Below are 71,942 nucleotides of genomic sequence, written 5' to 3'. Positions count from 1 at the left end.
TAACGGCTTAGCGGCTTTAAGAAAAAGGAAACAAATTCGCAAGAACTCGCAAGATGTTTCATCTTGCGAAGCAAGCCCATAGGGAAATTCGTCTTGCGGAACGACTCAAAAGACGGAAAACTCTTTCGTCTTGCGCGTTTTTCGTCTTGCGAGGCATTCGTCTTGCGAGGTACCGGTGTGTGTCCCGGGGGAAAGGTGCGCTGCCTATGGGGGTGTGGCACCCGCACAGTGAGGGGGGGTGCGCAGTGCACAGTGCGTGTCCGGGGTGTGTGTGTGGAGACAATGCTAACCCCTTCCCCGATGGTGCCGGGGGCGGTGCACTCCCCCCTGCTCTTCCGCCAGTGTCCTAAAGACGCCATGGTCTCTGCTGACCTTCATTCCAAGGAAACTGAACCCTGGGTAAACTTTGTAACTCCTGAGATATTAAGTAGTGGGTGGACATAGCAGATGACACAGAGATTTCTCCAAGTACAGTGGTACCTCGGGTTACAAACACTTCAGGTTACAGAGCTTCAGGTTACAGACTCTGCTAACCCAGAAATAGTACCTCGGGTTAAGAACTTTGCTTCAGGATGAGAACAGAAATCGCGCGGCGGCAGTGGGAGGCCCCATTAGCTAAAGTGGCACCTCAGGGTAAGAACAGTTTCAGGTTAAGAACGGGCCTCCAGAATGAATTAAGTTCTTAACCCGAGGTACCACTGTAGTTCTTTATAAGTAAGCTGGAACTGAACTGAACTGAACTGACCAGCTCAGCCGGCCTGCTTTTATAGGCAGCTGGCTGTCAACATTATAACAACAATAACAACCCATAGCTGTCAACGTTTCCCTTTTTTTAAGGGAAATTCCCCTATTCCGAATAGGATTCCCCGCAAGAAAAGGGAAAATTTGACAGCTATGCAACAGCCCAGGGTTTCCCACCTAAATTAACTGAAGTGGACCTGAGTGAAAACTATATACACAACACCCCTGGTGGCCAGGGTGAGAACTTCAATACATAACATGAGATATCTCACCGTTTGGAAAATTGTGTGGCGTGCAACACTGTTTTACTTAAGAAGCGACCCTGTGTTCTGCTAACCTGCTCCTATTTCTCCTCTTTTTCCATTTAAATGAATAATTCTTGACCACTTTAATGACTGTGCTATAAATACAGACCGCCTGCCTGCTTGGATGATCACTAGATGATCACTGCTTTTTATGCAGAAGGTCTCAGGTTCAATCTCTCGCCGTCTCTGGCTAGAGATGGACGAGGCTCCCTGCCTGCGGCCCAATCAATACAGGCGTTTTTAATCAAGCCGAAGCTGAATCCTGATTCTTGTTGGTAAGAAGGGTAAAAGCGTTTTTATAGTTAAGCATCCCATTGCCATGATTTCCCCCTCTTTCCCCGCTCCCACAACCCCCCCCAGGATTAGGGAGCAATGTAGAAATGAACTAGTGAGGTGACGAGGAGTCATTTCTTCAACCTGAAGTAAAGTGAAGTCAGCTTCACGGAGTCACTCTTAAGACCCGTTAGATATATCCGTCAACATTTCATTGGTGCAAGAAGAGTGTGTTGCTGCTGGCTTTGTATTGAACCACCCACACACTTTATTAGTTGCTCCATGTTGCTTTCTCAATGTTACAGCATTCTTGCCATCTATAGCACAAAGTGGGACAGGAGCAAGAAAAAACCCCTCTGGAACCTTTGCAGTATGAAATGTTACTGTACAGGTTTTCAGCCTTCAGATTGAGGTTGAATCCTGAGAAGTACAGTGGTACCTCGGGTTACATACGCTTCAGGTTACATACGCTTCAGGTTACAGACTCTGCTAAAACAGAAATAATACCTCGGGTTAAGAACTTTGCTTTGGGATGAGAACAGAAATCGTGTTGCGGCGGCAGCGGGAGGCCCCATTAGCTAAAGTGGTGCTTCAGGTTAAGAACAGTTTCAGGTTAAGAACGGATCTCCGGAACGAATTAAGTACTTAACCCGAGGTACCACTGTACTGTTCTTGGGGGAAAGGGGGTGGGCTGGTGTGGGGGACTCCCTGGTCCTGAATAATAATAATAATAATAATAATAATAATAATAATAATATATTTATACCCCGCCCATCTGGCTGAGTTTCCCCAGCCACTCTGGGCAGCTTCCAATTAAGTGTTAAAAACACTGAATGGGGCAACTGTGCCCCTGAAGGACCAGGTGTGCAGCCTGGGAGTCATTTTGGACTCTCAGCTGTCCATGGAGGTGCAGGTCAATTCTGTGTCCACGGTAGCTGTCTACCAGCTCCATCTGGTACGCAGGCAGAGACCCTCCCTGCCCGCGAACTGTCTCACCAGAGTGATGCATGCTCTGGTTATCTCCCGCTTGGACTACTGCAAAGCCCTCTACATGGGGCTACCTTTGAAGGTGACTCAGAAACTGCAATTAATCCAGAATGGGCAGCTAGTCTGGTGACTGGGAGAGGCCACCGAGACCACACAACACCAGTCTTGAAAGACCTACGTTGGCTCCCAGTACGTTTTGAGCACAATTCAAAGTGTTGGTGCTGACCTTTAAAGCCCTAAACGGCCTCAGTCCTGTATACCTGAAGGAGCGTCTCCAGCCCCATCGTTCTGCCCGGACACTGAGGTCCAGTACCGAGGGCCTTCTGGCGGTTCCCTCACTGCGAGAAGCGAGGTTACAGGGGACCAGACAGAGGGCCTTCTCGGTAGTGGCACCTGCCCTGTGGAATGCCCTCCCACCAGAAGCCAAAGAGATAAACAACTACCAGACTTTTAGAAGACATCTGAAGGCAGCCCTGTTTAGGGAAGCTTTTAATGTTTAATAGACTATTGTATTTTAATATTGTGTTGGAAGCTGCCCAGAGTGGCTGGGGAAACCCAGCCAGATGGGCGGGGTATGAATTAATAATAATAAATCATCATCATCATCATCATCATCATCATCATCATCATCTATAGCACAACAGAAGTGGGATGGGGGAAAGAAAAAATCCCTCTGGAACCTTTGCAGTATGAAAAGTCACAGGTTTTCAGACGGAAGTGCCAGAACATGTGCCGAGAGGAGATGAAGCAGTATGTCTCCCCTGAAACTTTTGCAGTTTTGCAGAAGTATTTAAAGTGGGCTGGCGGATAAACCCTCCAATACAAATGCAAGCACAAAGCATCATGATTGCACAGTGAAAAGGATGTCTCTGGAGGGGACCTGAGGGGACCGCCTGATTGGAAGGACGTCAGGCTTGAGCAAGAATTAACCCAGAGGTGCAACGGGCAGCCTCAGCTATTGCCTCTTTACATTCATTACAGCACTGCAGTATTATCACCCAGTACCCCTTCAAATTCTGCCCCCATCAGATCATTGGATACACCAACTCCAGGGGTTTGGGGGAAAGAAAAATATTGGTGGCTGCTGGGATCTGCCAGGGGGACCTCTGTGGCAGTGGCAACTTAATACCCCCTGAATTTCATCCAATCTCTAAACACATTTTTTAGCTGGTCAGGTTGATTTCCCCCCAAATCCTTTTGCATTTCCAAAAATACTTGTGAGTCAGCGTTACCTAAGAGAACCTGCTTCGAATGCTATCAATCCAGCTTGAGCCCTGGTACATTACTTTTTACAAAATTAAGCACTGACCACCACACTGCTTTGCAATCAGGAAGGAGCACCTAATTAATCTGCCTTCTGGGGTGACATGAGCTCTCCCTTTTTGTCAAATAAACTCTTTTGCCGAACAAACTTTGCATCAGTCTGGTGAGTCATTGTTGATTTATGATGTAGTGGATGCAGCTTAACATAATAACCCAAACACGACCCAGAATGGTTTCATTTGCTGGTTTATCTGCAATTATGCAGGCAATAATTAATAGCTCACAGGTACAACAGATATTCAGTGCACAGGGCAGTAAATAATGATGTCAGTCGTCTATTCTGAATTAAAATAAACTCTCAGGAGGAATGAAGGTTGCAAGATCTGGAGATCAGAGGGGAGCAATCTGAGTGGGTCCAGACACAGTATTGGAACTGAAAGTTTCCTAGATTGTGAATCGAGACACACTTCCTAGGACTAAGTCCCATTAAACAGAATGAGAATTATAGCCATGTAAACAGGCATTTTACATGTAAACGGGTGGCACTGTGGGTTAAAGCACAGAGCCTAGGACGTGCCGATCAGAAGGTCGGCGGTTTGAATCCCCACGACGGGGTGAGCTCCCGTTGCTCGGTCCCTGCTCCTGCCAACCTAGCAGTTCGAAAGCACGTCAAAGTGCAAGTAGATAAATAGGTACCGCTCCGGCGGGAAGGTAAATGGTGTTTCCGTTCGCTGCTCTGGTTCGCCAGAAGCGGCTTAGTCATGCTGGCCACATGACCCGGAAGCTGTACGCCGGTTCCTTCGGCCAATAAAGCGAGAGTCGGTCACGACTGGACCTAATGGTCAGGGGTCCCTTTACCTTTACCTTTAAACAGGCATAGGATGTATGCTGTTAAAGCTTCTTTAAACAATTTGCTATCGCAAAAGAATAACAGACATTTAACATGTTGTAATATAGTTACTGACTCACACTTATATGCATGAAAGGGTTAACCTGAGCTCAGGTTGCAAGTGGGTGTGGCACAGGCTCTCAGCAGTCTCTGCCCCCATTTCTTCTTTGTACTTCCTGGAATAAGCAAGAATCATGCAGCCATGGCTCCTTGCAAGTGAATTGCATCTCTCTAAAAGGAGTTTTTAAACCCTGCATCTTTGCTAAACAAAGTTGCATGATCCTTTTTGTAAGGAAACCAACTCTTTTCCTTTTCAAGTTGTTTGGAGACTTGTTTGCTGTAACTTCTGAAAGCTCTGTGAGTAAACCATTCACATATTTGCAAAGCTAAGTGTCTCTGATTTATTCTAGCCTAAATGTTTTTATGGGGAGAATTTGTTTAAAGGTGGGTGACAGCAGATTTACCAAAGTTCTAATGTGCTTGGGGGATGCGGGCGGTGCTGTGGGTTAAACCACAGGGCCTAGGACTTGCCGATCAGAAGTTTGGTGGTTCGAATCCCTGCAACGGGGTGAGCTCCTGTTGCTCGCTCCCTGCTCCTGCCAACCTAGCAGTTCGAAAGCACGTCAAAGTGCAAGTGGATAAATAGATACCGCTCCAGCGGGAAGGTAAATGGCGTTTCCATGCGCTGTTCTGGTTCACCAGAAGTGGCTTAGTCATGCTGGCCACATGTCCCAGAAGCTGTACGCCGGCTCCCTCGGCCAGTAAAGCGAGATGAGCGCCGCAACCCCAGAGTCGGCCACGACTGGACCTAATGGTCAGGGGTCCCTTTACCTTTACCTTTAATGTGCTTGGAGCAATAGCCGTTGTGCTTAGCTCTGCTGTTAGGGAGTAGGAATCTCTCCTCCAAACTTCTTTCTCTAACATAGCACACTTTACAGCAGCCTTTCCCAATCTGGTGCCATCCAGATGCTTTGGACCACAACTCCCATCAGCCCCAGGCAGTCATGCTGGCTGGGGCTGATGGGAATTGTAGTCCAAAACATCAGGATGGCACCAGGGAGGGAGAGGCTGCTTTAAAATATCTGATTCACTAGCATCTGAATTCTGGTGTACAAGGCATACTATTTCAGAATTTAACTGGAACAAATATAATTGTAAGTGGGTGTTGTAGGGTCAGCCAGATGGCAAAATCTCTGGGAACCAGATATGTCCTCAGGGCTTCCGACTCTCTCTCTCTCTCCCATTAATGTCTATGGGCTTCTCCAGACAACTGGGCATTTATCCTGATGTGCTTGCACAAAGCTTATGTGATTAGACTATATACCGTATTGGCCTGAATATAAGCCGAACTTTCCCCCCAAATTCTGACCGTGAAAAAGTTCAAGTGCGGCTTAAATTCATGACCTTACAAAAACTGGCTTTTACGATATTGCTGCGGAAACAGACATATGGCAAAACGGAACAAAAAAAAGTTTTATTGTCGATTTGCGAGCTTGAGACTGTTGTGCAATTAATTCTAATGTCACCCATCGCTTTCACTTGCGGGTCCTCTCTAGTACCCGTAGTATTTTCTTCTGTATTTGCCATTTATGGGTGTGAGTGCTTGCGGAATTTTAAGGGTGCGGCTTATATTTGGGTATTGTCTTTTTCTCTCTCTCCCCCCCCCCCACCCGCTCCCTTGAATTTTAAAGGTGCGGCTTTTTTGCGGGTGCGGCTTATGTTCTGGCCAATATGGTACAGTCTTTATCAGACATTCAGTCTGATTTGTTTTTAGGCACCAAACAGTAATTCTTCTCAGCTGCTCCCAGACTTTGGTACTCCCTTCCTAGAAAAGCTAGATTGGCTCCTTGTTGCCCCTCTGCCAACAGGTGAAGACTGCTTTATTCAAACAGGCTTTCAGGGACTGACTGGTGTGTTTTTTTTAAAGGAAAGGGTTTTTAAATAATGCTGTGCTGTTTTTACCATGTGTATTTTAATGGATCTGTTTTTATATTTGGCAGAGGAGAGGTGGCTGTGATATGATCCACACTCAGCTTGGCAAGCCTAAAAGACTTTGGGGTTTCTACCTCCAGGACCCTGAGGGCAATCCTCCCTTTAGGGTGCTCCCAGCGTGTCACTGTTTTTGAGTGGGGTTCAGTTAGGTAAAGGTAAAGGGGTCCCTGACTGTTAGGTCCAGTCGTGGACGACTCTGGGATTGCTCATCTTGCTTTACTGGCCGAGGGAGCCGGCGTTTGTCCGCAGACAGCTTCCAGATCATGTGGCCAGCAGGACTAAACCGCTTCTGGCGAACCAGAGCAGTGCACAGAAATGCTGTTTACCTTCCCACTGGAGTGGTACCTATTTATCTACTTGCACTTTGACGTGCTTTCGAACTGCTAGGTTGGCAGGAGCAGGGACCGAGCAACGGGAGCTCACCCTGTCGTGGGGATTCGAACCACTGACCTTCTGATCAACAAAGCCCTAGGCTAGGTGGTTTAGACCACAGCGCCACCTGCGCCCCTTATGGGGTTCAGTTACATAGCAGCGAACTCAGGCTGCAAAACAAAAGCTGGTTTGTGGTTCTTGCAAAGGACTGGCAATGTGGAAAGTGGGTGGGGGGGACAGAGCCATCTGAGGGTATGGGATAATATTTGCATGACTCAACTGTTGTCTCATCTCCTCACAAACAAATCAGGATGAATCTTAATTAAATAGCTCCTTTGCAATGATTAAGCATCGCCTTGCAAAGAAAAAAGTATGACTGCTAAATAAACAAGGTGACCGTATCCTTGACTTGCAGGCGGTTGCTGTTGGATTTTTAAAAATAATACAAATAAAATCCTTCTGAGCCTGCAAATTAACTGATTTTTGCAAAGGCATGGGTCTCCAGACTGTCAGTAGATTGCAGGAGGGATTCAATGCTTGCTGGAGATTGAAGTTTGTGTAAAACACTGCCGCAACAAATCCACTTTTGTGGTTAGGAAAGTGGTGCCGAAATGCATGGAGCAGTGTGATTAACGGGAAGGTGTGCAAGCAAATTGGACTGGGACTCAAGGCGACCTACACAAATTGAAACAACACAGGAGGCTAAAAAAGTATACATGATAATTGTTAAAAAGTAATTGAACTATAATGGGGTGTATGGGATGTTAGGAGAGGGGTAGTACTTCTGACAAGGTCCGTATAGTTAAAGCCATGGTTTTCCCAGTAGTGTTGTATGGAGGAGAGAGCTGGACCATACAGAAGGCTGATTGCCGAAGAATTGATGCTTTTGAATTCTATTGCTGGAGGAGACTCTTGAGAGTCCCATGGACTGCAAAAAGATCAAACCTCTCCATTCTGAAGGAAATCAGCTCTGAGTGCTCATTGGAAGGACAGATCCTGAAGCTGAGGCTCCAATACTTTGGCTACCTCATGAGAAGAGAAAATTCCCTGGAAAAGACCCTGATGTTGGGGAAGATTGAGGGCACAAGGAGAAGGGGACGACAGAGGACGAGATGGTTGGACAGTGTTCTCAAAGCTACGAACATGAGTTTGACCAAACTGCGGGAGGCAGTGGAAGACAGGAGTGCCTAAACAACAACAGTACTTCTGACGGGAGACGTGTTGGGTTTCTTCTGGGGGGGGGGGTTTGTCCAGTTTTGGTCCCCATCCTGTACTGAGCTCTCACCTGTGGCTTGGCTACTACAAGCTGTCAGCAGGTGACAGTAGCCACCGCCCGCCCCCAGGAAATGGCTTTGACTAGCCGGCTAAACCAGGTGAGGGGAGCCAATGGGTCTCAAACCCTCAGTCAGTTATGGATGTGAAGACAGACTCCAGCAGATACAGCGGATGAGACTAAGAGTGGCTCCGACAGTTTCTTCTGCACTTGCTGTAGAGGGAAGTGAGATGCAGATGGGGCTTGTCAACCTGGGAAGGAAGCCCATCCGGGAGAAGCAAAGCGCTGATCCAAAACCGACACTGCCTTGTGGGATATCTTTGGAAGAAGAAAAGGTGAAGACCCTACACAAATGCGGAGTGGAGTTCCTAAGATGGTTGGATTGCGCCTTCAAGCCAAGCTGGTGCCAAAACATGCTCTGCTTTCCATTGGACTACATGGAATCATGGGGAATTGGAAGGGACCAAATTGTCCCCAGCTACAGTGGGAGGAGGACGCAGGTGGCGCTGTGGGTTAAAGCCTCAGCGCCTAGGGCTTGCCGATCGAAAGGTCGGCGGTTCGAATCCCTGCGGCGGGGTGCGCTCCCGCTGCTCGGTCCCAGCGCCTGCCAACCTAGCAGTTCGAAAGCACCTCCGGGTGCAAGTAGATAAATAGGGACCGCTTACCAGCGGGAAGGTAAACGGCGTTTCCGTGTGCGGCTCTGGCTCGCCAGAGCAGCGATGTCACGCTGGCCACGTGACCTGGAAGTGTCTCCGGACAGCGCTGGCCCCTGGCCTCTTAAGTGAGATGGGCGCACAACCCCAGAGTCTGTCAAGACTGGCCCGTACGGGCAGGGGTACCTTTACCTTTACCTTACCTTTACAGTGGGAGGAAGGGACGCAGGTGGCGCTGTGGGTTAAACCACAGAACCTAGGACTTGCCGATTAGAAGGTCGGCGTTTCGAATCCCCGCAACAGGGTGAGCTCCCGTTGCTCGGTCCCTGCTCCTGCCAACCTAGCAGTTCGAAAGCACGTCAAAGTGCAAGTAGATAAATAGGTACCACTCTGGCGGGAAGGTAAACAGCGTTTCCATGCACTGCTCTGGTTCGCCAGAAGCGGCTTAGTCCTGCTGGCCACATGACCCGGAAGCTGTACACCGGCTCCCTCAGCCAGTAAAGCCAGATGAGCGCCACAACCCCAGAGTCGTTCGCGACTGGACCTAATGGTCAGGGGTCCATTTACCTTTACAGCGGGAGAAAGAGTCTCTCCATAAGGGAAAACAGCTCCAGGATAATGGACGCTGTGGAGAGAGAGACACCTTTGGTTTCAGTCTGTTTACAGTTATTTAAATTCACTAAGAAGATGACAAACATGTTTCTCGTGGAACTATTTGGATGTATTATTTATTTGTTTCTGTACCTGTTTTGAAGAAAGTTCTGTAAGTAAAGCTTTGAATCATATTTATGGAACCAGACAATTTTTTATTCCAAGAGGAGTCAGTTTTTATGCATCCTATTGCTTCAGGCAGTGCAATATTAATACATGCAATGTTCTCTGGCTCTGCTGCCTCCTCAGACTGCATGTCCAGCTTCTTTCTGCTTTGAGGGGGCTTGGACTGGGCCTCTCCCCACCCCCAAGCCTTTGAATCCTGGGTGCCACAAACAGGGAGAGTGCTGTTGTGCACAGTGTGATAGGAATTTTGAGGTCTTAGATATATGGTAATGTCCATAAATGTACCAACCAAACACATACATAGATTAGCACAGGAAGACCAATCTGGAACCATTTTGATTCCTAAACTGAGCAAATGTTTTCTCTGCAAGGTCAAAGTGGGAAACCTCCCCATTGTCTCTTTCCTCACAAATCCTGTCTTAAGGGAACATTTAATATATGAATAGGGTGTGAGCCTGTGACCTGGCCCAGGAACTAAGTATTTATCATTACAAAAGACTGGCCAGGCTCCCCAGGCAATCCAATCAAGTAACCTGCCAGACAGGAGATAAAGGACGACAGGAGAAAAACAACATTCAAAATTTCTGTTTTAGACCACCTTTTTTTGTGATGTAGGTATGATGTATCTGAGGGGTAGTCTTAGGTTACACCCCTTCTATGATGTATGTATGATGTTTCTGGGGGTGGTCTTGATCTACAGGGTGGCAATTTCAAAAGTCTTGCGCGCCATTTTTCAGGGTTCCTCCTCTCTCCTGCGGGTGAGGGGAGCACCCTGTTGCAACAGATCAATAAAGATCAAGCTTACTATCTGCTTTGCTTCTCAATATTCTCTGGTTGGCCTCTGTTATTCTCTCCTACCAATAGGGAACCCACGTAAGGACTCTATATGGGCTCTTGGATACCCCATAGGGGAAAAGGGCAATTTTTGTTTACAAAAGACGCTTCCTGTGGGCGTCTGGTTGGCCACCGCGATAACAGGATGCTGGACTTCATAGGTGACGGGCCCAAAGGGGAAGGGAGAAGAAGTCCCAAATAAATTTAAGAGCATAAAGAGAGTCTGGATCTTCTCGGAGGCTTGACAATGCTTCAAGAGGTAGTTGCTTCAGGGGAAAGGCGAAAACCTGCCTTTTTCAAGCTATTAAGTTCTCCTCGCTAAGATGTGCTCGCATTAGCAGAGAGCTGTGAGACCTAGATGCCTCTGCGTGCGTGCTTCGTTTTATTTTTTCGTGGCCCTCTGCTTCTTCTGGAAAGCGATTCTCAAGGGGCATTAGCTCTGAGCGTTTCCCGGTAAACTGTCAAGCTTGGAAGCCACGCTTTCAGTTTTGCCCGGACACTAATGCAATTTCCATCTAGTTAAGAGGAGAAATTGTAATAAGGGAGGGGGCCCCTTTCCCGGTGGCTGCCAACTCCCCCACTGGTTGCTTCTCACACATCTTTGCAAATGGCTCCTTGAATCTGAGAGTCAAATGGGGCTGGTAATTATTCTACATGCCTGGAAGGAAGACTGCAGAATGACAAATTAAGAGTACCGAGGCAGCCCAGTAGATTTTGATAAATGCTTCCCTAGAGTGCCACTGCTGGGACCTATCCTTTATCCTTCCCTATCTTCAGCCTCTGGGAGGCAAGGAGAATACTATGCTGGTGGTTCTGCAGCCATTTTGACATTGTTCCTAACGATGCTTGTTTTGACCAATAAAGCTTGACATTAATTAATTTGTTTGAAACAGACTGGCAGATCAGTCCACAGAAACCCCCAACCCCAGAGAGATGGTTTTACCGTCTTTTTTCACTCCGCTCTCTTGCAGTTTAGCAGCCCTGATCGCTTGGAGGTGATTTCGCCTCACCCCAGGTGAACAGCTGTTTGCAAGCATGATTTCTGTCCCATTTAATTTGGATTTTTCAGTGAGTTTTTGAGCACTGCCTCCTCTGGTTTCTTCTTTCCCCTGGGTGAGCCCTCTACCCTAACCCCCAAGAGAGAAAGAAAAAGTACACGGGCATCATTTAACCAAGGGTTCTGAGCAAAAGGCGGATGCAGTATAATCGATCTGAACCTTGAAACGCATATACAGCTGAAGGAGCAACTTAGAAAAAGCATCCTTCTTCCAACCTCCTGCTTAATGAGTTTTCCAAGGGAGAAAATTGTGTTTGTTTGCTTGTTTGTTTGCAAAGCATTTATATGTCATCTTTTTTTCTCAACCGGGCTTCATGGCTGTGGGAGATTTGAACCCTGGTCTCCCAGGTCCTAGTCTGACACTCTAAGTATACCACACTGGCTGCCAGTGATTGCGCCATAGCTGTCAACTTACAGATTTGAAAATAAGGGACCAGCAGCCTCAAAAATAAGGGATCAGCAGCCAAAATAAGGGATTTTCCCAGCACAGGTATGTTCAACTTCTGAGCCCCTCCGAGCCAAAGGCAGAAAGCCCAGCCAGCAGCCAAACGAAGCCTCAAGCGGTGGTTCCCACAGCACAGCAACCCGCCAAAGGGGATGCAGCAAGGGAAACCACCGTCACCTCTCCGCTGGGAAGCGCTGAGCAAAGGCGAGTCCCCAGGCAACGCGGCCGATTTGATCGGCACAAGGCATGCAAGCTCCACCCCCCAGTCGTTCTTAGACTCCTTATTGGGTGAGCAATGCAGCCAAGCAACACAGTTGGAGCCTCCCTCCTCTCTGGCCGGCAGGGAGGGAGAGGAGCTGCTTCCTTTGAAACCCGGGAAATTTAAGGGACATCATCAATAAGGGACAGCAGCAGGACACGGCGCTGGGATAAGGGACTTTCCCGCCAAATAAGGGACCGTTGACAGATATGGATTGCGCCCCCCTCAAAAAAAACCTTCATGACCAGCGTAAGTCCTCAACCCTGGCTGAGCTGGAGATAAACTAGGGTATCTATGTGATCCTGATACTAAGACCTCATTCTGGCTCAACCAGCTCAGCCAGCTGAGCCTGCTGGATGTTAAGCCAGTGTAAGTCCTGAAAAGGGTGTTGTTATGTACTGAGCTGAATCCTAGAACAATAGGGTCCAGAATGCAGCAGTCTGATTGGTCCGCAGGAACCACCCAATGCAGTTCCAGGTGGAAGTGAATCAGTGACCTGATTGGACTGCAGGAGCAGCCAATCAGGCTCCTGGATGAAGTGAATCAGCAACCTGATTGGCCTGCAGGAGCAGCCAATCAGGCTCCTCGATGAAGTGAATCAGCAACCTGATTGGCCTGCAGGAGCAGCCAATCAGGCTTCTGGAGGAGGTGAGTCTGCAACCTGATTGGCTTAAAGGAGCAGCCCGGAATTAGCCAATTATGTGGGGCCCATTGTGTAAATAATGTATATATAGCTAGACGTTTTCGGGAAAGTTTCATTCATTGCTACTATGAGCTAAATAAAGAGTGTGTGTTTTGGGGGAGGGGTGGAATAGGAGAGAGGGGGTCTTAGGCTGGATCCTAAATCCGTTCAGAATGCTCACATGACTTTCCCTAAGACTTTCCCTAAAAGGCTTGTTTTCTCTCGGCCAGGCTCAGGCTAGCTGTACCCTGCTCTGTAGAATTCAAACTGTAATGCAATATAAAAAGGAGAAATTAAAATACAATTAGAAATCATTATGGATATCTAACGCAGACACACCATGGGTGACTTGAATGATGCTTACAGGTCACTGGTGTCCTGAATGCTATTCTATATTTAAAAAATTGTGGGCGCGCAGGATATAAATTTCCTAAAATAAATACGAGCACAAGTGTTGCTCCACAGACTCTTGGGACAGCACAGTCAGAGGTGGACAAGTGCAATTTGCCCCTAATTGCAACCTTTTCCCTTGGTTCAGTACAAGTAAACAGAGTACAAATTCCTTCCTTGGAGCTCATCAGTTCCTTCCTGCACTCCATCAAGTTGCACGGAACAAAGGAAAGAAGGCGTAATCTGGAAAACCCATTAGGAAGAGACATAACCCCTCTCCTGGCTACATCCAAGAAGACTTGAGGGGAAATGGTGATTCACTAGTGATGCAATTCCTTTAAAAAAATAAAAAAAGGCTTCTTGAACCAAGGCAGAAGCACCGGGCTCTTTAAACCTCTTCTCCACCGGGCAGGAATGATAATCAGTGTTACGTACTGAGTTGAATAGGATCCGAAATGCAGCAGTCTGATTGGTCCTAGAACAATAGGATTCAGAATGCAGCAGTCTGATTGGTCCTAGAACAATGGGATTCAGAATGCAGCAGTCTGATTGGTCCACAAGAGCCACCCAATCCAGCTCCAGGTGGAAGTGAATCCGCAACCTGATTGGCCTACAGGAGAATCCTGGAAATAGCCAATCCGGTGGGGCCCATTGTGTAAATAATGTATATAAGGCAGACATTCTGGGGGAACTTCCATTCCTCCTCACCACTATGAGCTGAATAAAGAGCATGAAATCCACTCTCGACTCCGAGTATATTTCAATTGGGTTCCCCTTCCCTTGGCCACCTGAGCGGCTCTTTCCATGTAAATGTGTTTTGACCGGTGCACAAGAGGGAGCAACCTTTCAGGGACTGGTTGGATTCAGAAGAATGGTGGGGAAAACCAGCCAGGGAACCACCAGGGGAAGAAGGCTCAGAGCCAGACAGTGGTGGTGGGACAACAACGAGGGAGAAGACTGAGAAGAGAAGGTGTTGGAAGCTGAGAAAGAACTGTACTGATTTAATCAGGACATCCCGTTTGGGGGGGGGATGTACTCTTGCACGAGTCACCTGACACCCTTGGGATCACAGCCCCGAACAATGCGCCATTTTGGGCGCCGTGCTCTTGCGCAGGTCATGAGACTTGTGCGGGAGCATGGCATTGAAAGTTGAGTGTCCCGGTTTCCCTCTGGGACATGTTGGAGGGTATGTGATCTTCTCTCCCCCTAACTTATCTCAACCAGCAGGGAGGTGCCATTTTGTGGTTTGCCACAGGGGCCAAGATGTCTTGAACTGGGCTCTGCACACTGGTGCTGTTAGCAACAGGGAGTATTCCTCAGTTGTTGTTGTTGTTTAGTTGTGTCCGACTCTTCGTGACCCCCAGGACCAGAGCACACCAGGCCCTCCTATCTTCCACTGCCTCCCGCAGTTTGGTCAAACTGGTAGCTTCAAGAACACTGTCCCACCATCTCGTCCTCTGTCATCCCCTTCTCCTTGTGGCCTCAACCTTTCCCAACATCAGGGTCTTTTCTAGGGAGTCTTCACTTCTCATGAGGTGGCCAAAGTCTTGGAGCCTCAGCTTCAGGATCTGTCCTTCCAGTGAGCACTCAGGGTTGATTTCCTTCAGAATGGAGAGGTTTGATCATCTTGCAGTCCATGGGACTCTCAAGAGTCTCCTCCAGCACCAGAATTCAAAAGCATCAATTCTTTGGCAATCAGCCTTCTTTGTGGTCCAGCTCTCACTTCCATACATCACTACTGGGAAAACCATAGCTTGAACTATTCCTCAGTACTTGGGAAAACAGGCAACTCTTATTTCACAGAAACCACTGAAAAGGTACCTACACTTTTTGCTCTATAACTTTCTTTCTAGGAGGGTTGGAACTTACTTTTAAAAAATACTTTTTAAAAATAATGATAATGAGAGCTCAGTGTACGGGGTACCTGTCTGGGGGATTTGGGTTTATAAACCCCTGGGGGGGGGGAGAGAGCACGCTTTTCCAGGTGACTTTTTAAATTGACTTTTCGCCCTGATTTGTTTGTGGGGAAGCAAGACGATGTTGAATCAAAGCAAATGTTACCCTACATTTTCTGCTGAATTTCCCCACCACTTTCTCTCCTCCCCACCCAAAGTCCAGTTTTTTTTGTGTTGGGGGGAGAGGAGAGGGGGTTTGCTAATCAAGAACTCCAAATCAGCTTTAATTGCTCAACCTGAATTTGTGAGTATGTGATTGAATTCCACCTCAAAAGAGGGACTGGCCAGAAGCCCGCTCCATTAAAAAAAAGACTCTCCCTTTCCCCCAGTCCGATCTATTGTGTGCCACAATCTGCTCCCAGGGCCGACCGAGAGACCCACCCTCAATTTCGTCTCCATCTGTTGTAAAGCGAGCCCATAAATAATTCCGCTTTTCCTGCAGAGAGCCTGGAAGGAATCATTTTAATGGAGGCTACTTCCAAGCTTGGCCTTCCTTCATCTTTCCAGTGGCAAACTAGTCAGATCTCTTTTTTTTTTGCCTCCAACTAGGAAGAGGCAGCTCTGCTCCCCATCAGCTCCAATGTTTTTCTTTTGTTTCACATCGCCGGGCTGATTTATTTGAGGATTCTGCAGGGCAAGAAGAAAACGAAGATAAATATGTGAGGATAACCTGAGCTTACAGGGTTAAAACAGCTCAGAGTGTACGCACTGCTCACTGTTGGGAGGGGGGAGATTCTACGTCATGTCCGAGAGTCTCCAGTCTTTGTTCTTTTTCTCTACTTTCGCTTTTGAGGAGAGAGGATGTGTTTTTCACGATGCTGTTCGCTGTGATAGATAATGGATAAAGTAAAGGTAAAGGTACCCCTGCCCGTACGGGCCAGTCTTGACAGACTCTGGGGTTGTGCGCCCATCTCACTTAAGAGGCCAGGGGCCAGCGCTGTCTGGAGACACTTCCGGGTCACGTGGCCAGCGTGACATCGCTGCTCTGGCGAGCCAGAGCCGCACACGGAAACGCCGTTTACCTTCCCGCCGGTAAGCGGTCCCTATTTATCTACTTGCACCCGGAGGTGCTTTCGAACTGCTAGGTTGGCAGGCGCTGGGACCGAGCAGCGGGAGCGCACCCCGCCGCAGGGATTCGAACCGCCGACCTTTCGATCGGCAAGCCCTAGGCGCTGAGGCTTTTAACCCACAGCGCCACCTGCGTCCCAGATAATGGATAGTCTGCTGTAAATAAACTGCTTCTAGCTGCTAATATCCTGAGTGGACTTTATTTTAGCACACTGAAGAAAGCTCTGAAGAAGCTTTTGCAGCTTTCTCTTGCTGCTGCGTAAACTCTGCGTTTTTTTGCTCAGAGCCTTTGGAATGTGGCCTTTGAAGTCCAGCAGAGCTGCGTAGCCGAAGTGGGCTGGACGCCAGGACTTATCTGAGCAATAAATCTACTATCTGACAAAATAAGCTGCTTTGCAAAATAGCTGGGGAAAGAAGAAGAAAGCCTAAAAATAAGAGAGAGAGAGAAATTATTTCTCTTTGGTATTATAACGGTGAGGACGGCACGCAAACCGAGATGCCTTCTGCTCGTGGTCTTCCTGAAAGGGCTGCGAAACCACTGGTGGCTCTTTCAAGCCCAAACCATGACTGAGCAGCTGGAGGGAGGAGGAGAAGGAAGGGAACGAAAATCACAGGATAGTTTACTGCAAGGATCTGTTCCTTCACTCAGCAGGCCTCAAGTTAATCTCCTTGCTCCATTCAGTTCCTTCCACGTCGTCAGGACTTTAATAGTGCAGCTGATGCCACTGAGCCTCCTCCATTGCAGAGGGTTCGACTAGATGATCCTTGGAAGGGACCCCCAGAGTCATCTAGTCCACCCCCTGAAATGCAGGAATCTCAGCTAAAGCATCCCTGACAGACGGCCATCCAACCTCTGCTTAGAAACCTACGAGGAAAGAGAATTCACAACCTCCCGTTCCTCTGTCAAACAGCTCTTACTGTCAGAAAGTTCTTTCTGAAATTTAGCTGAAATCTCCTTTCTTGTAACTTGAAGCCATTGGTTTGGGTCCTATCCTAGAGCAGGAGAAAACAAGCCTCCTCCCTCCTCCATGGGACAGCCCTTCAGATATTTGAAGATGTCTGTCATATCTCCTCTTTTCCAGGCTAAACATACCCAGCTCCTTCAACCGTTCCTCATCAGGCTTGGTTTCCAGACCCTTGATCATCTTGGCCGCCCTCCTCTGCACACCTTCCAGCTTGTCAACATCCAATATAAACTGTGGTGCCCAGAACCGGAAGCAGGACTCCAGGTGGGGTCTGATCCCCTCTGATCCACAAAGCGTTTCCAGGTGTCGCAGGAAGGCAGATATTGATCTGCTCTTCCACTGACTTGCATGGGAAGTTGTTGCATGTTTCGCAAGAGAAACAGAGGGACGTCCTCTACGACCTGCGTACAGAGACCTGCTCCTTTGTGCCCCCTCCACTATTTATTTATTTCATCTATATCCCACCTATTCCTCCAAGGTGGCAAACATGGTTTCTCTTCCTCCTCATTTAATACCTACAACAGCCCTGTGAGGTAGGTTAGGCTGAGAGGCAATGACCGTCCCAAGATCACCCAGCGAGCTTTATATCCAAGTGGGGATTTTGAACCCTGATCTCCCAGGTCCTGCTCAAAAAACCTAACCATTACACCACTCTAAACCAGAGAGCAACCCCGCCGTACCTGCTTTCTAGGGCTGCAAATGCTTCCCTGTGGCTGCCAGCTGTGCTAGACAGCTCTCCCCCTGCCACCCACCCAAGAGATGTTGCTGGATTCTCTCCCATGGCCTTCTGAGCCCAATTACCTGTCTGCCAGCTACTGGCCCTGGATGCACCCAATTTAATGCTAGATTCGTAGCGATACAAAATAACCAGCATTCATCCATTAATCGCCTCTCTCAAATTGCTCTCTCTGCCTCAAATGACATTTTACACAGAGTTCTGTGGTTCTTTCCAGTCCATTCTTCTGCTTGCTTGCGTCCTTATTTTTTAAGAACTGAAGGGCAGCAGAGGAAAGGGGCAGGCAAAGGAGGAGAGCCTTTCCCTCTCTGTTCTCTTCCAGTTTAAGATTATCCTCCCCAAAGAAGGCATCGGAGTCATGGAAAGAAGCTTTCATCACATGGATACCCAAACTAGAAACTGAAAAGACACAACTTAAGAACTACCGCCCCATCTCCCTCCTAAATGTGGATTACAAAATATTTGCAGACATTTTAGCAAGTAGATTTAAAAAAGTTTTAAATGAAGTAATTCACAAGGACCAGGCAGGCTTTCTCCCAGGTAGACATTTGTTTGCAAACACGAGGAACATTATTGATATTTTGGAACTCTTGCAAACAAACATTAATACAAAAGCAGTTTTGATATTTATAGACGCGGAGAAGGCCTTTGACAATATCTCCTGGAAGTTTATGAAGAAAAATTTGGAAGGAATGGGAGTGGGGCGGGGGTTTTACAATGGGATAGAGGCAATTTATTCAGAGCAAAAGGCAAAATTGATAGTCAACAATGTGGTGACAGAAGAGATTAGAATTGAAAAAGGAACACGACAAGGTTGCCATATATCCCCTTTGTTATTTATATTGGTCCTAGAAGTGCTCTTGAATATGATCAGAGGAGACCGGTTGGTGGAAGGTATTCCGGTCGGAGCGAAACAATATAAACTGAAAGCATTTGCAGATGACCTAGTTTTGACCCTACAGGAGCCAGAGCCTAGTACTAAAAGGGTATTGCAATTGATTTATGAGTTTGGTCGAGTGGCGGGATTTAAACTTAATAAGCAAAAAACCAAGGTTTTAGAAAAAAATTTGACTTCTTCAGAATCAGAAAGGTTTCAGAAAGAGACAGAATTAAATGTGGTTAAAAAAGTAAGATACCTAGGGGTAAACATAACAGCGAAGAACAGGAACTTATTTAAAGATAATTATGAAAAATGTTGGTCTGAAATTAAAAGGGATCTAGATGTTTGGTCAAGATTGAAACTTTCCTTGACAGGACGTATTGCTGTTATTAAGATGAATGTATTGCCAAAAATGTTGTTTTTGTTTCAAACTTTGCAGATTGTGGACAAAATGGAGTGTTTTGGGAGGTGGCAGAGAGATATTTCAAAATTTGTCTGGCAGGGCAAAAAGCCCAGAATTAAGTTCAAGATATTAACTGATGCTAAAGAAAGAGGGGGCTTTGCCCTGCCAGACTTAAAGTTGTATTATGAATCAGCAGCTTTCTGCTGGTTGAAAGACTGGCTACTTCTTGAGAACACTGATGTTTTAGATTTGGAAGGATTCAACAATGCGTTTGGGTGGCATGCATATCTGTGGTATGGCAAGGCTAAAATACATAAGAATTTCAAGAACCATGTTGTCAGAAAAGCAGTATTTAATGTCTGGTTGAAATATAAAGACTTATTGGAAAACAAGACCCCAAGGTGGTTATCACCAATGGAGGCTAAGGCCTTGAAAAAACTCAATATGGAGGCCAAATGGCCGAAATATTGGGAAATAATAGAAAAAGATGGAGATAACTGGAGGTTGCAGAGTATGGACAAAATAAAAGATAAAGTGTGAGATTGGCTACATTATGCTCAGATTAAAGAAGTTTTTAAGTTGGACAAAAAGGTAGGATTCCAGGTGGAAAAATCAAAGTTAGAAACAGAACTGTTAGAACCCAGCTCTAAGATACTTTCAAGAATGTATAATTTGCTGTTAAAATGGAATACACAGGATGAAACGGTCAAATCAGCCATGATAAAATGGGCACAGGACATAGGGTACAACATCATGTTTGCTGACTGGGAAAAGTTATGGACCACAGGTTTGAGATTTACGGCATGTAATGCCTTGAAAGAAAATATTATGAAAATGATATACAGGTGGTACATGACCCCAGTCAAGCTGGCAAAGATATACCATGTGTCTGATAATAAATGTTGGAAGTGTAAAGAAGCTGAAGGAACATTCTTTCACCTCTGGTGGACTTGCCCTAGAGTGAAGGTTTTCTGGGAAATGATTTATAATGAACTGAAAAAGGTATTTAAGTATACCTTCCTTAAGAAACCAGAGGCCTTTCTCTTAGGCATTGTTGGTCAGAGTGTGCAAAAGAAGGATCAAACCTTTTTTATGTACGCTACAACAGCAGCAAGGATACTCATCGCTAAAAGCTGGAAAACTCAAGAATTACCCACACTGGAAGAATGGCAGATGCAACTGATAGACTATATGGAACTGGCGGAGATGACTGGCAGAATCCGAGACCTGGGAGAAGAACTGGTGGAGGAGGATTGGAAGAAATTCAAGGACTATCTACAAAAATATTGTAAATTGTATGATTGTTAAGAAAGATGTAAGATTAGCAAAAACATGGCTTCAACAAACTAGTTATAAAGAATATAAATTTAAATTTAATTGGAAGATGAAAAGATAAATTTTGGATAAGTAACATTTTATAATTAAGTTTCAATAAGAGTATGTTAAATCTTAAAATTTGAGATATTAATATTGAAAAATTATATGAATTAAACCAAGTTAATAATTTGCTGGTAAAATTTATGAGTTTAGAAAGCAGGAACAAGGGTTGTGAGGAAGTCCAAAGATGAATATGAAATGTGGATTTTGGAAAAGATTGTGTTATTATCTATGTATTTTATTGTTAAACTAAAATCTAATAAATATTATTAAAAAAAAAAAAATAAGATTATCCTCCCCAAGCAGATTTTTCACCCATAGACACGACAAACCGGCCACATTCACTCCAATCATTTAAGACACTTTGTTGGCATCTGTCTGTCTCGAGAGACAATGGAGTGTGCCTCTGGGGGTGAACTCAAACTGCAGCTGTGGCTGCAGAGACCGGTAACTTCTAACCGCTGCATCCTGCGTTGTTTTCCCGCCCCGCCCCGGCCACAGTGATCCATGCGACGGTCACCTCCAGGCTTGACTACTGTAATTCGCTCTATGCGGGGCTGCCCTTGAAACTGTCCCACAAACTCCAGCGGGTGCAGAATGCTGCAGCGAGGCTCCTCACGGGGTCCCTGCCATGGGAGCATATTCACCCAGTGCTTTACCAGTTGCACTGGCTCCCGGTGGAGTATCAGGTCAGGCTTAAGGTGCTGGTTTTGACCTTTAAAGCCCTATGTGGCTTAGGGCCCTCGTATTTACGGGACCGCCTCTCCTGGTCTGCCCCACAGAGGACCTTAAGGTCCATGAATAATCATAGTTTAGAGGTCGCAGGCCCTAAGGAAGTCAGATTATCCTCCGCCAGGGCCTTCTCAGTGATGGCTCCGACCTGGTGGAATGCTCTGTCCCATGAGACTAGGGCCCTTCAGGATTTAACTTCCTTCCGCCGGGCCCTGTAAGACAGAGCTATTCCGCCTGGCTTTCAATTTGAACTTAGCCTGATCTTTTATTCCCCTTCCTTCCCTCCCCCTCCCCTTTTTATGAAGATTACCAGCTCTGGGATCCCACAGCTAATTCTCCCCTGACCTCCTCGCTGGCCCAAATAGGACTAATTTAGCCAGCTAGCCCTGGTAATCCTCTAATGTTTATTGGATGGATTTCCCCCCTAAATTGATTTTTGAATTCTGAATTTATTGTTATTCACATTTTATACTATATTTTATGCTGTTTTTTGTTGCATCAGTTAAGTGTATTAAATTTGTTGTTAGCCGCCCTGAGCCTGGTTTTCTGAACCGGGAAGGGCGGGGTATAAATAATAAAATTATTATTATTATTATTATTATTATTATTATTATTATTATTATTAGCACTGAAGTGATCTCTTTGGGGCGCAAGCCTGGGCTGTGTGTATGGAGGTCTGGGCTGCCTAGACAAGACGCCCCCCCCCCACAGCCTTGCCAACATGGTCCAAAGGAAAGCAGAGCAATACATTTGGCACCAACTTGGCTTCGGTCACCATGATACCACTTTAAACAGTCACAACTTTCCCCAAATAATTCTGGGAGCTGTCGTTTGTTAAGGAAGTGCTGAGAGTTGCTAGATCTCTGTTCCCCACACAGAACTACAATTGCCGAAGCGGTTCAGCAGTCCATCCCTTTCCCCAAGGAATTCTAGAAATCACAGCTGATTTTCAGGCTGTAGAATGTGCTTTGCAATCCCTGTGAATGATGCTCCCCCAAGCCCTAAGCACTGGGCTTGCGAAGCTCCTTGAACTGCACTTTCCAAACGCTCAATAATCAGGTGGCAGTTGGGCACTTGAGAAGCCCTGCCCAGAAGGCTCTGCAAGCACTGCCAATTATGCATGGCATCAGGTGTATGGCAAGTAGAGTTGCCACCTTTGGTAAGGCAAAATAAAGGACAGGTGTGGGGGGGAATTGGGGCACTAAACATTGCTTTACCTGGTGCAGAAATGACTTCAAAGCACACACGGTTTGCAGTGGTTTATTCAATGAAGCAAACAATCAAAGCACTGTGATTTACAAATGTAAGGAAAATTTGCGTATTACATGCAAAGCTGGGCTTTGTAATGCTAATTGATTTGGCGCAAACCGAGATGAACTATAACATGGTCAATTGGAAGTCTGAGTCACCTTCCCTGACCCACCCGCCTCTGCCGGCGATAACTCTCCCTCTCTGCTCTCCTCCTCGTGGACTCAAACAAACTCTCGCTTTGCTCCTTCCACCCGACACAGTGTTTTTAGGATGAGGGGAGGATGAGCGCAAATGGGTGAAAAAATGTGACCTGTTTGAAGTCCAAAAAAAAAAAGAGGACGATCATGTTGTCTAGGGATGGGTGGCAACAGCAGCTGGCCATGGCTTGGCTGAAATGGCCTCATGGGTGAAATATGGAGACCAGGAGAGGTAAATCTGGTTTGTGGGCTGGAGTTTCCCCACCCATGGCTAAGAGACTTTGGCAATTAACTGGCATACAAACCCTGTTTAACAAATACTTCTGGGGCAACCCACACCCAAGCAGTATGAACAGCCAGCCAGTGCCACCACACCATGACTCCATTTGAACCAGGAACGGCATGAGATTTTTGTGATGGTTTTTACAGCAAAGCAGATCAAAGGAGAGAAGGGAATAATTAAGGAGAAAGCAAATCTCAGGGGTAAGCAAACTAAGGCCCTGGGGCAGGATGCGGCCCAATCGCCTTCTCAATCCGGCCCGTGGACGGTCCGGGAATCAGCATGTTTTTACATGAGTAGAATGTGTCCTTTTATTTAAAATGCATATCTGGGTTATTTGTGGGGCCTGCTTGGTGTTTTTACATGAGTAGAATGTGCGCTTTTATTTAAAATGCATATCTGGGTTATTTGTGGGGCATAGGAATTTGTTCACCCCCACCCCCCCAAAAAAATGGGTTATTTGTGGGGCATAGGAATTTGTTCACCCCCACCCCCCCCAAAAAAAAATGGTCTGAGGGACGGTGGACTGGCCCACAGCTGAAAAAGGTTGCAAACCCCAGGCAAAGCTGGACGGAGCCCTCGGGCCACCTGCATGAACATCTGGAAACATCTGGAAACTCAAAATACTCCTCCCCAGTAATGAAATGGAACAGAGCCCAGAAGGGACTTTGATGTTGCCATTCAGATATCGCAAACCTGCGAGATCGCCTCACCCCATAGACACCAACTGGGCCGCTTCAATCAGTGGAACTGGCATTCTTACAGGTGCCACACAATCCCTGTTCTGCATTTGTAAGAAATCACATCTTTTAGTGTGGCAGCACCTAAACTCTTGAACTTCTTGCCTCTTGACAGCAGGCCTTCACCATACTCTTTTCGGCACCTGCTAAAAACATTTTTGTTTAGAGAAGCCCACCCAGGCATGTAAAATCTCGATGTATGTTTCAATCTGTTGTTAGTTAATTGCTGATTTTATCTTGAATGTTTTAAAGAGTTGTTCTTACTGTTTTTTACTGTTACATTTATTGTTTTCTTGCTTTGAGGAAAGGGCATCATCTCCCAACTATATAAAATCCTCACACAATTGGCTGCCCTTCCTCTCACTTCATTAAGACTAAAATGGGGAAAAGATTTTGCAGGAGAACTAGAGGAACAAATTTGGAATAAAAACTACCTTTAGGCTCCATCTCAGTTAGAACTCTAGAAAATGCTTTTCAAATAGCACATTGCCCTGCCAGATTATATAGAATTAATCACAACACTTCCAACCTTTGCTGGCATGAATGCAATTTACCTGCCTCTCTGGTACGCATGTGGTGGTTTTGCACCAAAGCTATTCCCTTTTTGGGGGAAAGTTTTTTTGAATAATCAATTGATAGGACAATTGCCACAACCAGACCAAAAATTAACCCCCTGTTTTGTTTTACTGCTCAGATTAATAATGTAAACGATAAAGCGCTTTTAGGAACTCCACTCCAGATTTGTGTAGGGTTTGCTCCTTCGTCTTTTATTCTCCCAAAGATATCTCACAAGGCAGTGGGTACAAAACTGCTTTTGAGTCTTATACCCAGTGGGTTTTTTTCTGGGGAGACGCAGGGGAACACATGCCCCTAAACATCTTGTTAATCTAAGTCTGGCCTCATTGAGGGGCAGCATTTCAATATGAGTAGGAAAATGAAAGTACCCCTAAACTCCCCCCCCCCAGAAAAAAACACTGCTTATACCTGAATAGATGCTGAATTGAAGGCCCTGCCTTTACCCCACCCCTGAAAAGTCTCGCCAGCAGTTTTCCAGCCCCCTGCTAGTGAGATTTTACTGCGCATTGCCCACATTTCCGTCAGGCACAGTCTCAGAGTCTTAGGGTCTAGTAACTTGCTTCCTTTGCCACCCACACTTTTCAAAACAGAAGCTGAGAAGTTCCGATATCTTCATCCGGCATCCAATTCTCATCTTGCATAAAAGCAATTACAGAACAGCGGAAGACACACGCTTCAGTCTTTCTGTGTAACCAGGGGCTATTAGCAAGGACAACGCGCCAAGTTGGTCCCTGGATTATTTCCCTTGTCGGTTATTGAGAACTCAGAATGAAATTTCCAGCTCAACGTGATCTTTATGAAAATGAAGACACCGGCGGCACTTTCCGAATTATTGAAATGCATGTGCGTTCGTTTTCTCTATTTTTTTAAAAAAATATTATTCCCAGTATGTTTCTGAAGGAAAACTCAAGGAGACTGAAGTGCCCTCCTCACTATTTGTTTCTCCTTAAATCCTGTGCAGTGGTTGTGCTTTCGATGAGACCAGCTCATTAAAATGATAAGTTGGTGGCATTTGAGTCCAGATAAGGAGACTAATTTCCTGCTGCTGCCCTTTCCCCCTGCCAAGGGACAGTCGGGCTCATTGTGCCCTCTGCCCATTATTGATCTGATGGTGGCTGTGCCAGCAGCACAATTCAGACAGAAACTTTTTTTAATTTGGGGTGGCAGAGGCGGGAGACCTGCATTTTTCATCATCTTCTTTCATAGAATCGTAAAATTGCATACCCTCCAAGTATCGCGATTTTTCAGCAACAGTCCTGGAATTACAGAAGCCATCCCGGTTTCTGATTTGATCCCGGAATGTACTGGTCTCTGCAGCCATGCCAGGGGCCGTGATTCTCCAGCAGTTCACCCCTGGAGGCACACTCCATTGTCCCTTATATATACCGTATTTTTCCGTGTACAAGACGACCCTATTTTTTGGGACCGCAACAAAAAATGGGGGGGGGGGTTGCCCAGAGTTGTTGAGCTTTTGGGCAGGGGGGTCACCGCTGCTAATCGCTCTACAGCCTGCCCACAAATCACACACATCGCCAAGGCCAGCAGTCGTCAGCACGCTCGCTACAAATCACACGCCCAATCGCCGCTGGCTGCTGCCACCAATCGCTCTGCTATCTGCGTATAAGACGACCCGTAATTTTTGCCTATTATTTCTAAGGAAAAAATATCATCTTATGCACGGAAAAATACGGTATATATATCTATAAATTTTATTTCTCAATTTTTCCGAGATACTTTGACACAAGTACAAGCCAGTATTTCCCAACATATATATGTATTTTGACTTCCCTTCACTCCTTTTGCGGTTTCTTTCTTTTTTTTTAATAATAAAGGTAAAGGTACCCCTGCCCGTACGGGCCAGTCGTGTCCGACTCTAGGGTTGTGCGCCCATCTCACTTAAGAGACCGGGGGCCAGCGCTGTCCGGAGACACTTCCGGGTCACGTGGCCAGCATGACAAAGTTGCTCTGGCGAGCCAGCGCAGCACACGGAAACGCCGTTTACCTTCCCGCTATAAAGCGGTACCTATTTATCTACTTGCACTTAAGGGTGCTTTCGAACTGCTAGGTGGGCAGGAGCTGGGACCGAACGGCAGGAGCTCACCCCGCCGCGGGGATTCGAACCGCCGACCATGCGATCAGCAAGCCCTAGGCACTGAGGTTTTACCCACAGCGCCACCCGCGTCCCTTATTTTAAAATAGTATTTATTCAAATTTTAAAAATTACAAAGATAAAGAATAAAAAGACAAAAAAAGGAAAGATAAAAAAGGACAGAAAAAACACAGACAATTGACCAAAAAAGAAAAACAAGTCAAGCCTTTACATAACTTTCTTTCTTTTGCTTATTTCCTTGACCTCCTCACACCTCCCTTTTTTGTATTCTAGTTCAATTAGATGTTTCAGCAAATCCTTTCCAACTTTGTTTTTATCCTAATTATTTATCTTAATATACTGCAATTCACGTCTTTCACCAATTAAAAAGTCAATTTTAACCTAATCCTTTTATCATTTCTGCTAAAACTTCATTCCAACAACCTTCTAACATTCCTTAATTTTACAACGTTTCTGTAGATAGACTTTAAATTTTTTCCAATCTTCTTCCACCGACTCTTCACCTTGGTCTCAGATTCTGCCAGTCATTTCCGCCAGTTCCATATAGTCCATCACTTTCATTTGCCATTCTTCCCGGGTGGGTAAATCTTGTGTCTTTCAATACTTCGCGATGAGTATTCTTGCTGCTGTTGTGGCATACATAAAGAAAGTTCTGTCCCTCTTTGGCACCAATTGGCCGACTATGCCCAGGAGAAAGGCCTCTGGTTTCTTCTGAAAGGTATATTTAAATACCTTTTTCATTTTGTTATAGATCATCTCCCAGAAAGTCTTAATCCTTGGGCATGTCCACCAAAGGTGAACGAATGTACCTTCGGTCTCTTTACATTTCCAACATTTGTTATCGGGCAAATGATAAATTTTTGCAAGCTTGACTGGTGTCATGTACCACCTGTATATCATTTTCATTATATTCTCTCTTAAGGAATTACATGCCGTAAACTTCATACCTGTGGTCCATAACTGTTCCCAGTCAGCCATCATAATGTTATGTCCAACATCTTGTGCCCATTTAATCATAACAGATTTAACCGTTTCATCCTGGGTGTTCCATTTCAACAGCAAGTTATACATTCTTGACAAATTCTTAGTTTTAGGATTAAAACTAAGTTTCTTACATTTTTAAAATTTGTAACATTGCATCTCCTTCATTACTCCAATTAATAATTTATCCCTAGTTATCTTCTTACATTAATTTTATCTGTTTGGTTTAAGTTAATCCTGCTAATGAATTTATATGTGTACAATAACAATTCAAATAGCCACAATCCACACATACACACACGTCTTTTATTGTCTCTTGAGACAGACAGATGCCGACAAAATGGTTGGGTGATCCTGAAAAAGCTCTAGAGGGATGTGTGTTTTAGGGTGGGCAATCCTGAGAGACAGGATTTGCATGGTATGAATGCGGCCTTTAAAGCTGAACCAAAACTTTAGAACTTCTGTTTTGTAGATAAATGGGTTAGAGGGTGTTAGTAGGAGGCTCTTTTAATGACGTAACTTATCTATAGCTTTGCCAATGCAACTATTAGTTCATGCCATTATTAAACAAATGCAACTCCCTTTATTCATTTATGCCATTGCTTTGTTCTCCTCAAATTTCACAATGCCACTAAGCTTTGAACATCAATAAACAAACTGATTTCTCATGTCTCATGTTGCTTCCAGGCAACCTGTTTGTTGCTCATTTAATCCTCATTGGTTAAGATGAGCATGCATCAAAGCAAGTCTTATTCCACACTTTCCAGGTGTTTTCCTGCCGCTCTCTTTATCCCAAAAAATATAATAATTTTAATTTTATTATTTGTATCCCACCCATCTGCTTGGCAGCTTCCAACATATATTAAAACATAATAAAACATTACGCATTAATGTTTTTTGGAGAAGCGGATCTATTGTATTTTAAGACTATTGTATTTTAATATTTTGTTGGAAGCTGCCCAGAGTGGCTGGGGAAACCCAGCCAGATGGGCGGGGTATAAATAAATGGTTGTTGTTGTTGTTATGCAATGCCTCCCAATCAACTGTAATTGTGCAACCTGAATTTGAGCCCAGGGTCACTGCCGAGCAAATTTAACCCCTGATTAAAGGACATACTGTACTTAGTATTGGCTCATCGGCATGATACAAATTTGTGTAGATTGGAAACTGACACTGGATGATGGGAATTGTAGTCCACGCAGAGGACACAACACCAGCTATTCCTGACGCAGAGCGACTGCAGCAGTTGTTTTCCTTCTCTGCCTCTATTTACGCAGGGAGTGTTTCTTGATGAGGGAGTAGGAAATAAGTGACCAGGGATCAATTTCCCCTCGTGGTATTTCAGGAGCGTTTTGGAAAGGCGTCTTGTTCATTTTCCCAGGGAAATAAGAACTGTTTATCTCCAGTGAGCATGTCTTTCCTGTCCAAAGCCAATTGCCACATGGCTGTTACAGTAATAGGCCTTGACATTTCAGTGGCATTTTCAAAACACGCTGTCCGAAAGCCATTTGCCACGGTGTGCGGATGAGCAATCTATGAGCTATTAAAGTGGTGAATTCAAGGTGTCTGCTGCCTCCTAAGTACCTCTGCTAATATAGTTCTTCTGCCCACATAACTCTGAGCATCCCTTCAGTTGCTCCAACAAAGACCTCCACATATCTGCATATGGTGTTTTCTGCGAATGGTTCACAGTTCACCAAGGGGCAGGGGCTAAGGGACTGTCTATAAAATATGGGCAACACAGAAGGCATTGGCCATTAGTTACCATGGAACAAAGTCTGGCACAGGGTGTGTGTGTGTGTTTCTTTAAGAGCCCTTTAAAGTGACAATATCCTTTATGGATGCTCCCTAGCCATGCCTAGTCCCTGCTGGGCTCTGTTTGCATCTGTATGCAAAGGGGCTTGGCAGACAGGCTTGTAATTATTATTATTATTACTATTACTATTATTATTATTATTATTATTATTATTATTATTATCATTACTACTACTACTATTATTACCATTATTTCTACCCCGACCGTCTGGCTGAGTTTCCCCAGCCACTCTGGGCAGCTTCCAACAGAAGGTTAAAAACGCATTAAAACTTGTAAAGGCAGAAACATGAAAATAACTCATGGCTAATAATCAGTATTGCTGCTAGTTAGTTGTATTTATTGATTTGGGGTTTTCTCCCCCCCCCTCCCCCGGCTTCTCTAAATGCAATTCATAAAAGATTTCTGTGCTTAAAATACTGCAGTTTTGCGTGTTTCCTCTAATAACTTGGTACTTGACCAGGAGGAAATGCTCAAGCAGGGATACTGACGGAGAATAGAATGTGCCTATTTTCATTGGAGGAATGTTGGACAGCCTGCAATTCCATGGTTCTTTTTTTTTTTACAATTTTTATTAATATTACACATATATACATATAAACATATACAAAATCCATTACATAACTTACACATATTATATCCACTCCACAAATCGTAAGTATAATACACAGTTGTTTTAGGCTTTGCCGAGCCTTGGACTTCCCTCCACTCCTTTGGTAAGTATCAGATAAATTCTATGGTCACGCATTTTATCTCTTTTACATAGTAACCCCTTACTGTTAGAGTTATTTCAACCCCGCCAGTGTCATCTGAAATTTAGTTCCAATATAGATCCAATATTTATTCCAATTATCATGAAATTTCTGTTCATCTTGATCCCTTAGTCTTCCTGTTATTCTAGCGAGCTCGGCATAATTTGTCACTTTAACCTGCCAATCACTTATATTGGGTATAACCTCCGTTTTCCAATTTTGTGCTAACATGGTTCTTGCGGCTGTTGTTGCATATAGGAATAATGTCTTATCTTCTTTTTTAATTTCTTTACCCGTCATTCCTAGCAGAAAAGCTTTGGGTTTTTTGGGGAAAGTGTATTTAAAGATTTTTTTAAGTTCGTTATAGATCAATTCCCAAAAGCCTTTCACTTTGCTACATGACCACCACATATGGTAGAAGTCACCTTCTACTTCTCCGCATTTCCAACATCTTTTGTTCTTCAACCTATAAATCTTAGCCAGTTTCACTGGCATGTGGTACCACCTATAGATCATTTTCCACAGGTTTTCCCTTAGTGCCATACACGCCGTGAACTTCATGTTAGTATCCCATAATTCCAGCCACCTCTCAAAGTCGATGTTATAACCAATGTCTATCGCCCATTTAGTCATGACCTCCTTCACCTCCTCGTCTTTTATGTACCACTCCAGTAAAATATCGTATATCCTAGACAGTATTTTATTCTTACCTTCTATAACTTCCACATTGAATTTAGATTTTTTGTCTTCAAATCCTAATTTCTTTTTGTCTTCTTTTAACAAATCATTTACCTGGTGGTATTGCAGCCACCCTGTAAATGAGTTTTTAATCTCTTCGTACGGTCTAAGTTTAATGCCTTGATCAGTTTTCCTCGTAAGTTCTTCATAGGTGGCATTCTTCCCTTCTATATTAATTTTTTTGACAGTTAACACCTCTATTGGTGAAATCCACCAAGGTGTCTTCCTTTCCAATAGATTTTTATTTCTTTCCCATACTTGGAATATTGGTCCTCTAAAAATATGGTTTAGAAAGCCTCTATGTACTTTCACCTTTTCGTACCACAGGTACGAGTGCCACCCGTACCTGTTATCAAAACCTTCCAAATCCAAGATGTCCCTATTTTCCAGTCTTATCCAATCTTTCAGCCACAGTAAACACGCCGCTTCATAATATAAACTTAAATCCGGTAGAGAGAAATCCCCTCTTTCTTTTCTATCTACCAATATTTTCATTTTTATTTGCGGTCTTTTTCCCTGCCAGATGTATCTCGCCAAGGCTCTTTGCCACTCTTTACACTGCTTTAAACCTTTAAGTACAGGAATGGTTTGAAATAAAAATAACATTCTAGGCAGGACATTCATTTTGATAACCGCTATCCTCCCCAGAAAAGATAATCTCATTCTCTCCCAGATTTCTAAATCTTTCTTAATATTATTCCAGGTGACCTCATAGTTATCCTTATATAAGTTAATATTTTTAGCCGTAATCCACACTCCAAGGTACTTCACCTTCTATGCTGTCATAATTCCCGTCTTTTGTTCTTAATCTGGAGTATCTTCTTTAGTTAAGTTTTTAGTCAGCATTTTGGTCTTATTTTTATTAACCTTAAGCACCGAACTCTTCGAATTTTTGTAAGGCTTCTATTACACTATGCTTTGGATCTTCTAATGTTAGTACAATATCATCCGCGAAGGCTTTGATTTTGTGTTCCTTAGTCCCTACCTTAACTCCTTTAACCTCTGCTGTTTCCCTCAGTCTCTTAGTAAGTACTTCCAATACTGTTATAAATAATAGAGGAGAGAAGGGGCAACCTTGTCTAGTCCCTTTGGATATATCAAAAAATTCTGATGTAGTGTTGTTTATTACAAGTTTTGCTTTTTGCTCATGGTAGATAGCTTCTATGCCTTTTCTAAATCTTTCTCCCATCCCCATCATTTTCAAATTTCCCATCAAAAAACGCCAAGAGACATTGTCAAATGCCTTTTCGGCATCAATAAATATCAAGACCGCCTGTTTATCTATTCTAGTTTCCAAGTATTCAATGATGTCTATCACATTTCTTACGTTGTCCTTCAATTGTCTCCCTGGTAGGAAGCCCGTTTGGTCTTTGTGAATTCCATGGTTCTAGGATGAGATGGTCAAGTTTGCATTTCAGAAAGTATTGATCTGATGTGTAGAGATCTTTTCTATTCTTATTAATTCAAGAGGCTTCTGGAAGCTTCTGTGTGTGAAAGAAACAAGCAGAAGCTCCGAAGGAGTTACCGTATTTTTTGCTCTATAAGACTCACCTTTCCCTCCTAAAAAGTAAGGGGAAATGTATGTGCGTCTTATGGAGTGAATGCAGACTGCGCAGCTATCCCAGAAGACAGAACAGCAAGAGGGATTGCTGCTTTCACTGCACAGCGATCCCTCTTGCTGTTCTGGCTTCTGAGATTCAGAATATTTTTTTTCTTGTTTTCCTCGTCCAAAAACTAGGTGCGCCTTGTGGTCTGGTGCGTCTTAAAGAGCGATAAATATGGTATTCCTTCAGAGAAGCTGCGTACATCTGGCTTAAAATGGTTATGTTATCTCTTCTGTCAAGATCATGCTGACCATAAAAGTAAGGCCAGAAGGAGCCTGGATTTTCACTTTCTTTTTCTATCTCTCTTCCTTCTGGTGTGGTGTTCTGTACACAGTATGCTTAGCGTTAAGGTTTACCGGTAATCATATTATAAGTTATTGTAAGTTTAAGTTAAGTCTGCTGCAACTGGATTTCTTATGGACAGGGCCAATCCTGAATGTACTGGATTTGTGACAATTATGGTTTCCCAGTAGTGATGCATGGAAGTGAGAGTTGGACCATAAAGAAGGCTGATCGCCGAAGAATTGATGCTTTTGAATTCTGGTGCTGGAGGAGACTCTTGAGAGTCCCATGGACTGCAAGAAGATCAAACCTCTCCATTCTGAAGGAAATCAGCCCTGAGTGCTCACTGGAAGGACAGATCCTGAAGCTGAGGCTCAAAGACTTTGGCCACCTCATGAGAAGAGAAGACTCCCTGGAAAAGACCCTGATGTTGGGAAAGATGGAGGGCACAAGGAGAAGGGGATGATGGAGGACGAGATGTGTTATGTACTGAGTCAAATAGGATCCAAACTGCAGCAGTCTGATTGGTCCTAGAACAATAGGATCCAAAAGGCAGCAGTCTGATTGGTCCTAGAACAATGCAGCAGTATGATTGGTTGGCAGGAACCACCCAATCATGCTCCAGATTGAAGTGAATCCACAACCTGATTGGCTTACAGTAGAATTCCGGAATTAGCCAATCATGTGCAGCCCATTGTGTAAATAATGTATATAAAGCAGATACTTTGAGGGGACATTCATTCATTCCTCCTCACCACTATGAGCTGAATAAAGAGCATGAAATCACTTTGCGACTCTGAGTATATTTCACTGGCGACGAAGGTGGGATCCCGCTGAGCTGACTGCCACACACAGCACCGCAGCACCGCCACCTGCCGCACCGCTGCCTCGCACCGTGTATCCAGGCTTCAGCTCCGGGACACAAGGAACTCAGAATGGCAACCGACAGCAGCTTCTCGCCGTTCAACCCAGCATCTGGAGACTGGGAAGCGTACGCCTCCCGTTTCACCTTCCTCCTAGAAGCCAAAGGGGTCACCGATGAAGAAGACGCCAAGAAGAGGGCAATATTCTTCAGCGTTTGCGGAGAGGAGACATTTGAAATCGCCCGGGCTCTCCTTGCGCCTGAAGACGTTGCTACTGTTCCATACAAAACAATAATGGAACAGCTGAAGGGGCACTTTTCACCACAGCCCTCAGTGGTGGCTCGTCGAAATGCCTTCTATGCAAAGCGGCAAGCCCCTGGGGAAACCATAACTGGGTTTGTGACCTCTCTCCGCCAAGCCGCCCGGTTCTGCAACTTCTCAGAGCTGGAGAACATGCTTCGTGACCGCCTCGTCGGTGGCCTGAGGGATGAGAAGCTGCAACGACGCCTCTACGCTAAGAAGAACCTTACGTTCCAGGTCGCTCTGGAGGAGGCCCTGGCAACGGAAGCTGCCGAGAGGTCGACGCAAGAGGCACGGCCGAGCCAGCCGTCCCAACCGAGGGTCCACCACGAAGACCTCACCGACGACTCAGGATCTGACAGGGAGGAGGTGCACCGATTACAGCAGCGCACTCAAGCAGCCCACATACCACAGCTGCCTCGACGAGAAGGGGGAACTGCGCAAGCTGTGGAGAAAGTCACGAGAGGAGGACCTGCCGTTTCCGCAACGCAGTGTGCAGACAGTGCAGAAAAGTGGGACACATCGCCCGGGTGTGTCGGGCTCGGCCCACCCGATGCCAGGCATCAGATGACCAATCCAAGAACCCCAGGTCCCGGGGCCCAACGCACCAAGGCAACTCGACGGAGCTCACGGACTTCCAGGTATACCAGTTGCCCCACCCCAACGTAGAGAAAATTTATGTAGAGGTACAGATAGAGGGGGCCCCATGCCGCATGGAGCTTGACACGGGTTCAACTCTATCCATAATCTCGGCAAGGACCTTAAGGAAACTGTGTCCTAGTGGGGGTCCCAAACTCAGGCCGGCCCCATTCACCCTCCGGGACTTCCAGAAACGTAAGGTCCCCACAATGGGGGTGGGGACCTTCAGGGTGCAATACCGAGGGCGGACGCGGCAACTGGACTTACTTGTGGTCAAGGGCCCCTACATTAGCCTACTGGGATTGTCATGGTTTGGACCACTGGGGCTAGCTGTCACCGGGGTGAACCACACTAGCTTACAAGTGGACGTGGACGCCATATGCAAGGAATTTCCGGGGGTTTTCGATGGGAAATTGGGACAGTATACGGGCCCCCCCATTGCTCTACAGCTTGACCCCGCAGTACGACCGGTCAGGCTCAAGGCCCGCCGGGTCCCGTTCGCCCTGAAACCCCGTATAGACGAGGAATTGGACCGGCTCATGGAGCAAGGAGTGCTGGAACCGGTGCCTAATGCCCCCTGGGAAACCCCAATCGTCACACCTGTCAAGCCTAATGGTTCAGTCCGCATCTGCGCAGACTACAAATGTACCATAAACAAGGCCCTCACGGCCCATGCATACCCAGTGCCAGTGGTCAGCCATGTCCTTGCCACCCTGGCTGGGTCGAAAATTTTTGGCAAGCTGGACTTGGCCCAAGCATATCAACAGCTGCCAGTAGATGAGACCACAGCAGAGGCACAGACGATTGTGACGCACAGAGGAGCATTCAGGGTAAAGCGGCTGCAATTCGGTGTCAGCGTGGCACCAGGCATATTCCAGAATCTAATGGACTCTCTCCTTAAAGGGATTCCTGGCGTCACCCCCTTCTTCGATGATGTGTTGATTGCCGGGCCCACACCAGAGGAGTTTGAGGACCGCCTCCGCACCGTTCTGCACCGTTTCCAGACAGCGGGTCTCAAGGTGAAGCGGGAAAAATGTCTACTAGGAGTGCCCCAGGTGGACTTTCTGGGATTTATGGTGGACGCAGAAGGGGTCCACCCAACTGGGGACAAGGTACGGGCCATTTGTGATGCTCCAGCGCCCAAGAACAAGACTGAACTTCAGGCCTTCTTGGGACTATTGAACTTTTACCATTCCTTCCTTCCCCACAAGGCGGCGGTAGCGGAGCCCCTACACAGACTCCTGGACAAGCGGGCCCCTTGGGTGTGGGGCCAGCGCCAGGAGGCCGCATTCCAGGCAGTCAAGGACTTGCTTGTCTCAAACTCGGTCTTGGCACACTTCGACGAGAGGCTGCCGGTGGTGCTAGCATGCGACGCCTCGCCCTATGGCATTGGCGCTGTCCTGGGACACCAACTCCCGGATGGAAGAGAGGTACCAGTGGCATACTTTTCCCAGACACTCAACGCAACTGAGCGGAACTACTCACAAATCGACAAGGAGGGTCTGGCAATCGTGAAGGGAGTTAAAAAATTCCATGATTTCTTGTACGGGCGGCCCTTCACCGTGGTGACTGACCACAAACCGTTGCTTGGCTTGTTTGCCCCCGAAAAGCAGACCCCACAAGTGCTGTCTCCTCGCGTCCTCAGGTGGTCAATTTTCCTGGCCAGCTACCAGTATGCACTGATTCACCGCCCTGGGAAGGCGATGGGCCATGCGGACGCCCTCAGCAGGCTGCCACTACCGGAAACAGGCCCTGACCCAGCACCTGCACAAGAGGTTATGAGCCTGGAGCTGCTTCCTGACCGCCCCATTCAGGCACAAGAAGTTACACACCATTCCAAGAAAGATAGGGTCATCTCCCGGGTCCTGGACTGGGTGTGGAGGGGATGGCCCAGCAGCAGCCCCGGGCCAGAATTCGCCAGCTACACAACCCGCAAACATGAACTGTCGGCCCACAAGGGGTGCCTGTTATGGGGAAGCAGGGTCGTTGTTCCCCAGCCCCTCCGAAAAAGGGTCCTCACAGCCCTACACGAGACACACCCAGGGGTAGTAAGAATGAAGGCCCTTGCCAGGAGTTATGTGTGGTGGCCAGGGATCGACGGAGAGATAGAGGCCTGGGTCAAACACTGCCAGGCCTGCCAAGAATCCCGCCCAGATCCCCCAAGGGCCCCAGTCCAGTCCTGGGAGTCCGCCCGAGCACCATGGTCACGCCTGCATGTGGACTTCGCTGGCCCCTTTCAGGGGAAAACATTCTTCATAGTGGTGGACTCCTACACCAAATGGCTGGAAGTCGCACTGGTACCGTCCACTTCTACGTCCGCAGCCATCCGGGTACTACGCAGGCTGTATGGTGCATGGTGCGGACCACCAAGGAAACCCTTCGCCGCATGACGCAAGGGGATTGGGAGTACCGCCTTGCCACATTCCTTCTAGCACAGCACAGCACCCCCAGCTCAACGACTGGCAGGAGCCCCGCTGAACTACTAATGGGCCGGCGCCTTGCAATCAGATTGGACCGCCTTCACCCCGATAGAGCTCAGGATGAGGTAGTGGTGGGGGAAGGCAGGAACCCCCGGACCTTCGAGGCCCAGGACCCAGTGTACGCAAAGAATTTTGGAGCAGGCCCTGCATGGGTACCCGCCACAGTCACCAGGGTCACTGGCCCCGTGTCGTACGAGGTGCTAACAGATGGGGGGCAATGCTGGCGCCGCCACTGCGACCAGATACGGCGACGATTCCCAGGAGAAAACCAGGAGAAGGAGGACAGGTCAGAGGAGTCCCAAGGGAACAGTGGGGGAGTGAGGCCCATAGAGCAGCAGGGGCCAGCAGGAGAGGCAGAATCAGTAAATACAGAGAGGGCCCGTGAGGCCGAAAGGACACCGGAACCAGAACCACAACTGAGCGAGCTGGTTGCACCAGACCAAACAGCCCCATCACAGCCAGCATCCTTGGAACACGAGCCAGAACCTGAACCCCGCACCAGGGAACACCCCAGGCCGCAACGCACACGTAGGCCGCCAGCGTACCTTGAGGACTATGAATGCGACCTCCCGGGCAGGACTGGAACTTAGAGGGGAGGGGTGTTATGTACTGAGTCAAATAGGATCCAAACTGCAGCAGTCTGATTGGTCCTAGAACAATAGGATCCAAAAGGCAGCAGTCTGATTGGTCCTAGAACAATGCAGCAGTATGATTGGTTGGCAGGAACCACCCAATCATGCTCCAGATTGAAGTGAATCCACAACCTGATTGGCTTACAGTAGAATTCCGGAATTAGCCAATCATGTGCAGCCCATTGTGTAAATAATGTATATAAAGCAGATACTTTGAGGGGACATTCATTCATTCCTCCTCACCACTATGAGCTGAATAAAGAGCATGAAATCACTTTGCGACTCTGAGTATATTTCAAGATGGTTGGGCAGTGTTCTCAAAGCTACCAGCATGAGTTTGACCAAACTGCAGGAGGCAGTGGAAGACAGGAGTGCCTGGCGTGCTCTGGTCCAGGGGGTCACGAAGCGGCGGACACGACTAAATGACTAAACAACAACAACAACAACAACATGCTCATTTGCCTTCAGTAGCAGCAAAGCTCTGCTGGATGAAATATCAATTGACTCTGGTCTATTTTTTTGGGAATCCCCACGAGGAACCAAGACTGGCCTGCAGGCGACAGACAGAAGTACTTACATGGAGGTTAGATGTCTTCATAGAATCATAGAATTGTACAGTTGGAAGGGACCAACAGGGTCATTTAGTCCAACCTCCCGCAGTTGTGTCAATGTGAGTGACGTTTCACACTTTCCAGTGCATTTTCCTCTAGCTTTTCTTGTTGCAAAGAGTCTGATCTTTTGGGAAAGTTGGCTCGTTATGCACAACCTCCCAAATAACCTGAATTTGCCACTGTTTGATGGAATCATTTTGCCCCATTTCCACTTAATTCTGCTGTACATGTAAATCCAGTCTCAAACACACTTCTGGATAAAACAGTCTTATATATATATTTCTGTGGGCTTATCCCCTCCTTGGCCATTGTTCTTTGTTCTTTCTTTGCTTTCAAAACTATATTCCCATAAAACTAACAGCAACAAATGCTGTTAGTTTTAAGGTTTTTAAGAAGGGGAAAAAAGTTTTAAATATCTATTCTCAACAGTAATAAAGAATCAGGAATAAGTAATACCCCCAGAGACCTCTTTCACTTAGATGTAGAATGATGGGCAGAAATGCTGGTGTTATTTTTACGTATTTAGATGAAACCAGAACATTCCCTGCTGGCAGGGTAATAAGTATTGCAGCAAATCTATTTATTTCTCATTTTTTGACAAAGAAAAGAGGCAGCAATAAAAATTCTGTGGCCTGCAGACTTGCCAGTCAAGTCTTCTCAACGCAGTTATAAAGATAAATGCCAAACACACGTTTTGAAATAAATATTTGCCTGAAGGGAAAAATAAGATTTCAGTGAATGACCCAGCTGGCTTTAGAGAACGCTCTTTAATATTTACGGAATCGCTTGACCCTGAAATCGCTTTGTATCCAACTCTGTTTCTTCCAAATAAAAGAGAAACAGCTGTAGGGTTTTATCCACAAGAAAGTAAGGTTCAGATTCAATTGGCAGAAATGAAGCCTGGTTTTCCAGCAGCTGGACTCTTAAAAGGTAAAGGTAAAGGGACCCCTGACCGTTAGGTCCAGTCGTGGCTGACTCTGGGGTTGTGGCGCTCATCTCACTTTATTGGCCGAGGGAACTGGCGTACAGCTTCCGGGTCATGTGGCCAGCATGACTAAGCCGCTTCTGGTGAACCAGAGCAGCACACGGAAACACTGTTTACCTTCCCGCCGGAGAGGTACCTATTTATCTACTTGCACTTTGATGTGCTTTCGAACTGCTAGGTTGGCAGGAGCAGGGACCGAGCAACGGGAGCTCACCCCGTCGTGGGGATTCGAACCACCGACCTTCTGATCGGCAAACCCTAGGCTCTGTGGTTTAACCCACAGCACCACCCGCGTCCCTGCTGGACTCTTAGATGACCCGCTGGACTCTTAGACGACCACAAGTTATCAGAGAGGGCTACCGATGAGTGCTAGCCAGTCGGAGGCAGCAATCCTTCTGAATACCAGTTGCTGGAAACTGCAGAAGGGGAGAGAGAGGGCTCTTGAGTTCGAATCCTACTTGCATCTTGTCAGCCCCTGTGAGAGCAGGATGCTGGACAAGATGGGCCCTTGGCTTGACCAGGGGTGGACTTTGGCAATTTTTCATAACGTGGTATCCCCTGCGAGGCCAAAATTGGGCACCCCTCAGGATGAAACGGTAAAATCTGCTATGATTAAATGGGCACAAGATATCGGACATGACATTATGTTTGCTGACTGGGAACAGTTGTGGACCACAGGTATGAAATTCACGGCATGTAATGCCTTAAGAAAGAATATAATGAAAATGATTTACAGGTGGTACATGACTCCAGTCAAGCTTGCAAAAATCTATCATTTGCCAGACAATAAATGTTGGAAATGTAATGAGACTGAAGGTACATTCTTTCACCTTTGGTGGACGTGCCCAAGGATTAAGGCTTTCTGGGAGATGACCTATAATGAAATGAAAAAGGTATTTAAATATACCTTTCTGAAGAAACCAGAGGCCTTTCTCCTGGGCATGGTCGGCCAATTGGTGCCAAAGAAGGACAGAACTTTCTTTATGTATGCTACAGCAGCAGCAAGAATACTCATCGCAAAGCATTGGAAGACACAAGACATACCCACCTTGGAAGAATGGCAGATGCAAGTAATGGACTACATGGAATTGGCGGAAAGGACCGGCAGAATCCGAGACCAGGGAGAAGAGTTGGTAGAAGAAGATTGGAAGAAATTTAAAATCTATTTACAGAAACACTGTAAAATTTTTGAATGTTAATGACGTTGGAATGAAACAAAGTGGTTCTAGCAATAAAGCAAAATAAGAATATGCAAGAATGGATTAATATCAGATGAAAATTTGAAGTTAGAATATGTGAGGATAAACAATTAAGGGTAAATTAAGAGGGTATGAATTTGCTGAACAAATTTTTAAATGGAATACAAAAAAGGAAGGTGTGAGGAAGTCATGAAAATAAGTAAATGAGTGGTAAGATATTAGAAAGAGGGATTTTTATTTTTTCATTTTTCTTTTTACGTTAAATTTTGGTTTTTGTATCTTCTTTGTGTGTTCTTTGTTTACTGTTTACTGTTTTGTAACCCTTTTTTGTTAAAAACTTAATAAATATTATTTAAAAATAAAAATAAAAATTGGGCACCCCTGAATGGATATACTCAATCTAATTTGCACATTTTATTTGAGAATTACTTTTTATTCTGTGTAAGAAGGAATTTTGGTGGATCTGACCATGGTTTTACTGCATATGTAAAGACTGCTGTTTTGTTTTGTTTTCTCCCTTCTTCTTTGGATGTTGCCATGGTCTTTGGCTAGTGAAATAAAAAATGTTTTAACTCGCTTGCGGGAACAACTCAGAGGCCGTGAAAGAAGGAAGGTTAACAACAGAAAGAATTAGAGGAACCATCGGAAGTGACTATGGAAAGCAGTAGACGTATGAGATGATCAGAACCCTCCAAACGTGAAGCATGGGAAGTCCTATTTATAATCTGGCAGAATATTCGGATTATTTGATATGTATATGTATAATGTGGAATATTTAATGTGTTGTGATTGGATTGTTAAAGTGGAAAATTGAATAAAAATGATTTTTAAAAAAAGAAATAAAAAATGTTAAATTTAAATTTAATTATGGATCTTCTCGATTTTGCACCCCCTCAGCTCAGTGCCCTGCGGGGGAACCTCTAGCACCACCCTAAATCTCTTACCTTCTTACGATCACAGTGGCCAGCCAAAATAGCTCTGAGGAGCCCACAAGTGGCACCAGAAGATTCCAATCTATGACTCCCAGAACCTGGCATTCAAGGACCTACCAACTGCTAGTAGCCACTGACGGCCTTTATCCTGGATGTGTCCCAGCCCTCATTCTACTTGGTGGCCATTGCTCCATCCTGGTGGCAGGGAGTTCCACAGTTAAACTTTGCGCTGTGTAACAAATTTCTTTTGCCTGCCCCCAATCGTCCGACATTCATTGCCCCGGAGTTCTCGTATGGTGAGACAGGGAGAAAAAAATTACCAATATCCATCTTCTCCAAGCAACCCCCCCCCCAATCTTTTCCACCTCAGTCATGCCCCTAGCACCGCATTTGCCTATGATGATTAAAAATAAACCTGGCTGATAACAAAATACAAAAGATATATGTTGCATTCAGGTCCTTCTTGGGGCCTGGTCTCTTCTGGAGTAATTAGCCATATTTCAAAAAGTGAAAATCAAATGTTGGGCTTTATTTTATTATTTTTTTTAGTTTTGTCCAAAGTTGCTGAGTTTTTTTGCTTCTTGCAAAATCTCGAAAAAACACACACAGTTTTTGAGCTGTTTTTAAGGGAAATCGCCAACAACGACAGTGCCGACACGGGTTGCCATACATTTGGATTTCCCCAGAAGTTTAAAGCGATTTCCACCCGGACTCTGTTTCCGACGGCCAATTGCTGGCTGTGTCTGGGAAACTCCGGACGTATGGCAAACCCGAGTTATGCTTACTTTTTTAAAAACTGAAAAATACTTTCTTTTGGGTTAAGCCACGTGAAACATCGTGAGGGAAAGGCAGGGTGCCGAAGCCTAGAAAAATAAAGAAATAAACGTACAGTTATGCAGATGTAGAGCAGCAGCATGCCAACACGCACGCGTATGAATTTGGAGACGAGGGTTCAAGTCCCTACTTCTCCGTGAAGCTCACTGGGTGATCTTCTGAAAGGGATGAAGGACGGATACAGCGTCCAGTATCTTCTTTCCTCACCACCCCTCAGACTGGCCTACCTCGCAGGGGTGTTGTGCAGGGGATAAACCAGGAGGGAAGGGGGAGAACCATGCATATCAATGCTGTTATGTACTGAAGTTCTCACCCTGGGCCAGCAGGAGGATACTGTAGATAGTTTTCACTCAGGTCCACATATGCAAATAGGGGATTGAAAGTGACATTCAGTGATTGGATAGTTACAGAAAGTGGTTACAGTTGCGTTGTAGTGGAGCTCTGTATAAGCAGGCTGGCCGAACCCTTCAGTTCAGTTCTGTTCTGGCCTGTGAATAAACAAGAGCTGTCTGAAGAATGGCAGTGTCGTCTGATATGTTCACCGCTGCCTTTGGAGAAAAAGGTGGGAATATCACTGCAACAAAATAAATAAATAAATAGGTTCAAACCAAGCACATGGCAGCCGCGGGGCCATCACAGTTAGAAAAACAGGGACCATGAGAGGGACATGAACCGCCAAGGGCAAACTCCCCTCCCCTAATCTCTTTTAGATTGAATCCGAAATCGGAAAGGGGAAAGGGTGTGGAAATCCCACGGAACTTTCTAGAACCTCCCGCCATGCGCCTCGCCGCACATGGATTTGGGAGCAGCCTCACACCCTGCCCTCTTTGCCGCCGCCATTTTGAAGGCAGAGTCAGAAGCGGCCATTTTGAAAAGCGCAAGCCGAATTAGGGAACCCGGAAACGAGGTTCCCCTTCGCACTCACATCCACACACCCTTTGTGACGGTGACGGTTTTACAACGAGGGGCCGAGAAAGACATTCATGTGCAGCCCCTTACAAAAGAAAGCCCTCTGGTTGTAACGCGGTTGAGTTCCTGAGGGCGAAGCAGCTGGGAATGGACACGGGGCCAGGCAGGACCAGGCCCCCATCCCAACCCATTATTTTACACAGTACCGCCAAGCGCCGGCGGTGCCTCGCAGCCCAAGCGGAAAACTCCGTCCTCCTAAGACATGTGCGGCTGGACTCGCGGCTTCCTCCTCAGAGGAAAGGACCCTCGCACTCCTCCGCCTCGTCCCTCTCCGGGTCGGCCTCGTAGTCCTCCAGGTCGGACAGCGGCTGCCCGTCGCCTCCGCCGATGTGCTCGGAGACGGTGCTGCGCATAGTGACGCGAGTGCTGCTGGGCGAGTGCTTGCGCAAGCCCAGCTTTTGGAAGCGCCGGTGGCACATCACGTCCTTGAACATCTCCCGGAAGCGGGTGGACATCAGGTTGTAGAGGATGGGATTGGCGGCCGAGCTCAGGTAGAAGAAGACGCCCGAGATGATGTGCACGTACTGGAACATCCCCAGCATCCGGTCAGTCCAGTGGGTCACGAAGCTCCAGACCAGGCGGTCGGTGTGGAAGGGAGCCCAGCAGATCCCAAAGACGACCACCAGCGCGACTGAGGGGCAGAGAGAAGATTGTGAGAGAGGAGAACACCTGTCCTCGCGGTGGCCGACCGGGTGTCTCCTGTGGGAAACCGGCAAGCGGCATTCGAACACAAGACCTCTCCCCCATGCTTTTCAACATCTACATGCAGCAGCTGGGAGAGATCATCAGGGGGTTTAGGCTGGGTGTCCACCAATACGCGGATGATACCCAGCTCTACCTCTCTTTCAAATCAGAGCCAGTGAAGGCAGTGAAGGTTCTGTGTGAGTGTCTGGAGGCGGCTGGAGGATCGATGGCAGCTAACAGATTGAGGTTGAATCCTGACAAGACAGAAGTACTGTTTTGGGGGGACAGGAGGCGAGCCGGTGTGGGGGACTCCCTGGTCCTGAATCGGGTAACTGTGCCCCTGAAGGACCAGGTGCGCAGCCTGGGAGTCATTCTGGACCCGCAGCTGTCCAGGGAGGCGAAGGTCTATTCTGTGTCCAGGGCAGCTGCCTACCAGCTTCATCTGGTACACAGGATGAGACCCTCCCTGCCTGCGGACTGTCTCGCCAGAGTGGTGCATGCTCTGGTTATCTCTCGCTTGGACTACTGCAATGCGCTCTATGTGGGGCTATCTTTGAAGGTGACCCGGAAACTACAACTAATCCAGAATGCGGCAGCTAGACTGGTGACTGGAAGCGGCTGCTGAGACCACGTACACCGGTCCTGAAAGACCTACACTGGCTCCCAGTATGTTTCCGAGCACAATTCAAAGTGTTGGTCTTGGTGTTGACCTTTCAAGCCCTAAACGGCCTCGGTCCTGTATACCTGAAGGAGCGTCTCCACCCCCATTGTTCCGCTCACTGGAACTGGACACTGAGGTCCAGCACTGAGGGCCTTCTGGCAGTTCCCTCACTGCGAGAAGCCAAATTACAGGGAACCAGGCAGAGGGCCTTCTTGGTGGTGGCGCCCGCCCTGTGGAACGCCCTTCCACCAGATGTTAAAGAGAAAAATATCTACCAAACTTTTAGAAGACATCTGAATAATAATAATAATAATAATAATAATAATAATAATAATTTATTATTTATATCCCGCCCATCTGGCTGGGCCTTCCCAGCCACTCTGGGCGGCTTCCATAAAAACCAAAAATACAGTAAAATCACACGTTAAAAACTTCCCTGAACAGGGCTGCCTTAAGATGTCTTCTGAATGTCAGGTAGTTGTTTATCGCTTTGACATCTGCTGGAAGGGCGTTCCACAGGGTGGGCGCCACTACCAAGAAGGCCCTCTGCCTGGTTCCCTGTAGCTTTGCTTCTCGCAATGAGGGAACCGCCAGAAGGCCCTCGGCGCTGGACCTCAGCATCCGGGCAGAATGATGGGGGTGGAGACGCTCCTTCAGGTATACTGGACCGAGACCGTTTAGGGCTTTAAAGGTCAGCACCAACACTTTGAATTGTGCTCGGAAACGTACTGGGAGCCAATGTAGGTCTTTCAAGACCGGTGTTATATGGTCTCGGCAGCCGCTCCCAGTCACCAGTCTAGCTGCCGCATTCTGGATTAGTTGTAGTTTCTGAGTCACCTTCAAAGGTAGCCCCACGTAGAGTGCATTGCAGTAGTCCAAGCGGGAGATAACCAGAGCATGCACCACTCTGGCGAGACAGTCCGCAGGCAGATAGGGTCTCAGCCTACGTACCAGATGGAGCTGGTAAACAGCTGCCCTGGACACAGATTTGACCTGTGCCTCCATGGACAGCTGTGAGTCCAAAATGACTCCTAGGCTGCGCACCTGGTCCTTCAGGGGCACACCTGAAGGCAGACCTGTTTAGGGAAGCTTTTAACGTTGAATTGCCTGCACCAATCAGAAGGTGCGCCTTGGTTTTTGAACATTTCAAAAGTCAAACGGACCTCCGGAACAGATTACGTTTGGCGCTTTTGTTTTTGCCGTTTGTTTTGCTATTTCTTTTTGAGGCTTTTTTGGTTAATTTGTTTTCCTGACTGTGTGGAACCCAGTTTGGCTACTGATTGATTGTGTGACTGCAGAAATGGGTTAAAGCCCCCCATCCAAACAATGACTATCATCAGTGCAGGTAAGAAAAAATATTAATTTTATTTTTTTATCATCTACAATACTGTCTTATTTATTTTATAGTGCAGGACATTGATTATTGCTTTCATTTTGCAGACCAATAGTCTCGTTAGATAGTAAAATCCATGTTAAATTGCTGTTTTAGGGGTTGTTTTTAAAAGTCTGGAACGGATTAATCTAAATTGCATTACTTTCTAAGGGAAAAAGCACCTTGGGTTTGGAATGCTTTGGTTTTGGAACGGAATTCTGGAACAGATTAGAAGAAGAAGAAGAGTTTGGATTTGATATCCCGCCTTTCACTCCCCTTAAGGAGTCTCAAAGCGGCTAACATTCTCCTTTCCCTTCCTCCCCCACAACAAACACTCTGTGAGGTGAGTGGGGCTGAGAGACTTCAGAGAAGTGTGACCAGCCGAAGGTCACCCAGCAGCATAGCTGTCAAGTGTCCCTTATTTGAAGGGACAGCCCCTTATTCCAGCGCCATGTCCCGCTGCTGTCCCTTATTGATGGATGTCCCTTAAATGTCCCTTAAATGATGTCCCTTAAATTTCAAAGGAAGGAGCTCCTCTCCCTCCCTCCCTCCCTGCCGGCCAGGGAGGAGGGAGGCTCCAACTGTGTTGCTTGGCTGCGTTGTTCACCCAATAAGGAGTCTAAGAACAATTGGGGGTGGAGCTTGCATGCCTTGTGTGTGGCTAGTTAATACAAGCTGAGGGGTTTTTTGAATGCTGGATGCCATTTTGTTGCACATGCTGCTGCAAACTTTGCAGTGCAAAGCCAGGCCAGGGAGCCATCTTAAGTTGAGGCTGCATAGGCCTTGTGGTGCATGTGATTCAGATTCTATTCAGTTGAACCGCTGGTTACAAAGTTGGTTGGACAGTGTTCTCGAAGCTACCCAGCATGAGTTTGACCAGACTGCAGGAGGACAGGAAGACTGGAGTGCCTGGAACAGGTGAGGCTGCAGGTCCCTTATTTTGGCTGCTGGTCCCTTATTTTTAAGGCTCCTGGTCCCTTATTTTCAAATCTGTAAGTTGACAGCTATGCCCAGCAGCTGCATGTGGAGGAGCAGGGATGCGAACCCGGTTCACCAGATTATGAGTCCACCGCTCTTAACCACTACACCACACTGGTGTGGTGTGGTCTAGATTAAGGCTGCTTTTTTATGTTTTAATTGTTTTAATGTTGTATTTTAATTAAATAATAATAATAATAATAATAATAATAATTTATTTATATCCCACCCTCCCCAGCCGAAGCCGGGCTCAGGGCCGCTAACAACAATAAAATAGTACAACATACTAAAATCATTCATTATAAAATTAATTCAAATCAAATTGATGGCAACCATTGGGCTAGAGTTCTGTGAAGATTACTAAAGGAGGGGGTCAGACTGTGCCTTGGCCAAAGGCCTGGTGGAAGAGCTTTGTCTTGCAGGCCCTGCGGAAAGATGTCAAGTCCCGCAGGGCCCTAGTCTCTTGTGACAGAGCGTTCCGCCAGATCGGGGCCAGTACTGAAAAAGCCCTAGCTCTGGCTGAGGCCAGCCTAACCTCCCTGTGGCCCGGGACCTTCAAGATGTTTTTATTTCAAGACCATAAGTTCCTCTGTGGGACATACCAGGAGAGGCGGTCCCGTAGGTACGAGGGTCCTAGGCTGTATATTTTAATTTTGTTTTTAAAGTTGTATTTCAATCAACTTGTTTTTATTACTGGTTGTTAACCACCCTGAGCCTGGTCTTGGCTGGGGAGGGCGGGGTATAAATAAATATTATTATTATTATTATTATTATTATTATTATTTGAGAACCATGGTACCACTGTACAGAGAAGGTACATAACCAACTCCTGGCAGTATGACAGCTAAAGATAATACAGTGGTATCTTGGGTTAGGTCCGTTCTTAACCTGAAACTGTTCTTAAGCTGAAGCACCACTTTAGCTAATGGGGCATCCTGCTGCCGCTGCGCCGCCGCCGCACGATTTCTGTTCTCATCCTGAAGCAAAGTTCTTAACCTGAAGCACTATTTCTGGGTTAGCGGGGTCTGTAACCTGAAGCGTAAGTAACCCGAGGTACCACTGTATATGCCTTTTCTGACACCACATTCACTGGCGAAAGAAATGAATGGGCAACACAAAGGCAAAGACTGTAGCCCTAGTTCTGGGAATAAGAAGAAAGCAAGTAACACCCCCCCCAATATTTTCCCCACAACCCCACGCAGCTCCTGGGCCCCCTCAACTCACACAGCATGTTGGTCACCTGCCTCCTGCGGACTTTCTTCTGCTGGAGGCGGATGTTGTGGTAGTTGCAGTTGCTGGCCGACTTGGCCTCCAGAGCCTCCAGCATCTTCTCCTTCCTGAGCTGCAGGCCGATGAGCAGGTACAAGACGCTGATGACGCCCATGGGCACGAAGAAGAAGATGATGGTGGTCACCTGGATGATGAGGTTGTACATCAAGCGGGACTTGACCAGCGTGCAGGTGGCCGAGTCGGGGACCACCCCCCGGGCGGGGACGTGGAGGGTCTGGATGCCGTGCAAGCTGGTGTTGGGGATGGAGCAGATGATGGACAGGACCCAGACGGTGACGATGACCCTCTTGGCGTGGTTCTTGGTCACCACGTACTTGGCCTTGAGAGGGTGCACCACGGCGATGTAGCGCTCCACGCTGAGGGCCGTCACGTTGAGGATGGAGGCGAAGCAGACAGCCTCGAAGAGGAGGGTCTTAAAGCAGCAGCCGCCTGCGCCCAGAAGGAAGGGGTAGTTGCTCCACATCTCGTAGATCTCCAGCGGCATGCCCAGAAGGAGGACCAGCAGGTCGGAGACGGCCAGGCTGAAGAGGTAATAGTTGGTGGGCGTCCTCATGAATCGGTGCTGGATGATGACCAGGCAAGTCAGGGCGTTGCCCACGGCGCCCACCACGAAAATCAGGAGGTACGTGGTGCAGATGGGGACAAAGAACCCCGACCGGCGAGGCCCCAAGTACTTGAGGCGGAGCTCCTCTATGGTCATGTTCAGGTCTTCAGGGTCAAAGTAAGGGTCTTCTTGACTGCTATCGTTGCATAGGTCCTTGTAGGCTGCTTGCTCCAGCAGCTCCAGAATGGATAGCTTTAATTCCAAGTGGGAGCAGTTGACAGAGGGATACATGGCCCCGAGCTGGAAAAAGAGAGAAGAGGAGTTAAGAAGAGCCTGGCTGCAGGATCAGGCCAAAGACCATTCTTATCCTGCCTCCTTATGAGGAACAGTTGAGTCAGTTGGCTATGCTTAACCTGCAAAAGAGGAGTAAAGTAAAGGTAAAGGAACCCCTGACCATTAGGTCCAGTCGTGACCGACTCTGGGGTTGCGGCACTCAACTCGCTTTATTGGCCAAGGGAGCCGGCATTCAGCTTCCGGGTCATGTGACCAGCAGGAGAGCCAGTGTGGTGTAGTGGTTAAGAGCAGTGGACTCGTAATCTGGGGAACCGGGTTTGCGTCTCCGCTCCTCCACATGCAGCTGCTGGGTGACCTTGGGCCAGTCGCATTTCTTTGAAGTCTCTCAGCCCCACTCACCTCGCAGAGTGTTTGTTTTGGGGGAGGAAGGGAAAGGAGAATGTTAGCCGCTTTGAGACTCCTTCGGGTAGTGATAAAGCGGGATATCAAATCCAAACTCTTCTTCTTCCGGACTAAGCCGCTTCTGGTGAACCAGAGCAGCACACGGAAACGCCGTTTACCTTCCCGTCGGAGTGGTACCTATTTATCTACTTGCACTTTGACGTGCTTTCGAACTGCTAGGTTAGCAGGAGCTGGGGCTGAGCAACGGGAGCTCACCCTGTCGCAGGGATTCAAACCGCCGACCTTCTGACCGGCAAGCCCAAGAGGCTCAGTGGTTTAACCCAAAGCGCCACCCTCGTCCCTGCAAAAGAGGAGACTGACAGGAAATAAGATAGCCCCCTTCAAATATCTCAAGGGCTGTCACAGGGAGGATGGAGCATGCTTGTTTTCTCCTGCTCTGGAGGGTAGGACTCGAACCCATGGCTTCAAGTTTGAAGAAAGGAGATCCCAACTGTTATGTATTCAGTGGTCTGTGTTTGCCTGAGCTTGAGTCTGGACTAAGGATTCTGAGCTCCTTTGTTCTGATTCGATACATGATGTCCAATCACAGAACATTTCAGGATTTGGGCCTCTGCCATTGGCCCTTGAACTCTTGAGTCATGATTCGCAGCCTGGAAGTTTAGACAGCCAATCACGTTGGGAGTGGGAGTGGCCCAGGCTTCCAAGAATGTATACAGTGGTGCCTCGCAAGACGAAATTAATTTGTTCTGCGAGTCTCTTCGTCTTGCGGTTTTTTCGTCTTGCAAAGCAACCCTATTAGCGGCTTAGCGGATTAGCGCTATTAGCGGCTTAGCGGCTATTAGCGGCAAAGCGGCTATTAGCGGCTTAGCGGCTTAGAAAAAGGGAGAAAAAAGCGAAAAAAATCGCAAGACTCGCAAGACGTTTTCATCTTGCGTAGCAAGCCCATAGGGAAATTCGTCTTGCAAAGCGCCTCGAAAAACGGAAAACCCTTTCGTCTTGCGGGTTTTTCATCTTGCGAGGCATTCGTCTTGCGGGGCACCACTGTATAAGCAGTTGCTTTGCCCCTGTTTCCCAGTTATGTAGTCCAATAAACGTTCTTGCTGTTATTGCTTGCCTTATAGGAACCCACCTACACTTCACCAACTAAACATACAGGAAAAGTTTCTGATGGCAAAAGCTGTTTGACAGTGAAACAGTCTCCCTTGGAGGAGGTGGATTTTCCTTCCATGGAGGTTTTTAAGCAGAGATTGGATGGTAATTTGCCAGGGATGCTTCAGCTGAGATTTCTGCATTTCAGGGGGTTGGACTAGATGACCCCAGGTGTCCCTTCCAAGTCTATGATTCTTTATCTGTTCTCACGGTGGCCGGCAGGATGCCTTTGGTATTCCCACAAGCAGGACCTTACGTGCAACGGCACATTCTCCACCTGTGATTCCCACTACCTCTCATGGCGAAATCCATAGCCTAGCAGCCATTGAGAGCCCAGTCCTCCACGGATTCATCTAATCCTCTTCTGCAGCTGTCTAAGTTGGCAAACTGCTGGTGAAGCCTCTGCCAGTGGGGTTCCTATGGGGCTTAACCGGAATAAAATTTGCAAATGCTTAAGGCGAACAGAGTTGGAAGCATAATTACAGCAAACAATACAATCAGTGCTCACAAAGAGATAAATGTGTAAGTAGTTTGTCTGAACATGAGCGACACCATTGATAAGTCCCTCAGAACCCAAAGGGAAGACGACTAGGCCTACAAAAGCAGCCGTCAGCCAGTCCAAAGGACCCCGTAATTCATCACGGTGCTGGATGAAGCTCCTCCTCTGCAAACGGCCCGAGTCCCAGAGCCACGGGATAAACACACAGCGAGCAGCAAACTTTCTCAATTGTAGCTTGTACAGGATGCAACCCTGCTATTTTGTATGGAATAATGCTGGGTGATAAACGACGAAGATTCCCCACCCCCTTGCTAATCAACTGTGCATATACATTAATTAATTTTCATTATACAAGATAGTTTGTTATTGTTTAGTCGTTTAGTCGTGTCCGACTCTTTGTGACGCCATGGACCAGAGCACGCCAGGCACCCCTGTCTTCCACTGCCTCCCGCAGTTTGGTCAAACTCATGCTGGTAGCTTCGAGAACACTGTCTAACCATCTCGTCCTCTGTCGTTCCCTTCTCCTTGTGCCCTCCATCTTTCCCGGCATCAGGGTCTTTCCCAGGGAGTCTTCTCTTCTCATGAGGTGGCCAAAGTCTTGGAGCCTCAGCTTCAGGATCTGTCCTTCCAGTGAGCACTCAGGGCTGATTTCCTTCAGAATGGAGAGGTTGGATCTTCTTGCAGTCCATGGGACTCTCAAGAGTCTCCTCCAGCACCAGAATTCAAAAGCATCCATTCTTCGACGATCAGCCTTCTTTATGGTCCAGCTCTCACTTCCACATATCACTACTGGGAAAACCAGAGCTTTAACTATACGGACCTTTGTCTGCAAGGTGATGTCTCTGCTTTTTAAGATGCTGTCTAGGTTATACAAGCTGGTTAGAGACCATAAATATTATTCAGCTCTTCTGTAGAACAAGCTCCAGCCCCCATCCTTCTTGAACTCCACTGAATGATTTTGCCCCTGCAGGGCTAACCCAGAATGTGTGCAGGGGCTTTCATGAGCAAGAACAAAGAGCAGGATAAAGCCCCTTGCTTCCCAGTGCGTTTGACAGATAGGATGATTCAGTCATCAGCCCTGCTCCTGGCCTCCGCCCCTCCATGCTCCAGGCAGACTGTCTGCCCTTTTTATTAGTAAAATGCCGCGCACACATCACTGAATTAAATTTACATTTGTTCCTTTCCTTTCTTTTTCCAAAAGCAGAATCAGTTTTCAGAAACACTGGGAGGTGGGTTAGTGACGTTATTGGGTTCCTGCCAGTCGGAGCTGTACACAGCTGACTTTGGCCACAGATGCACAGAATTTCTTTTCTTCTTCTTCCTGCGAGGGAAGAAGAGTCACATCTAAACAACACAGTGAGTGTACTCAGGCTCACTACTCCTATTGCACCCATCCATTTACACTCTTAGTCCTCGGAGAGCTGCTTTATGGTATACCAACTCGCACTAATGGTCTATCTAGCTGAGCACAGCCCATGAGGACTCGGAGGCATAAGGATTCGAACCCGGGGCTTTGCATTGCAGGGGGTTGGACTAGATGACCCCCGGGAACCCTCCCAACTCCACGATTCTATGATTCTGCATGCAGATCTTGTGCCTTACCCTCTAGGAACATGGGGAGCTGTTGCATGCAGGGAAGAGACTCTGTCATGAAACTAGTCCAAAATACCTGCAAGTTATTGATTTAATCGCTATACCAAAAGAGGTGGGCAACCGCTGATATCAGAGATATTTCTCTCTCTCTATTAAAATGGTGGAGATGGGGGGGGGGGTTAAAATCCCCAAAAAGAATGTTACTTTTTTCTGTATGCCACAACAGCTGCGATAATATTACTAGCGAAGAGTTGGAAGAAACAAGATTTACCAACTATCGAAGAATGGCAGATGAAGATGATGGACTGTATAGAACTTGCCGAACTGACTGGGAGACTCCGAGACCAGAGAGAAGAGACGGTGGAAGAAGATTGGAAGAAATTTAAAGAATATTTGGAAAAAATATGTTAATATTTAAATCTTAGAATAGCTTTGGAAGTGGATATAGGCTGTAGGGTTAGAAGTAGAAGATAGTCTATTTTAAAATGGTATTATTTGTAAGTGATAAAATATGAAGATTTTTATAGTAAAAGTAAGCGTGATTTTAAAAAATGGTTTAAAATTATGATATATGTAAACTGCTAAAGATGAAGTAAAATGAAAATCAGATGGGGGGACTTGGGGGAGCTCACCTAACAATGTTTAGAAAAAATAAGGATAAGACAAGAATTTGTTTGTATTGTTTGTTTTTCTGTTTGTATTGTTTAGTTATGTTATAAAATGAATAATTTTTTGGGGGGGGGAAATAAAATAAAATGGTGGAGAAGCATGTAAGCTTTCGAGCTGCGCGGACTGCTCGTTGTGTTGAAGCAAACGAAAGCTGCTCGGAAGGTGGCGAGCTCTCCTTCCTTGGAGATTTTTAAGCAGAGGTTGGATTCTTCAGTTGCGATTCCTGCACTGCTAGGGGTTGGGCTGGATGACCCTCGGGTCCCGTCCAATTCCACGATTCTATGAATGAAGAGCAGCTGCGATGACAGCTTAAGAAAGATCACAAATGGCCTTAGATGCAGTTGATGGGGAGGGAGGGGGAAGCAAACTGAATAGCCCCCTCAAAAGGCTTAAGAAAGGAGGTTCCAGAGGCTCAACTTTAGAAATAAAACCAAGGTATCACACAAGCTGGGATGCAGGTGGGGCTGTGGTGTAAACCACAGAGCCTAGGGCTTGCTGATCAGAAGGTCGGCGGTTCGAATCCCCGCGACGGGGTGAGCTCCTGTTGCTCGGTCCCTGCTCCTGCCCACCAAGCAGTTCGAAAGCACGTCAAAGTGCAAGTAGATAAATAGGTACCGCTCCGGAGGGGAGGTAAACGGCGTTTCCGTGCGCTGCTCTAGTTTGCCAGAAGCGGCTTAGTCCTGCTGGCCACATGACCCCCCCCCCCCCCGAAGCTGTACGCCGGCTCCCTCGGCCAATAAAGCGAGATGAGCGCCGCAACTGCAGAGTCGGTCCACGACTGGACCTAATGGTCAGGTGTCCCTTTACAGCTAAAAATTGATGAGTTGGCCCGTGATGGTGGAAAAGGACATTGTGCTTTCTCCTCTTTATTTCTGCCTTCGGGAGAGTGATGTGTGTACATAGTTATGAGTTTGTGGGTGCCAGTCTCCTCTAATTAATCCCTAGATCCAGCAAGTGTTAAAATCTATCCAATCAGAACAAATTAGCTTCTTCTTCTTCTTCTTCAAATATAGTTTTATTAAAACTTTTCAACATACAACAAAAAAACAGAAACAGAACAAGAAATAAGAAAGAAAGAAAACGAAGGGGATAGCAAATAAGCAAAGAGATATGAGTAAGAACAGTAAAGAGACAGAGATAGATAAGTAAAAGCGACTTTCCGCTATCCATTTGTCAGTTGTGCCTGCAAGAATTCCTCATAATGGAAAGAAGATAGCCATACCTTTTTAGAGAAACACACCGCGCTGAAAATAAATATCACCAAAATCGAGCAGCTACAAAGAAGCTCAAGCTTCCCTGGGGAAGTTTGAAAACTGCCACTTGAATTTTTTAATTAACCTCACTTTGGCATTCGTCCAAACCCAACAGACTGCGGTTACTTGAGAAAAGTCAACTGCAAACTATAGCTTATGAATGAAACTGGCTGCTATCAAGCAAGCCGTAGTTAAGACTAATAGGCAGGGTCTCTTGGTCACACGACAGCATGACCAAAGGCTGCAAACTAAGAGCAATGCATAGGAGAGCTTTCTCCCACACCTCAGATTTCTATTCTAGGTGCTGGAGGCTCTCTCATCTTTATTGCTGACTTCAACCCAAAGACATTTAATTAGAGGGTTGATAGACAGCATAAGGCAGTGAGAGATTTTACTTTCTTGGGTTCCATGATCACTGCAGATGGTGACAGCAGCCACGAAATTAAAAGACGCCTGCTTCTTGGGAGAAAAGCAATGACAAACCTAGACAGCATCTTAAAAAGCAGAGACATCACCTTGCGGACAAAGGTCCGTATAGTAAAAGCTATGGTTTTCCCAGTAGTGATGTATGGAAGTGAGAGCTGGACCATAAAGAAGGCTGATCGCCGAAGAATTGATGCTTTTGAATTATGGTGCTGGAGGAGACTCTTGAGAGTCCCCTGGACTGCAAGAAGATCAAACCTCTCCATTCTGAAGGAAATCAGCCCTGAGTGCTCACTGGAAGGACAGATCCTGAAGCTGAGGCTCCAAGACTTTGGCCACCTCATGAGAAGAGAAGACTCCCTGGAAAAGACCCTGATGTTGGGAAAGATGGAGGGCACAAGGAGAAGGGGACGGCGGAATGGTTGGACAGTGTTCTCAAAGCTACAAATATGAGTTTGACCAAACTGCAGGAGGCAGTGGAAGACAGGAGGGCCTGGCGTGCTCTGGTCCATGGGGTCACGAAGAGTCGGACACGACTAAACGACTAAACAACAACAAGACAGCATAAGGAGGCTGATGCTATTAGTTCGACCTGTGCCAAGCTGGCACCCTCTGGTTTGGGGCTGTGATGGTTGAGGTGGATGGGAACTATAGTCCACATCTGGAGGGCGCCCGGTGGGTGAAGGACATGACAGCTCACTGAAAGCCCTGGCGCTTTTCTTTCGACTTGGCAAGTGATCCTGGCTGCCATCGTCTGCGTGCCTACCTAGGAGCAAGCCCTGCTGAACGCAGCCTGGCTTCTCTGCAAGCAATCTCACGCACTCCCTGGCTGGGCAGAATCCAGGGGGACAGCAATAGACAGAGAAGCATTGAATCATTTTCATGGCAGAGCGTGGACAGACCAGAGGCCGCGGGGAAGACTGAACAAGCACTTGTCCGATACCTGAGATACCAGACTGGCTTAACTGATGGATTCACGAATGTGCCATTATCCGATTAAATGGGTTAAATGAAAATTCAAAATGGAGATGTAATGAATCACAGCCAGTTGATCATAATCTCTCCAGAGCCTTGGAAGGTTGTCATTTATTTCCGTACTGACTTCTCTGTGTCCTTCCCCCAGGAGATGGGAAGGGAGTGCGTATACATTTGGTGAAAGGGAGAGGTGGGGCTCGCAGAATGGGTGGATTTTCTGTGTCTTTGCCACAAGGTAAACTGGCACTCCTGAAACATTTCCTGTTTGCATGGTGGGCATTTTGCGATTTTTGGCATTCTGCACTCTTTTTGATGCACTGATTGATTGATTGATTGATTGATTGATTGATTGATTGAGTCCATTGATTGATTGAGTCCACTGCTGTCTCTTTCCTTTGTAGTCAAACGCAGTTCTTCACTTTGGAAGGGGCAGCAATATTTCTAAGCAAACCGTAAGGTAACATAGCACACCCAAACCTTGCTTCAAAGTATACTTTTAGCCGGGTCTCCGTCATCAGGGAACTGGTTTATTAAAATATATAACCAAAAACAGAAACAGAACAAGAAATAAGAAAGAAAATGAAGAAGATAACAAATAAGCAAAGGGATAAAAACAAGAACAGTAATGACCGCTCCCCGCTTAAAACGGGGGGCGCCCTTTGCGTGGATGCGTGCAGCCCCTAGATCTGGAGCGGCCCCAACAGCATAGGCTTGACTTTGCCTTTCCCCAGGTGGGATACCTGGAGGTCTCCGCCTACCTCAGTCAGTTGTCCAATCCCACCTGGGGGAAGTGTTGCCAAGGAGACCAGGCCAGGTAGGGGAGGGATTACCTGCCCACACAATAGAGGGAGGATCTTACCTGGGAATCCTCACTTGGCTCCAGAGCTTCTCCCACCCTGCCCTCCCTCAGTTAATGTCTTATTTTGCAGGTTAACTTTTCTTCACAGGTTTTGCAGGTTAATTTTTCTTCACAGGTATGCGGGCGCTGCTACGTTAAGGTCGCTGTTAAAGGGCCGGAAAGGAATTTCCCTGCATTGGCAGGTTTCGCCTTTCCCGTAGCAAAACGTCACAACTTTGACGGTATCAGGCCTTGGGCGGAATCCTTTAGTCCATCTTCCTCTTTGCGGCGGCGATACCAGGGTTCCCCGTTAAAGGGGTTTCTGAAGGGAGGCTTTGACAGTACGCTGAAAGGTCGTCATTGCTCTCCCCTGCGGCGGCGGCGTAACGGGGGCGGCTATCTCTGCTTGAACATATGTTCTCCAGAGCCGGCCCATCCCCCCCCCACACTGGATAACCCTGATGCTCCCTAGGTCCCCGGCTGGGGACTGGGGAGGGAGAACGCCCAATGCCTGAGCCAAGGTCTACCCACATTTGAAATTTAATAAAGTTGTGGCCAATTTAATCCCATAGCACGTTGTCTAGAGTCGTTATTCCACATGATGGGGGGACCGCGCGGGATCTGGGGACTCCGCCTGTCCATGCAAAGAGACAGAGAAAGATCAGTTTCTTATCTTCAGGGCCGTCTTTAGCAGATGCGGCGCTGGGGTGCAAATATCTGCCCAGCGCCCCGAAATGACCATGGCTAGTGGGGGGGCAAAGCTGCACACTGCCAGCCATGGTGGGGGGCACAACTCTTCCCCATGCCGCTGCGGGACAGCAATGCCCACAGAGGCTTGGGAAGGAAGCTGCCCGCCCGCCAGCCATATGGTTGATGGGGTACAGCTGGCAGGTGTGAAAGGGAAAGGGGAGAGAGGCCGGCGCCCTGGCGCAACGCACCACTAAGCCCTATGGGAAAGACGGCTCCGCTTATCTTTCCCGGAAAGATCCAGTCCCAGAACGCAACTCTGTTATGTATGCAGCAGTACAGTGATCTCTGCGGCTGCAGGGCTGACAAAACAATTTGCAAGCAGATGTCATGGATGATAGGAGTTGTAGTCAGAAATATCTGGAGGACAGGTGGACTGGGAGAAGGCTGGCTTCGTGGTGGAGCATTTGCTTTGAATACAGAAGGTGGCAAGTTGTAACCTCAGGTAAGGCTGGAAGGATCTGCAAATTTCATTTCTCTCCATTTCTCACTTTTTCCAGCCTTAAATTCAGTTCTCCAGAGTTTTCTTTCTGCAGCAATTTGCAATTTTTGTTTATTTTTAAAAAGCTCATGGATATTATTCCACTTTTAGGGCCAAATTCTCCCCGATAGACACATTTTTGCTTGCAGTCTTAACCAACGTCCACACTCTTGCCAGCAATTGCTCCCAATATGGTGATTTTTGTATGCTGCTTTCATATTGATTTTTTTGCACATTTTCCTCTGCTTACTGTTGATTTATTAATTTTATTATCTGCTGCCCTTCATCCGAGGACCACAGGGCGACATACAGTATAAAAACACAAAAATACATATCATAATAACATTTTTGTAAGCGTTTGCTTGGCTGGAGAACAGTGTTGCAGATTTGGATAATTGTGAACTTGGAGGAGGGTGGGGCTCCAGTTCTTATATTGTTTCGGAACCTGGGAATTTAATAAATTCAACTTAAAATGTGAACTGAATTCAATTCCTCACCCCCAGAAAGACCCTTGTCTGAACCCTGGTATTTATATAGCACCCTCTCAAACCATCAGGGCAGCGTAAAGCACTTAAAAAGCCCTCAGTAACTGCAGTTCTGGTTGGGCAATGACAGTCAAAGCAACAGACCCCCATTTCAGGCAGACACAAGCCTCAAATCATCCTTTTTCTTCAACAGATATCACTGCTTGCAAGCCTTGAGAAGCTGCTTTGCCTGGGAAGGGAAGCTCCCGTGTTTAACTTGTGAAGTAGCCAGCGGCGTAGCGTGGGTTGTCAGCACCCGGGGCAAGGCAAGTAATTTGCGCCCCTAACCCCTAACCTGCCGCCGCTGCCAGCTTCTTTTTGCTGCTGCCTGGGCTGGGGTGTTTACAGTAAGGTAGCCACGGCGGCGGCGGGGGGTCCGTGTCAGGTTATCTGAGGCGAGTTGCCGCTGGCGCTGCCGCCCAAACGACGCCACTTGCCCAGAGGAGGAGGAGGGCAGAGAGGCAAGGAAAATGCAACATGGCCCAGCAGCTGCAGCAGCAGCGGCGGTGGCGGAGCTGTGAGGAGGGGCTGCCTGGCGCGCCCTCTGCGGCCCTGACGCGTAGGGACCGCGGCGAGCGCTGAGAGCTGCTGCCTGCCGGACGCCTTCAGCCTGGATGCGCGCAGAGCTCGTCGGTTCCGCGAGACATGGGGCTCTGCTACAGCCTGCGCCCGAGGCCTGCGCCCCCCCCAGATGTTGCGCCCGGTGCGGCCGGCCCCCCTGCACCCCCCACGCTACGCCACTGGAAGTAGCACAGGGAAATGTTCCCTGATACCAAGATGAGGAATTCTATGGAATGCAGATACAGAGAATTGATAAGAATAAATGATCTGTTGTGACCTTGATGGAAGTGTAGACGAGCCTTCTTGTGTTTTGGCTCATTTTTCTCCTTTTTTCATTTTTTCAATCTTTTTTTCTTTTCTTTTCTATTCCCCCCCTCCTCCTTTCCTTTTCCTTTCCCCTCTTTTCTTTCCCATAATAGCTTATGTTTTATACCATGTACTTTGATATTTTTTATAGTTTTTTTTAGCTTTTCCCATTATTATTATTAAGGATTTTTCTTTTGTAATTTTGGTTGTTTATACTTATCTGTATTTGTTTAGAGCAAAATAAAAGTGTGTGTATGTATATGTATGTGTGTGTGTGTATGTATATATACACACACACAGTGGTACCTCGGGATGTGAACGGGATCCGTTCCGGAGCCCCGTTCACATCCAGAATGGAACGCAACATGCAACGGTGCGTCTGTGGGTCGCCGCTTCTGCGCATGCGCGTGATGTCATTTTTAGCATCTGCACATGCGTTAGTGGCGAAACCCGGAAGTAACGCGCTCCGTTACTTCCGGGTTGCCGCAGAGCGCAACTCAAATGTGCTCAACTTGAAGCACAACTCGAGGTATGACTGTGTGGTGTGTGTGTGTATGTGTGTGTGTATGTATACAGTGGTGGCTCGCAAGACGAAATTAATTCGTTCCGCGAGTTTTTTCGTCTTGCGATTTTTTCGTCTTGCGAAGCACGGACTTTGGAAAAGCTTCAAAAATCACCAAAGTCTTCAAAAACCTCAAAAAAGGCCACCACACCGCGTGCTATGAGTTGCTCCTCGAAGTGAATGCACGGTTTTAAGAAAAAGGAAACAAACTTGCAAGACAAAGGAAACAAACTTGCAAGACGTTTTCGTCTTGTGAAGCAAGCCCATAGGGAAATCCGTCTTGCGAAGCAACTCAAAAAACGAAAAACCCTTTCGTTTTGCGAGTTTTTCGTCTTCCGAGGCATTCGTCTTGCGAGGTACCACTGTGTATATATATATATATATATATAGTAGCAAAGTAAAGGGTTTCTGGGCGACTGTAGGATGCCTCTCCCAGTAAGCTGTTTCTCTCATTGGTGATGCTGGCAGGGGGGTTCATACCGGTGGGGGGCTGGCCCCAGAAAGCAGCAAGCTCAAGCATTTTCTGGGAATCCAAGACATGAAACGAGGCGTGTTTAGGAACATAGGAAGCTGAATTTTACTGCCTTATGCAGAATATCAGACCAGTGTGGTGTAGTGGTTAAGAGTGATGGACTCGTAATCAGGGGAACCGGGTTCGCGTCTCCGCTCCTCCACATGCAGCTGCTGGGTGACCTTGGACCAGTCACACTTCTCTGAAGTCTCTCAGCCCCACTCACCTCACAGAGTGTTTGTTGTGGGGGAGGAAGGGAAAGGAGAATGTGAGCCGCTTTGAGACTCCTGAAGGGGAGTGAAAGGCGGGATATAAAATCCAAACTCTTCTTCTTCTTCATTGGGCCCATCTAGCTCAATAGTGCCTGCACAGACTGGCAACAGCTCTCCAGCGTTTCCGGCAGGCGTCTCTCCCAGCCCTACCTGGAGATGCTGCCAGGGTCTGAACATGGGACCTTCTTCAATCAAAGCACTGCTCTGCCACCAAGTTTTATGCAGGGGTTATAGGAAGAAGCAGGACAGACCAGACCAGTTCCTTGGGTCTGCCTCTCTTACATGAAGGGGACCAACTGAGAGTATACAGACATACATGTTGCAGCCAGCAGAGGTTTGGGTTTGTTTACAGATTTCACAATGCTCCATATCCGCCTCCTTTAAAACATCCCTATTTAAAACAAGTCCTTCAACACACCTGACAACCTCATCCATCAAAAGCCCAGCAGATTGCTTACCTGTTCCCCCATATCTGGCCAAACCACCCGCCTTCCTCCAATTGACAATTTAGCATTGATATTAATCACGCTTGTGTACATACCCGAAGCGCAAAGTGAGTTACGGTCTTTCCATCCATCTGCAGAAATCTACCCTGTCAGAGAGCTGACAGATTGTCTCGTGGCAGAGAATTGCTTTCATCTGCCTGTTCACAAGCATTTATCAAGGCCTGGGTGGGGGGCGGAGGGGGGGGCTATTTCTTGGATACCTAACTGCCTCCCCCCCCTCACTGGCTGGCTGTGCAATATTCCAGCTGGGCATTGTGGAAAGTGCAGGGAGAGAGAGAGAGAGAAAGAGAGAGAGGGGGTCCCGTCTTGACCGGCATCTCCTGGCTAAAGTCTTCTCCAGGCAACCTTCCTCTGCAATTGCGGGAGCAGAGATGCCATTCTTAAGGGGAAGGGAAAGAAGTTCCAGGTATATTCCAGGTCAAAGGCCTGGAAACGATGCCTTATGAGGAACGGCTAAGGGAGCTGGGCATGTTTAGCCTGGAGAAGAGGAGGTTAAGGGGTGATATGATAGCCATGTTCAAATATATAAAAGGATGTCACATAGAGGAGGGAGAACGGTTGTTTTCTGCTGCTCCACAGAAGCGGACACGGAGCAATGGTTCCAAACTACAAGAAAGAAGATTCCACCTAAACATTAGGAAGAACTTCCTGACAGGAAGAGCTGTTTGACAGTGGAATTTGCTGCCAAGGAGTGTGGTGGAGTCTCCTTCTTTGGAGGCCTTTAAGCAGAGGCTTGACAACCATGTGTCAGGAGTGCTCTGATGGTGTTTCCTGCTTGGCAGGGGGTTGGACTCGATGGCCCTTGTGGTCTCTTCCAACTCTATGATTCTATGATTCTATATCCCTTCTCCTTTTTTACGTAAGAACATCAAAAAAGCATGCTGGATCAGGCCCAGGAACCCATCTACTTCAGCATCCTGTTCTCACAGTGGCCAACCACATTAAGGTTACCAGATTTTTTTTCCAAAGAATCCAGGGACACTTTTTTTTTTGAAAAGAGAGAGAAAAAAATTATTTTTTTAAAAAAAATAAGAAGTAATATCTTCTCTTCTGTGGTCTCCTCTGTCACACGACCTTCCTCTGGGCTCTCTTGGAGCACTAGCCACCGTGGAGTAGGCTCGGGTCGGGCCTGGGCTCGGCCACATGTCCTTGCCGTTCCGATGCTCTCCCACCTCTCCTCCTCAGCGGCAGCGGCACAGCAAGGTTTGGGCTCCCCTCTTTTTCCTCCTTCCTCTTTCTCTCTCTTCCTTCTCCTTCTTCTCTCCTCCTTCTCCCTGCATCAGCTCCGGGGTTTTCCTGGCCCCGGAGCGCCACTGGGCAGCCAGCCAAGGACCGGGCACTCTCGCTCCCAGCTCAGTTTGGGTCATGGGGGCCCCATGGTTCCACCAGTTGACGCACCAGGCGTCCTCGGCAGTGACAGTGGCAGTCTCAGCAGCCCGGAGCCAGCCTGGTAGCGCAGTTGGCTCTGGCTGGCTTCAGGAGCTGCTCGCTGCCGTGGCGCCCACCATTTTGCCTCTCCAGAAGTCCCCATATGATGTGTCTTGTGCCGTTCAGTGGCGTAGCGTGGGTTGTCAGCACCCGGGGCAAGGCAAGTAATTTGTGCCCCCTAACCCATGGATTTGTGCCCCCTAACCCGTGGATTTGCTAACCCTAACCCCCAGATGTTGTGCCCGGTGCGGCCGGCCCCCCCTGCACCCCCCACGCTACGCCACTGGTGCCGTTGAACCAATCACGCAACATTCATTCCCTACTAATAAATCTACAACACTTAAAATATAAATCCAGGGACATGAAATGAAATCCGGGGACATTCCAGGGATGGAGTTTGTCCGGGGACAGATTTGTAAATCCAGGGACTGTGCCCGGGAAACGGGGACGTCTGGTAACCATAAACCTGATGCCCAAATGGGAAACTTTGCAAGCAGGATTCGAACACAGGAGCAACTGTCCCCTCCCAGAGGAGAAGGGTTAAAGTCTCACTAACATATAGCTTTTCCTTTTGGGGTTGCGAAACAACGCCCACCCACCCGGGGAAAAATAAAAATGGCTCAGATGTTGTTTTGGTTTAAAAGAACCGAACGTCTGGACTGGCTGCCAAAATGTATGCACAAAAGACAGAATCCTGGAGAAGCTGCCAGAACTTTTCAGAGCAAAAGCATCACGATGGCTTAGCGAGTCAGCTTGAGCTGCAGAAATATTTTACAAGATATAAAATGCTGTACATAAATAAATGAAATCCAACTGTGCCGCTCGCGCCTTTGCAGGCGCAAAGGAGCTGGGTTTGCGATCTTAGCCGGAGAGCGCCCCGTTTTCCCTGTTGCCGCCTAGAGAGATGATGGGGTGCCCTAGATGTCCCCCCAAAACAGGGCCTGCTGACTCCCATGCACAGCTCCCCACCCAGCCTGGGCTCAACTCGGTGACGGAAGAGGAGAGAGATTTCCTTATTTGCGCCTGTTCCACCAGCCTTTGGCTCCTGGCGCACACAATGCTCTGAGTCAGAGCCAGCCTAGCTCAGCCCAATGACATTCAGAATCAAGAAATTGTAGAGTTGGAAGGGACCCCGGGGGTCATCTAGTCCAACCCCCTGATTTGCAGGAATCATAGCTGAAGTATCCCTGACAGGTGACCACCCAGCCTCTGTTTAAAAGCCTCCAGTGAAGGAGAGTCTACCACCTCCAAGGAAATCCTTCCGAGCACAATTCAAAGTGACCTAAAGGGCCTCGGTCCTGTATACCCGAAGGAGCGTCTCCACCCCCATCGTCCAGCCCGGACACTGAGATCCAGCTCCGAGGGCCTTCTGGCGGTTCCCTCCCTGCGAGAAGTGAGGTTACAGGGAACCAGGCAGAGGGTCTTCTCGGTGGTGGCACCCACCCTGTGGAACGCACTCAAAGAGAAAAACAACTATTTTACTTTTAAAAGACAACTGAAGGCGGCCCAGTTTAGGGAAGTTTTTAATGTCTGACACTGTATTGTTTTTAATATTCGGTTGGAAGCCACCTAGAGTGGCTGTGGAAACCCAGCCAGATGGGTGGGGAATAAATAATAAATTATTATTATTATTATTATTATTATTATTATTATTATTAACTGTGGCATCCAGAACTGGACCCTGGACTCCAGGTGTGGTCTGACCAAGGCAGAAGAGAGCAACACTCTTGCCTCCCTTGATTTGGACCCTATATTTCTGTTGATGCAGCCTAGGATTGCATTAGCCTTTTTTGCTGCTGCATCACACTGTTGACGGTTCTCTCCCCGCTTTCCCTGGAGATGCCAGGCATGGAACTAGTCCTGAGGTCTTTGCATGCACAGCCTCTGCCCTGGCTCTGAGATATAGCCCTTCCCTTCTTCAGATGCCTTTTGAAGGCAGAAACGGGCAATTCCGACCTCCCCTGCGGTTCTGCTTCTCTTCCCCATTTTGCAGCAATCTGCTACTTGCGGAGAGTGTCAGCAAACAGAGCAATGGCTTGGCTTTGCCCTCCTTCGCTCCGACAAGCCACCTCTCTCCCTTTACTCGCAAGCATGTAATTGCTCTAAACTTGCCTCAATCCCAACACCGGTGGACACAGAGACTCAACAAAACGCATTGTTTATTAAAAAGACACACACACACAAACAGAACACAAGTGTTAGAAAGGAGGGGAGTGGCAGATAACTTTCTGAGATTTTCTTCGTATTCTAAAATTAAGCGTGGTTTGAAGGCAGGACATCACTACTGGCCTGGGGAAATGGTGATGGGGAGAAATAGTTGTGCAGAATCGGCATGGACTTTTTTCAATTAAAGGGCTCCACAAGCACACACACACACACGCTAAGTTTAAGCAGCAGAGCAGGTGAGAACTCAGGTTCTGAAAAAAATAATGACAGATTACAGGCAAAGGGGCACCATAGCCCTACACATGGACATGCATTTTATAGCATACATACATGACCATATCGAAAAAAAGATGCTATGCTAGATCATAGAATCATAGAGTTGGAAGAGACCACAAGGGCCATCGAGTCCAACCCCCTGCCAAGCAGGAAACACCATCAGAGCACTCCTGACATATGGTTGTCAAGCCTCTGCTTAAAGACCTCCAAAGAAGGAGACTCCACCACACTCCTTGGCAGCAAATTCCACTGTCAAACAGCTCTTACTGTCAGGAAGTTCTTCCTAATGTTTAGGTGGAATCTTCTTTCTTGTAGTTTGGAACCATTGCTCCGTGTCCGCTTCTTTGGAGCAGCAGAAAACAACCTTTCTCCCTCCTCTATGTGACATCCTTTTATATATTGGAACATGGCTATCATATCATCCCTTAACCTCCTCTTCTCCAGGCTAAACATGCCCAGCTCCCTTAGCCGTTCCTCATAAGGCATCGTTTCCAGGCCTGATGGGCCTGTTAAACAGCCTTGCACTTTTCCCTCTTGCCGCTCCCTCTTCCCAAACATTTCGGTTCTTCCTTCTGCTGCGCCAGAGGGCAGGAGCAGAACCAGTGGATTCAAATGAGATTCCACTTAAGACCGGGAAGAACTTTCTGGCAGTAAGAGCTGTTCAGCAGTGGAACAGACTCCCAGAAGAGGCGGTGGGCTCTCCTTCCTTGGAGGTTTCTAAGCAGAGGTTGAGTGGCCGCCTGCCTGGGACTCCTCTAGCTCGATTTCTGCATTGCAGAGGGTTGGGCTGGATGACCCGTGGGGGCCCTTCCAACTCTGCAATTCTATGATTCTAGGAAAGCAATCTTTTCCCAGCTCTGCCTTCCTCTCCCTGCATCCCGATACAGCCAACGAGATCTGCACATAAGCCTTTGTCCACTTCCTGGGCAAGGAACCACATAGAGGAGGGAGAAAGGTTGTTTTCTGCTGCTCCAGAGAAGCGGACACGGAGCAATGATTCCAAACTACAAGAAAGAAGATTCCACCTAAACATTAGGAAGAACTTCCTGACAGTAAGAGCTGTTTGACAGTGGAATTTGCTGCCAAGGAGTGTGGTGGAGTCTCCTTCTTTGGAGGTCTTTAAGCAGAGGCTTGACAACCATATGTCAGGAGTGCTCTGATGGTGTTTCCTGCTTGGCAGGGGGTTGGACTCGATGGCCCTTGTGGTCTCTTCCAACTCTATGATTCTATGATTCTATGAACTAACTGTGCACTGCATTGCTTTCGATGGGCTGTGCATTTTGGATCAAATTTGCATGTCCCTGTCCACATTTTCGGCACAACACGTCGCTAATAAATACATTTTTACAGCACAGATTGAGGAATATACGTGGTCCCCCTCCTCTCTTTCCTCTGATGCTCTGTTAAAGCTTACTTAGACAAACCTATTCCGTTAAACCAAACTAAGCCAAGTCTCCCTTTATCTGCATAATGCTATGCCTACCATAAGAACACAAGGATTTCCCTGCTGGGTCAGAGAAGAGATCGCCCTCTTCTCACGGGGGCAAAAAATATGCTTTTGGGAAGCCCCTTTCCCTCCATCGAAAAAGCAGGGCAAGAAAGGCAAGAGCCCAGCAATAGCTCCCCCTGCAGGTATACTGCACCTGAACTGGAGGCTCCATAGTGCCATCATGACAAATATACAGGGAGAGACCTGTTTCCCTCCATGAATTTGCCACATCCCTCTTTCAAACCCCAGCTTTCAGCCCTTTAAAACTCCCACCCGTTTGTCGAGTGTTTTACTCTAAGCGTATTAGATATGAGTGGTCGTTAAATGTTATTATTAAGCAACGGGAAGCTACGTACCGTTTTCTCTCGTACTGTTCTGTTATCAACATCACCGGCGGAGCGCTCAGAGCAGGAGTCCAGGACCCCGCTTTGCAAAAGCAACAGGAGGTCTGCGAACGCAGCACCCCACATTCCAGAGCAAGTGAAATAACATAAAAGACCATTTAAGGGGGGGGGGCACGTTTACCGTAAGACCATTAAGTCCAAATGTCCCTATGTTCACTGCTGAGCATTGCACACACCTAAATTGCATTTTGAGCCCTGTGCTGATTTTCTATGAAAAGGGATGTTGTTTTTGCAGCCCCCCACCCTCCTGCTTGCAAATTCTTTCCCCGGCCATTGATCTGTGCCAGCTGCTTCCAACTTACCGAGTATTGAAGGAAAGGGACTCTGCACACGCTCAGGGGCACTGTCTTCTATTCCCAATTCACACATTTCCCAGCAATCCCCCCTCCCGCATCGGAAGCAGATTCCAATGGCACCATATCAAAGCCTTACCTGTGTGTCCTGTTTCAGGTGGTCAAGAGCTCAGGAGATGTCCAGAGAACACACAAGGGGGGGGTCCTTGCCCCCCAGCCCAGACACACACCCCTGGGATGGGGAACCAGCTCTTCAAGCAGCCCACACTCTCCTCACAGCTCTGGGGCTGGCATGGGCAAGAGCACTCAGCGCAACTGAAGTGCAATTCCATGCACGCCGACTCAGAAGCGAAGCCAGCTCAGCTTTCACGCGCATTATGTGGGTGGCGGGTGCTCAGGGCTTCCCCCGCCTCCCCGAAGGCGTATTGTCACGCTGCAGGCGGAGAGGGGGGGTGCCCCACCCAACGGCCCTCGCAATGTTGCAGAGGCTGCGCTGGTTGCAAGGGGGGTGGCGCCTCTAAACATCACCCCCCCAACACTGCCATGCCATCCGGAATCAGGCACCCCAAGGAGATATTTCCAGGGCACGGAGCCGAGTCAGAGGACCCATGCAACGTAGTGGGGGAGACCCAGGTTCGAATCTCCCCACAGCCACGGAGCTCGCTTTTGCGACCTGACTCCAGCCTCTCTCCCTGAGCCTGCCTCACAAGGTTGTGGGCAAGGTACAGCGGCGAGGCACAAACACCGCCTCCAACTCTTTGGAGAGAAGGTGTGCTATAAATACCTGGGCAGTGGACTCCCCCTTCCTTGGGGGTTTTTATGCAGAGATTGGGCCAGGGATTTTTCAGTTGTGATTTCTGCATCGAAGGGGGTTGAGCTAGATGACCCCTGGGATCCTTGCCGGTCTCCTCAGTCACTTGGTGCATTTTGAATATAAATTTTCAGGCTTTCTGAACAGCCAAGGCAAAACTGATCTGCGCTCAGGCTGTGAGCCAGCTGTTTGAGAACAAGACAGGCAGAGGCACAGTTGCCTCATCTCTTCCTAAGTCCCCTGGTTGCAATTCCCTCCGTCCCACCAACCATGGCTAAAAGACGAGGCCAAGGCAGAAACTTGCAGGCATCTCCATCTATACGGATAAACGGCAGATTTCGGATGGCTTTCAGAGGGACCCTGTAAGCAGCAGCAGGAAGAGGGGAAATGGCGCAGAAGAACCCTGTACGTTATTTTCAGCCAGATCCATTGAGCCACCCGGCCCAATGCTGTCAACTCTGGCTGGCAGCAGCTCTCAAGAGTTCCAGACAGGGGGTGTCTCCTAACCCTACTGGAAGGTGCTCCCTTGGGACCGAACCTGGAACCTTCTGCATGCAGAGCAGGTGTTCTACTCCTGAGCCACGACCCTTCTGTAGCCCAAAGCCTATTTCAGGAAGCTAGAAAGCTGAACATCAGGTCCATCTAGTTCAATACTGTCTACACTGACTGGCAGCAGCTCCCCAGAGTTTCAAGCAGGCGACGCTCCCTGCCCGATTTATTGCCTTGATATCCAAGCTTTCCCTCCAAAGAGCTTGAGGTGGTCTACAAAGCTCTCCCCCTCCTCATTTAATCCCCCACAACAGCCCTGCGAGGTGGATGAAGCTGAGGGGCAGTGACTGGCCCCCAAGGTTATCCAGTGAGTTGGGAATTTAAACTCTGGTCTCCTGGGTGCTAATCCAACACTCTCTAACCACTACACCACACAGCCCTACCTAGAAATGCTGCCAGGGATCGAACCTGGGACCTTCTGGATGCAAAGCAGGTGTGCTACCACTGCTTTCCCTGACTGTCCCTAAGAACAACCCCGTTTCTGACCATTTGCACCTATTTAGTATTGCAACAAACGGTCTTTTGCTGCCACCAGTGTCCAAAGGCAGCTCCCAGGGATCTACTTTATCACCCTCTCTGTCTGCCTACTAGATCTCTCCCGGTCCTCCTCCTATCCAGCCACCACCCCCATCGTCGATCCGCTCACCAATTTGCTCCCTAACCCCTCATCACCTCCACTTGCAGCTGGGGTTGGACTAAATGACCCCTGGTGTCCCTTGCACCTCGACCTTCCGCTTTCTTCATCGGATGAACAGGCTTTTGCGCCTCCACCGGGCTTCTTCATCCCGCGCCCAAAAACCACTGGGCAAAGATGAAAGAGAAGCGCCTTTAGGCATGTGCAGAGTGCATGCCGCCTTCCTCTTGGCAATTCCAGAATAACCACCATTTAGGATCCACGGGCAGGGCTTTCGGGAGCGCCCGTCGAGTCCCCAGAGCCTAAACCCACTCGCCCGACTCTCTCTCTCCTAACCGCCTGTCGCCCCGATCCCTCCCCGCTGTCCCCGCGCCCCTTCCCGCGAGCAAGGCAGGCTGGCAGGCACGTCCGTCCGTCCGCCTCGACGGCTGCCGGGACGCTTCCCCTGCAGCCAGCCCAAGAGGGACCGCGCTCACCTCGGCTCCGTCCATCGCCCAGTCCGCCCGCCCGTCTCCTGCCGCCGCCGCTGCATCTTCGCCCGCTGCCCCGGCCGTCGGAAGCGCCTGCCTGCCTGCCGCTCGCTCCGCCGCATGCAGGGCTTTTAAAGCGCCGCCAGAGGGCGTGCCCGCGCCGCCAGACGCCCGACGGGACGGCGAGGCGGAGCAGGATCGCGCCGGGTCCGTCTCTGCTGCTGACAGCTCCGCCCTCGGATGGAAGGGAAGGAGGGGGCAGTGGCTCTGCCATAGCCTGGGGGAGGGAGTCGCGCTCTGCACATGCCCAGGGGCACGCTGCTGTTCCCCCCCCCCTTTTTCAGGTTGATTTTTTTTTTTTTTAAGTGCAAACATGACAGAAGGCAAGCGAGCAGAACAAAAAACAATTGACCCCCCCCTGGACCTGCCCAAAGATTAAGGCCTTCTGGGAAATGATTTATAATGAGATTAAGAAAGTACTTAAATGCACCTTTCATAAGAAACCAGAGGCATTTCTCTTGGGTATGGTCGGCCAGCTGGTGCCGAGGAAGGATAAAAATTTCTTTTTGTACGCTACTACGGCAGCAAGGATTCTTCTAGCAAAGTATTGGAAAAGAGCTACCCACGCTGGAGGAATGGCAGGCGAAAGTGATCGATTTTATGGGACTGGCAGAAATGACCGGCAGAATCCGCGACCAAGAGAAAGAGACTGTGGAAGAAGATTGGAAGAAGTTTAAAATATATCTTAAGAGCTACTATAAAATTGAGGAGTGCTAAAATGCTAAGGGAGAGGAAGACGTAGAATTACAGCGGTAAATTTTGCTTAGTTTAGGGTGAAATTGAAAAGGAGAATGAATTTATATTTAATTGGCTAAAAGGGTTGTTGAACAATTGTAAAAAAAAAAAAGGATGCAAAAAGGGGAAGGTATGGGGAAGTCCGAGAAAAGAGGCTTATGGAAATAAGGTTAAGAAATTATGATTTTTTGTGTTTGTTTCCATGTTGTTTTTGTTGTGTTTGTTAAAAATTGGAAAAGTAATAAAAAATTTATTAAAAAATAATAATAATAATAATAAAAACAATTGACCCCCAAAGCGTCCCAGACTGGAAGGACGAAATTGCAAAGAATAATAGAGTTGGGAGGGAAACCCTAGGGTCATCTAGACCAACCGTCCACAATGCAGGAGTATGCAGTCATCCCATACAGGGATCGAACCTGCAGCCATGGCGTTATCAGCACCATGCTCTAACCAACTGAACCACCATGTTACTGCATTGACTGGGAATCGAATTCAGACCTACCACTTGGCAGGTGAGAATTCTACCACTGAACCACCAATGCTGTGGAAAGGGGAATAGAAAAGGGGGGGGGATATTTGTGGTCCCACAGGGGCTCGAACCCATGGCCTGCAACATACACACCACACATTTAAAGCACATCTCCACTGCCCCGCCAATCATTCTGGGAACGGATGTTCCTTCTCACAGAACTACAATTCCCAGCACCCTCGAACTCCAATTCCCAGGAATCTTGGGGCCGTGCTTTAAATGTATGGTGTGCATGCGGCCTTTGTTCCCAAAGCAATAAACCTATTACCGCCTGCCCCCCACTCCGACAGGCATCGTTCCAGTCACACGATCCAATTTTCCGTTTGCAGTCCTCCCGGCTACGCTTCTTACTCTGAGTAGCTGCTGCTGCAGGAAGGCGCAAGGGGCTTGCACAGCAGGGGACCCGCTACCAGGATGAGCACGATGCACGCCTTGGTCACGGGGCAATGTGCAGAGCCTGCCCAGGTGCGTGGCCACAAGAGTGCCGGCAGCAGCTCCCACGGTTTCTGCGGCCCCTGCAGGCAACAGATATGCGCAGGCAAAGAGATGTGCATCTCTACCTGACTGGGTTGGTGCTTCACCAGTTACTACTACTACTACTACTACTACTAATTTATTATTTATACCCCGCTCATCTGGCTGGGCTTCCCCAGCCACTCTGGGCGGCTTCCAACAAGATATTAAAATACAGTAATGCATCAAACATTAAAAGCTTCCCTAAACAGGGCTGCCTTCAGATGTCTTCTAAAAGTCTGGTAGTTGTTGTTCTCTTTGACATCTGCTGGGAGGGCATTCCACAGGGCGGGTGCCACTACCAAGAAGGCCCTCTGCCTGGTTCCCTTGTAACTTGGCTTCTTGCAGTGAGGGAACCGCCAGAAGGCCCTCGGCACTGGACCTCAGTGTCTGGCAGAACGATGGGGGTTGT

At 47.5% G+C, this 71,942-nt stretch overlaps 1 protein-coding gene across 1 annotated transcript; it reads right to left on the bottom strand.

The window, feature by feature from the left end:
• Positions 1-42,671: 42,671 nt before the first annotated feature.
• NMUR1 (neuromedin U receptor 1) lies at positions 42,672-69,769 on the bottom strand. The gene is made up of 3 exons (XM_079978120.1): positions 69,697-69,769; positions 47,996-48,905; positions 42,672-43,707 (listed from the first exon to the last, which is right to left on the bottom strand). Exons 1-3 carry the CDS (start codon positions 69,709-69,711, stop codon positions 43,307-43,309), a joined length of 1,326 nt encoding a protein of 441 aa, XP_079834246.1. The 5' UTR covers positions 69,712-69,769; the 3' UTR covers positions 42,672-43,306.
• Positions 69,770-71,942: the final 2,173 nt, after the last annotated feature.

The sequence above is a fragment of the Podarcis cretensis genome (assembly GCF_951804945.1).
Source record: "Podarcis cretensis genome assembly, chromosome: 5".
NCBI classification, from domain to species: domain Eukaryota; kingdom Metazoa; phylum Chordata; class Lepidosauria; order Squamata; family Lacertidae; genus Podarcis; species Podarcis cretensis.
Note: the sequence above shows the minus strand (reverse complement) of the source record. Positions and strands in the feature narration are given on the sequence as shown.

Coding starts and splice junctions, on each gene's coding strand:
- NMUR1 (XM_079978120.1), bottom strand. Junction 43,708..47,995: donor GCAGGTGACCAACATGCTGT/GTGAGTTGAGGG, acceptor TCTGCCCCTCAG/TCGCGCTGGTGGTCGTCTTT.